A 72,089-nucleotide genomic window follows, 5' to 3' on the forward strand; every position below is an offset into this window, starting at 1 on the left:
GCCACATTTAGGCAGGCTATACATCGTCCGCAGGGGCGACAGCCCCATTTTGGTTTTGCTGCTCCAAAGATGGGTTTTATGCATTGGGGTTGGTGGTAGCTGTGGACAAGGGTATCACGAAGATTCCTTGCTCTTCTCGATGCTACCGCAGGTTTTGCAGGGAGAATTTTTGATAAAGTAGCATCGGTTTGTAGTATTGACCAATGTTTGGCCAGACATTTCCTCATCTGCCCCCATCTGTCATGATAGGTAGTGACATACCTGATTGTTGAATCCACGTTTCTCTGAGTGATAGGGTGAAGAAGTTGGGTCCGTGTTGAACGCCTTGCCCTCTCATACGCCCTGTTAATACATCTTCTGTTGTAACCCCTGTCAAGAAAACGTTGTTTTAGGTTTTTGGCCTGTAACTCAAAATCATCATTAGATGAGCATAGCCTTTTAATCCTTAAAAACTGGCCGATGGGAAAGGCACGGTTCAGATGATTTGGGTGCGAAGATGAGGCATGTAGATATGAATTAACTGACGTGTCCTTTCTATGTATATCTGTCCTGATGTAACCGTCATTATCACGTCTAATGAATACGTCCAGAAAATCAATAGCTACTTCACTGATTTTCCAGGTTAGGCGAATATTAAGATCATTGATGTTCAGATCTGTCATGAAACGAGCAAATTCATCTCTAGTCCCATGCCATATGATAAAGATATCATTAATAAACCGGGTCCAAAGGACTACCTTGTCCATTGATGATATCCGATCAGACAAAAACAGATCCCTCTCCCACAGCCCCAGGAACAAATTGGCATATGAGGGTGCACAGGCTGCCCCCATTGCCATACCCTGGAGCTGTAGGCAGAAGGATCCGTTAAAGGTAAAGAAGTTGTGCGTGAGCACAAATTCCAAAAGAGTGAGAATGAACTGGGACATGGATGGGTTTCTGTCGGTCATCCCCAGAAAGTATGACACAGCCTGGAGACCATCCTGATGTCGGATATTCGTGTATAGGGATTCTACGTCACACGTGGCTAGCAACATGTTGGGTTCTAATTGAACCCCTTCCAATCTTGTAAGGAGGTCTGAGGAGTCTCTGAGATATGATGGTAAGGTCTCAACCATGGGCTTTAGTATAGCATCAATATACTTACTTATGTTATCGCTTAGGTTGCCTCTTCCAGATATGATGGGACGCCCTGGTGGTAATTTGGGGTCTTTATGTATTTTGGGCAATAAGTATAGGCTTGCTACTGTGGGGTCCAGTACCATAAGACATTCAACAAGGGTCGCAGGGATAATGCCCTCATTTTGAGCGTCTTTTAATATATCGTCAAGTAAGCCACTGAAAGAAGAGAGAGGGTTAAAGGTCAACTTTTTGTAACAGGTCGTGTTCCTCAATTGCCGATATGCTTCCCGTTCATACATAACCCTCGGCCACATCACTATATTACCCCCCTTATCTGCAGGTTTAATTACAGTGTCCTCAAGAGTTTTTAATCTCTTTAGACTCCTCCGTTCGGCACAAGTTAAATTGTCATGCTTGATGCCTGTGGATATTCTCTCGAAATCCTGGGCTACCAGTTTAACAAATAGGTCGATTGGTGGGCATATAGTGAATGGAGGAAATTTAGATGATCGTTTTCTTATAGTTTGAGGGATCGTACCTGTCTCAGGGTTTTGTTGTTCCTTGAGTAGTTGTTGTAAGGCCTGCAACGCCTCTCTCTCTTCAGGTGTGTCAAAAATCTCATCTTCCTTCCTATGGAACCATCTTTTGAAGATCAATCCTCTGGCAAAGAGATGTAAATCCTTTAGCGCTGTGAAAGTATCAAAGTGGGTAGAGGGTGCAAAGGTCAGCCCCTTAGATAATACTCCAATATCTATAGGGGACAAATGGTGAGTGGATAAATTGATTACCTGCATTCTCGAATTGTCAGGCAATTGAGTGGATGTTTGGTTACGCCAGCCTTCTCCTCTTTGTCTGTTGGCTGGGTCATAATTATATGTCTGTATCCGTTGTTCGCCACCCCTGCCTCTCTGCCGACCCTTCTGTCTAAACATATTTTGTCTCCTATGATCTATTCCACTCCGTGTCCTGCCTCTCTGCGCATTATCTTCAGGCTCCGACATGGAGCTCACTGATGACACAGAGGGAGATCTTCTCCCATCCGCACTGAATTGTTTAGGATATTGCCACCTATATATCCGGTTTGTCAACTTGTCATTGAGGTCTCGTTGGAATTTACGACTTTTGATGTCTTGAATATTTTTATCCCATTTGTCCAACTCCAGGTCGAGTTGTTGGAATGTACTGATCCATTCCTCATCACTTAATTTGGTCTTGAGTTCAGTCTGTGTTTTTTCAATCTCAGCATTAAGCGCCTCAAGTGTCTGTTTGTCCAGACCAATCAGCAGTTCCATAAATGTTTGAGATGACGTCCTGCAAGTGTCCTCCCACCGGGAGACAAAGCATTCGTCCAAACTGTTGAGGGTCGGGAAGACCTGAATCCTGAGTCCTCTGGGTATAAGGCCTCTCTGTAAATACTTCTCCAGAAAGGCCTTATTCCACCATGTTTTGGTTCGTTTATGAAATAATGACTTGAGGTTATTTTTGATAGCAGCTATGTTGCCCCGGGTGTCGGGATCTCCCACTGTGGGATCATCTTTAAAGACCAAATCTAACTTGGTCAACCAGGACCTTTCCCTGGCCTTAAAGTCCATGCTGGTGGACCTCCCAGAATCTGCAAAGAAAACAGAACATGAAAGTACTATACCTATATGGAGAGCACCAAAGGGACAACGCCAGCCAAACCCTAATTCCCAAAAGTTAAACATTAATGAGATAAATGTCTATATGTTAATATAAGATATTCTAGAGGGAACAAGAAAAAAGGAGGGGGGCGGGACTTACAAGCCCTGAATAAACATGATAGTATCGGTGGGGATACACACTAAATGAATTATAAACCTAAAAACGGAGTCCGACACACCAAGGATTGATAAAAATAACAAGTTTTATTATGACATATAACAAAAAAACAAACAAACAAACAAACAATTAAAAGTTAAAGATGATTGCCACAGTGTAAACAAGATACCAGACAATGATACATATGATATTAAAGTTGTAGTACACTAGGTAGCAGAGTGACACTGGAAAGATGAAGATTAACAATTAATAAATAATTAATCAATTAATAAGTGTGAGTGTAGCCGCAGTGTGTTAAAGTCCTGCATCCTGTTCAATAGGTAAAGGCCACAATCAAGTGGTACGTATTAATCACAGCCAGATGCAGGAGTTCAGGCGCAACAGCAAATCACTCACACATATAAGAACACCAATGGGTGTATACATGAAAATAATAGCAAAAAAGGTCAAGAGTAGAGGCTCTGAAGTAGAGCAGAACACCTTACCTATGTCACAGTCAGCACTGTCTGGCATCAACCCCGACGCGCGTTTCGGCCCTCGAGCCTTCGTCTGGGGGTGGTGTCAGAAAGTATAGAGACGCTATTTGAACAACAGAGAGCCAATCGGGATACAAGGGGAACAGCTGAAGCTGCTGGAAATCACTGTTGACACGTAGTGTGCCGTAGCCCGACAGTCCGGTGTATCCACCGCCGGAACCGGAACAAGGACAAGGGTCACGTGTCCCGCAGCCTGGTCCGGCCAGGGACACAGACACCCAGAAAGGTTCCGGCGTATCAGCATCCCAGGCACGGCACCAGGCCCCGGAAGACGCAAACCATATGACCGCAATGCTCCGGCCGAGGCAGCGAAGACCCAGACTGACAGGCCACGCATGTGCACCAAGGAAGAATGGAGCGACATAAACCGTAAGTAGAAGGAAGGAAGCCAGGAAGCCCTGCAAAACTCACCTCTTTCTTTGCCAGCACAGCACAGAGCCAAGATGGCGCCGGACCGCATGGTGTCTCAGCCTCCTCGCGGCGGGCGCGCAGCCCACAGTCATCTCCTCGTTCTGACATGGTCGGAAAATCGAGGATCTCCAACCCGGCCCTACAGCAGACCAGCCAAGGTGAGACCCATAACCAGTCTCCCCTGCACAACAAGCCATGCTGCAGTGTCTCCATGGGGGAATATGCAGCAACATCTTCCCCATACAGGGACTCTCCCTCACATTCAATGCCCTCAGCAGAACACCCTATTACTATCTCTGACATGAAATGTCTGCTAAAAGAGCTGAAAGATACCATACATGCTGATATTCATGGTGCACACTGAGTTGATCGCTATAGGAGAAAGAACAGCACACTTAGAAGACAAAATGGAAGATTTCACCACAGCCCATAACAGCTTAGTGGACGCTCATAATGCTACAGAGGATGATGTAACACTTATTAAGCTGAAACTAGCTGACCTAGAAGACCGCTCTAGGAGAAATAATATTAGATTCAGAAACATCCCTGAAAATATTTCAGACGACAAGCTAAAAGAATATTTAACCGACTTATTCACAGCACTGCTTCCAGACGCAGCAGAAAGAGATCTACTCATTGATAGGGCTCATAGAGTCCCCAAACTAAAGCACCTGGCTCCGACTATCCCTAGAGATGTTCTGGCTAGATTGCATTTTTTCCACTTTAAAGATAATCTGCTCAGGGCTGCAGCAAATACAAATACAAAAAATCTGCCTGAACGGTTCCAGGACATTTCACTATACGCTGACTTATCCATAGCCACACTGGCTAGAAGAAGAGAGTTTGCTTCAACAACTCAGGTTCTGAGACGACACAACATTCCCTACAAGTGGGGCTTCCCAGTCAAACTGATAATAAGGAACAACTCACTCTATCTCCTCTCCCAAAGAAGCAGCTAACTTACTAAAGAAATGGTCCCTGGACCCGTCACTAGATGACGACAACATAGCAGTAAAAATGAGGAAACCCAATACTATTCCACAGGAATGGTCCAAGACAGAACGCCAGGAATCTCCTCCTCGTCCAGATGTTTGATAAGTATCTTTCTGATCCGAAGTTTTCAATTGATGCTATGCTTATCTTCTGAAAAGTTACGTGCTTTATTCACCTCACCACCTAAATGTATCCTGCTGATACATAGTTTATCTCCGGTCCTTTTTACCTTTCTAATTTTATTGGTTCTACAATTTCCAGTCCACCCGAAGTCGAGAGACTATCCTAGGATGTCCAGACGGGTTCACTTGGAACCAAGACTTTCTTACCCAAAATGTTTGAATATTTGGGAAGATTTTCAAATGTTCAGTTTTTTGTCTTTGTTCTTTTTTGTCTTAAACCCATGATATTTTCTAAGAAATGTATTATTATACTTGAACCTGAGCTTCTTTTATGCTAGATGTAATGTCATTAAGCAATGCGATGTCATATGTCATTCCCACAGATGTGTCTTTATAACGTGGTACACTCTCCCCAATGGTTATTACGATATGCACCTTGAATGTAAAGGGTCTTAACAACCCTTTTAAGAGGTCCTTGTTTTGGAGAGAATGTGTTAAGCAAAAATGTGATGTCATTTGTGCCCAAGAAACCCATCTAAATGAAAAAGATGCTCCCAGAATGTACAATAGGCATTTCCCACATACCTTTTATTCTCATGCAATAGACAAAAAGAAGGGAGTATTGATAGCTATCAGGGTCACTGTTGCATTTCAGTTGACATCTATTATCTCTGATCCAGAGGGTAGATATCTAGTAATTATATGTCTCATTAACAATATTCCATTTACCAGTCAATCTTTATGCGCCCAACACTCACCAACACAAATTCACAAAAAAACTGTTTGATTTAGTTCAATCAAAAAAAACTGACAACTTAATTATTTGTGGAGATTTTAATAGAACTATAGATCCTATTTTAGACAGGAACCCGCCTCAATCTAAAGATAAAAATTGTGACTTATGAAGCTTATTACATTCAGAGGAACTATACGGCGCATGGAGAGTTAATCACGCGTCTGAAAAAGATTATACATTTTTCTCTAATCCACACAATACATACTCTCGCATAGATCTAATACTAGTGGACAAATGGTTATTGCAAAGAGTATCTAACACAAAAATTGATATAATCACGTGGTCAGATCATGCACCGGTATCCATAAGGTTTCAGGAATCCTTTAATTCTCCCCCAACATCTCCTTGGAGGTTAAACAATTACCTTCTTAATAATGATGTATACATATCTGCCATTGAAAAAGCGCTCTCAGAATATTTTTCACTAAACAATGTTGACAACATCTCTACAACCACTCTGTGGTGTGCCCTCAAGGCTGTTATAAAAGGCCACTTCCTTAAAATAGCAGCGCTAGAAAAACGTAACAGATTGGTTAAAGTCAAGGAAATTTCAGATAAATTGGCAATCTTAGAAATCAAAAATAAATCCACCATTTCCTCTACTCAAACTGAAGAAATCAAATCCCTTCGGCATCAATTACACCTTATACTTCAGAACAATTACGAACTACATCTTAGAAAATCTAAACTGATAAATTACTGGCAAAACAATAAAGCTTCTAAACTCTTGGCAAATAAGTTAAAGAAAAAGGCCGCCAAGTCTAGAATCCCTTACCTATATGACAAAAACAAAAACAAACTCCTCAACCACCTCGATATCGCCAACTAATTTTCCAACTACTATTCTTCTTTGTACAATTTACAGGACAACCTTAACACTTCCCAACCCTCCATAGAGGGTATAAATGACTTCTTGGAAGGTATGAAATTGCCTTCACTTTCCAGCGACCAACTAAAAATGCTGAACAGAGACCTATCGGATAGGGAAATCTCAAAGGTGATAAAATCCTTAAAACTCAACAAATCTCCTGGACCAGACGGTCTCCCAAATGAATACTACATAAAATTCTCACACATACTATCTCCTTATCTACTACAATGTTTAAGGACTATAGTATCTACCGGCTCCACTCCTACTGAGATGCTACATGCAATAATTGTCACTCTCCCCAAGCCAGGGAAATCTCCAGATACACCGGCAAATTTCAGACCAATTTCTCTACTAAACTCTGATCTTAAAATAATGGCTAAACTGATGTCGAACAGACTGATATCCATTCTCCCCTCCATTGTGCACCCCGACCAAGTAGGTTTTATAAAAGGTCGCCAAACCGTTGATGGAACGAGGAGATTTGTTGACTTAATTGACGTTGTGCATTCTCGTGGGACACCTTCTCTGCTCCTATCTCTGGATGCGGAGAAGGCCTTCGACAGAGTCCACTGGGGATATTTAAAAATTTGGCTTCAAGGGCTCCTTCTTATCAGCAATACACTCCCTATACTCATCACCGACTGCAACTGTATACTCTTCTGGGTTTATGTCCGCTCCTTTCAAAATCACAAATGGCACCAGACAGGGATGTCCCATGTCCCCTCTTCTTTTTGCGCTATTAATGGAACCATTTGCTCAAGCCATTAGATCCTCACCTCATCTCTCTGGGATTTCAGTAGGCCAAGAAGACCACAGAATAGGGTTATTCGCAGACGATCTGATACTTGCTCTCTCAAATCCTGATTCCTCACTACAGACAGTTACCTCAATGATAAATCAATTTAGTAGTGTATCATACTACAAGATAAACACATCCAAAAGCCAAATTCTTAATCTAGGGATACCCCAAAGAACAAAAAAGCTTCTAGAAGAAAGATTCCAATTCAAATGGGTTAAATCAGAAATGACTTACTTAGGAATTAAACTCGCATTCCCTCCATCAAAATTGTTTAACTTTTCTCCTTTACTGAACACAATCAAGCTAGACATAGCCAACCTCCGAACACAAGGTATATCGTGGCTGGGCAAAATTGTGGCAGTAAAAATGATAATCCTTCCAAAAATCTTATATATATTTCGTAATATGCCAATCTTTATTCCCATATCATACCTAAAATAACTCCAAAATTTGATACTCAGATTTCTTTGGAACAATAAGAAAGCTAGAATCAAAGCAGACATATTGTATTTACACCCGAAAATGGGAGGTTCAGGATGTCCCTCCATACTGCAATACTACAGAGCAGCTATCTTGGACCAATTACGTTCACTGTGGTCTAATGACAAGTCCAAACGATGGGTTCAAATAGAAATGCATTCTTTGAAAACTCCCCACCTTAAAAACTTTCTACTCGCTGTCTCGCATTTAAAATATGTACCTAGATCTCCGTTGTCCACTATATCAGCCATATTATCCTTATGGCCTATTATAACTCACCAGAAGAACCTAATTCAAATGAATATTTATAAAAGCTCTTTGGAAGTGTTGGAAATCGCAATTCCTAATCTCGATCTTACTAGGTGGAAGGAAAAACAGTTGCATAAACTACACAAATTGTGGCATAATGGTGATTTCATTCTATTATCAGAATTGCAAAATACATACAATATTCCCATCGAGGACTTTTACAAATACCTTCAGGTCAGACATGCATTACAAAAAATCCCCCCTCCTCCGGGAGACGTTCATTCCCCATCCCCACTAGAGAGATGGATTACTTATTCAAATAGATCTGATAAAGGTCTCTCTAAGTGTTATAAAATTTTGAATACTCCTATTTCGGATCAATTATGTCATATTAAAACGCTGTGGGAAGCGGATTTAGCTCTATCTTTTACTAATGACCAGTGGGCCTCCGCCCTCATGGCTACTACGACACATTCTAGATGTGCCAACCACATAGAAAATGCAAGAAAAATATTTTATAGATGGCACTTTACTCCAAATAGATTGTCACAAATTTTCCCGACTATGTCCTCCAATTGTTGGATATGTGATAGTAATACAGGTACTTTTATTCATATGTGGTGGGAGTGCAAAAAAGCCAACACAGTGTGGCTCAAAGTATTCCAATTGCTCTCTGAGCTTTATGGCTCAAATATCACACCGAAGCCGGAATTAGCGCTTCTATCCATAGGTTTGAATCTATTTCCAGCCTCTTTTCAAACAATTCTTCAACACTTACTAATTTCCACCAGGCGTTCAATAGCCTCCACTTGGAAGGAAAAGTCCTGCATCAAGATAGGAGATATTGTTCGGAGTATGAATGATAGTTGCTGGTTAGAATGTATGTCTGCATCCGCAGTCCAAAAATCTGACGTATTTCAGAAAAGATGGGATGTGTGGCTTAAGAGCAAATATAACCAATCTACCATTTCTCACAAGATCTGATAGCATAAAACTCACACTAACACCTCCTATAGATGTTAAAAATTCTATAAGTCAGTGGAACTGACATCTCAGGTTTATTTCACATTACCAGGGTTTATAGATTTCGGTTTTCTTGTTCTCTTTTGTTTTTGTTCCAGTCCATCTAAATGTACGATACTGCTTGCACCACATGCAATGTTTCCTCTTTTTGATGTCAATGAAGCTGATATTGTATAGGCTTGCCTAACCTTTGCTTGTGAATCAATCGTTACTCAATTGTATCAATTGTATCTGTACATTTTCATGGAAATATTTTTTTTTTCAATAAAAATGTAATGTTTCAAAAATAAAATAAAAAATAATAATATTATAGTTTTATAGATGGGGTTGTTACGAACGCAGTGATACCAAATATGTGTAATCGACCGCCGCATCGAAGGGGTTAACTGACGAAATCAGTGGCGATGGGCCGCTGATCGGCAACAGGGAATGCAGGGCAGACACCCTGCACAGTTAACCGCCGCTGCGGCCGTTAACTGTCAAAGCACAGACGTAACTGCACGTCGATGTGTGCGAAGTTACTGCTCACCTCGACGTGCATTAACGTCAAGGTGCGGGAAGGGGTTAAGTACTAGGATGATGTATCTAGCTTTGAAGTCTACAACAGAATTTACAACCTGAGGGGGGAGAGGTTTGTGGAGAGCTATGGCCAGTGGCGTAACTACCGCGGTAGCAGCAGTAGCGGCTGCTACGGGGCCCGGGGCTTGAGGGGGCCCGTGCCGCCAGCCGACACGCCCTCCCAAATGCCCGGTGGCGCCGCTAGCAGCCGTTATGGCTGCTACAGGGGTAGCACCGCTACTGTGGGGCCCGCGCCGCCGAGCCTTACACAGGCACTCTCATGCCTGTAGGTGTCGCTAGCACCGGAGGGGGCCCCGGTGCTAGCGGCAGCCAAATACATGTATTAGCGCTGAATGGCCGGGCATGTTCCATGCCTGACCATCCAGTGCCTTACAATGACACTGATTGGCTAGCGGCGCGATGACATCATCGCGCCGCTTCCATGCTTGGAAGATGCTGATTGGCGGGGCAAGTCATTCTGCCCCGCCAATCAGCGTCATTGAAGGACGCTCATTCAGCTCCTGCAGACATGCTCAGAAGAGAGCATGTCTGCATCGCCAGTGAACAGCGTGGGAACCGGAGAATGTGAGTATGTCAACTTTATCTATTTTTTTCCTCATAAAAATGTGAATGGCATTATCTATAGTGGGGGGGGGTCTATCTACAGGGGGGGGGGGTCGTCTTTATGTGGGCTATTATATATAGGGGGGTCTATATGTGGGGCAGTAGCTTCAGGGGGGTCTATATGTGGGGCAGTAGCTACAGGGGGGTCTATATGTGGGGGTGTGGGCCACTATCTACAGGGGGGTCTATATGTGGGGCAGTATATGTGAGACACTATACAGGGGTGGGCTATATGTAGAGCACTATCTATAGGGGAGCTATTTTTTAGGGTACTTTCTATAGGGGTGGGCTATGTGTGGGACACTATATACAGGGGTGGGTTACCTGTGGGGCACTAGCAACAGGGTGGCTATATGTAGTGCACAGTCTACAGGGGTGGGCTATATGTGGGACAATATCTACAGAGGTGGGCTATACGTGGAGCACTAACTATAGGGGAAGCTATATGTAGGGCAGCACGGTGGCTCAGTGGTTAGCACTATTGGCTTGCAGCTCTGGAGTCCATATGTGGGCACTATCTACAGGGGCTTCTATGTAGGTCACTATCTACAGGGGGCACTATCTACAGGGGGCACTATCTACAGGGGGCACTATCTACAGGGGGCACTATCCACAGGGGGCACGGTGTGTGTGTGTGTGTGTGTGTGTGTGTGTGTGTGTGTGTGTGTGTGTGTGTGACAGTTATATTTAGATGTGTTGAGAATTTTAACTTTGTTTACAGGTGCAGAAATGTTTTAAAAGTGAGAAGCTGAAGACATCTAAACGGAAAACTGCAGAAGTGGGTCATGGCCGGGAGAAATCCATCATAGATGTCTGAACCGGAGGGAGAAGAAAAGAACTAGAATCTGAGACGTCACCGGTGAGTCACTTAATGTAAATGTTTATTCTGCCTCTAATCAGTATTGTAGTCACTGTATGATCTGCAGCGAGATGATGGTGGTATGATTTTTTTTTGTGAAACCGCATCTCCCAGCATATCCTTATCATTGTTTCGGCCATGCTGGGAGCAGTAGTTTTACGCCGTACAAACCTATGCGCAGTGGCGTAACTACCGCTATAGCAGCCGTAGCGACATCTACGGGGCCTGCAGCATGAGGGGGCCTGTGCCACCCGCCGGCACGGCTCCTCCCATGGCCGCAGGCTCCGCTAGTAGCCGCTATGGCTGCTACAGCGCGACGCCACTGAAGGGGTTGTTCCTACAAAAGACATGCATCCCCTATCCACAGGATAGGGGATACATGTGGGATCGCTGGGACGCCCAGCGATGATAAGAACAGGGGACCGAAAGTCCCCCCTAAGTTCTCCATGACAAACCTCGGACTTCCGGGGTCTGTGTCGGCAGCTCCATGGAAATGACTTGGGCACCGGTCGTGCTTGTGCGCATGCGTGACCAGCGCTCCTTTCATTTTTATTGAACTGCGCAGACGCCGGAAGTCCGAGGTTAGTCATGGAGAACTTCGGGGGACTTTCGGTCCCCCGTTCTCCTTATCGCTGCCAGCGATCACACATGTATCCCCTATCCTGTGGATAGGGGATGCATGTCTTTTGTAGGACAAACTATAGGCCGTTTTTTTTTTTGGGGGGGTCTGTATGGCGTAATCTACAGAGGGGGCTGTATGGCGTTATCTACAGAGGGGGCTGTATGGCGTTATCTACAGGGGGCTGTGTATGGTGCTATCTATAGGGGGGCGCTGTGTGGTGGAATCTATAGGGAGGCACTATCTACAAGGGGGGGGGGTTGTGTGATACCCAGCAGAGGGGGGGGGCCCAGTCAAAAGTTTGCTATGGGGCCCAGTCTTTCCTAGTTACGCCCCTGGCTATGGCAACTCCACATGATCTGGAAAGGTGATTTGTGTCAAATTTATGTTTAATGGTAGGGGAATGTCCTTCCTTGAAGTGTGTTTCCTGGAAGCATGCAATGTGTACCTTACGCTTGTGAAGATGGTGTAGGATTTGCGCCCTTCAGCACCTTCGCATTGAAGGAGGCTATAGTAAGGTCAGCCATGGATGCAGACTAAACGGCTTGCTGAGGTATTCCGGAAGAAACAATAAAGGCAGGAGTCCAGGGTCACCATGAGGAGAAAAGGGAAAGGAGACAAGCTAGAAATAGAAAGCACAGCATGAGAGAAAAACGAAAACAAAGACAAAAATTCAAACAAAAAAGGCAGTAAGAAAACAACTGCCGTGCAAGCTAAGCGCAAAAATGCGGAGGGCCAAAGGCTCGGTCCAATACTTACAGGAGGAAGGTGACAGCTAGGCATGGCTGGCCTTAGATACGTTCGACCAGTGCGGTCGCATAGGGCGCCAGCCGCCACACTGCAAGAGGGGCGCCAGCGGGTGTGTGTATCACCGCGCTGTTGCAACAACCAGCGGGTCAGGTGCCACTCGCTAACTGCACCCAGGGCCGACCTTAGGCAGTCGCCTTTCCGCCCGGGCGCTTCTTCACTTAGTGGCCGTCGCTACCGCTGTAGCAGCCATAGTGGCTGCTAGCGGCGACAACGGGCATGAGGGCGTTGGTGCCGCTAGCAGCCGCTGCGGCTGCTATAGAGGTAGCGACGGCACTATAGCAGAGCAGGGAGGTATCTCCCTGCTCTGCTATCTACTAGCGCCACTGTAGCTCCCTGAAGGTGCGGAATCCCCATGTGGCCGGGGATTCCGCTCCTGGAGCGGTTCTTGATGTCTCTGTCCATATATGGACAGTGACATTAGAGGAAACTCCTGAAGTGGAATCCCCGTCCACAGCGTTGCAGACGCTGTGATCGGGGATTCCACTTCAGGAGAAGCTCCTGTCTGTGTCCATTTATGGACAGTGACGTCATTGGCTTATCCAGGAGTGGAATCCCCGGTCACAGCATCTGCAATGTTGGGGACAGGGATTCCACTTCAGGAGTTTCCCCTGATGTCACTGTCCATATATGGGGGTTCTGCTCCTTCAGGGAGCTACAGTGGCGCTAGATATACTAGAAGGGGTGGGGATTTGCTATCTACAAGGGGGCTGTGTGCTGTGTGGCACTACCTACAAAAAAGGACAACTGTGCAGGAGCACACAAAATACCTAGCTTTCCCGGATATCAAATAAATGTGTGGAAATAAACTAAGATATAACTTTTATTTAATCGAGCTAAAAGGATTAATCCTTTTAGCTATACTAAATAAAAGTTATATCTTAGTTTATTTCCACACATTTATTTGATAGCTGGGAAAGCTGGGAATTTTATGTGCTCCTACAGCAGTTATCCTTTTTTGAATGTTTATTGCCTGCCAGCTATCGGGGTCATTTCGTAGTCCTTGCACTACCTACCAGGGAACTGTGGGCTGTGTGGCACTACCAACCAGGGGGCTGTGTGGCACTACCAACCAGAGGGCTGTGAACTGTGTGGCACTACCAACCAGGGGGCTGTGGGCTGTGTGGCACTACCAACCAGGTTGCTGTGTGGCACTCCCTACAAGGCGGCTGTGTGGTGCATTCTACAGTGGGCTGTGTGGCGCACTCTACAGGGGGCTGTGTGGTGCAATCTACAAGGGGGCTGTGTGGCACTACCTACAAGGGGGCTTTGTGGCGCTACCTACAAGGGGGCTGTGTGGCGCTACCTACAAGGGGGCTGTCTGGCGCTACCAACAAGTGGGCTGTCTGGCGCTACCTACAAGGGGGCTGTCTGGCGCTGCCTACAAGGGGGCTGTGTGGCGCTACCCACAAGGGGGCTGTGTGGCACTACCCACAAGGGGCTGTGTGGTGCTACCTACAAGGGGCTGTGTGGCACTACCTGCAGGGGGAATCTGTGAGTGGTCGGCTGATGGTCATTTTACTGTGAGTGGGGGGCTGATGGTCTTCAAGTGGTTTACGCCTCTAACCTCCAATTGAAATTAACAGGAGGTAGAAAATACCTGTGTCTCCCGTTTGGTGCTTTTTTTCCTGCGTCTTTTGCATTTGCTTCAACGGCTTAAGAAAAAACACAAAAAAAAGGTCAAACAATGCTGTCAGTTCCTGAAGGAATTTTGAGGCACATTTTTTCTTGCCTTGCAAAAAACGTGTGTGAACATACCCTATGAGTGTAGTGCTTGTTCTTAGCCATTTTCTGTCTTTCTCAAAACAATTTTGGTAGGGGTGCCCTGAGGAAATTTTATTTTTCCAGTGCTGCCTCGAGTCCGAAAAGGTTGGGAAACTCTGTACTAGGCTACAGGATCACGCCGTGGAGAAGCTCAGTTCGTCATGGGAACGGGGTCTAGGTGAGTACAATTTTTGTTTATGTTTGGGGCACTGTCTACAAGGGGGAAGTGGGGCGGGATGTATGGCACTGTCTACAAGGGGGAGGTGGGGGGCTGTATGGCACGATCTACAAAAAGGAGGTGGGGGATTATGGCACGGTCTTCAGGGAGGTTGTATGGCAAAATCTACAGGGGGGCACTATACTGTGTGGGGGCCACTAAGCGGACATTATACTGTTTAGGGGTAATACAGGTGGCATAATACTGTGGGCACAATTAGAGGACAAAATACTGTGTCTTTGAAGGGGTTGTAATATATTATTAAATATTATTATTATACTGTATGGGGACACTAAAGGGACATTATAATTTTTTAATGGGGCATCTTTTTTTAATGATTGGGTGGGGCGCCGAAAGATCATTTCGCACAGAGCGCCATCTATCCTAGGGCCGGCCCTGCAGCTACGCATAAGAGCTATCTGCACTCCCCAGCTTACAGAAGTAGGAGTATGAACAGCTAACATTATGTACGCACTGTAAATAAAAGAGGGAGGAAGGCATTGTAAGGTATACTCAATACTCAAAACAAAAGGCAAGCTAGATATCTAACAGCAAATAAGAAAAAAGGATAAATTCCAGGAGCTGATAAAACAATTACAGCTAACAAAATAAAATAAGACCCAGATTATACATGTCGGCGACAAGGCAACTCCGATCATCACACCGAACGGGCATTCTCCACAGGCGGTGTAGGATCACGTTCCTGCCTGCGTCTGGACCATCTGCTGGGCCCGTGTGTGGGGCGACCCCCAGTGGTAGGCTAATGCACAGAGAGCGGGCGTCCTGCCCGAGATCCTCTGCCTGCAGAGGATAACAGTGAGGGCCACTACAGTAGTGAAAGATGAGGACGGTCTAAGTCCCTCAAAAAAACAGGCAAGTCAGTCGGAGATCGTATAGTATAGGTGCGACCATCTTGTCTGACCATCACGGCAAAAGGAAAGCCCCATCTGTAGATGATGCCTCGGCTCCGGAGTACCTCCAGAAGGAGTTTGAGATAGGGTATGTATAGACAGATCTGGCAAGATACGTATCTGCGTACCTTGATGAAGAATTTTGGGCTGTTGTCGGATTTTTTGTAGAATAGAGTCCATGATGACGTAAAAGTGGATTCGGCAAATGAAATCCCTTGGCCGCTGATCATCAATACTCAGTGGACGGAGGGCCCGATGTGCCCTATCAATTTCTGTATGAGTATTCGGCGGACGGTCCAATAAGTTATTGAAGATGGTAGACAGAGTAGAGAACAGATCAGACGCAGGAATGGATTCGGGTAATCCCCGAATACGTAAGTTGTTCCTCCGGTCACGATTCTCAATATCATCAAGATGTTGTTGCAAAATGAAAAATTGAGCCGAGTGCTGTTGTATAGTAGATTGAATATTTGCAATAGTAGCAGTGTCAGCGACCCTGTCTTGAGTAAGGGTGTCCACCCTCGTAGAAAGTGAGGAAAGTTCAGCACGGAACTTGGTGAACTCCAGCTTACATTGCTCCACAATCTGTTTGGCAAAAAAAGTCATATCAGCCCTAGTGGATAACAATTGAGCAAGCTGACGGATATCTGAAAGAGTATCTTGTCTGTTTTTACAGACAGACAGACAGACACACACAGATGAGGAGTCTTAAAGACTTAATCCGAGAACAGCCGGAATATCATCCGGAGCAGGAGCATAATCCGGGTTAGGATGAGTAGAGGAATTGAACAGAAATCCTTGGCTATGGGTGTACAATACAGGTAAGACTGTGCGCACACAACTATCGTGTATAGGCTAGGGTGGAATTATCTTGCTCCTACAAATAAATCAACCAACACCGACTGAACCTTTAACGTGGGTTGATCAGGGGGTCAGCCACAGCTTTATTCACTATATTGTTATCCAATATTTTCACAATAAACAGATTACCGCTTATACCCTTATGCCAGCCCGCCTAAGGCAGGGCATGTAGGTCCCTTCTTATATAACAAAATACTGCCTGCTGTGACATGAGCTTTAAAAACGAACAAATTGCATCAAAACCACAAAGTTAACAAAATCCTTATTACAAACTTGGATACGATCAACAAAATGACCATTGAATGAGGTATGTTCCGTACAAAATATATATACCGAATTTCAAAGACAACTTGTAAAATGTGTATCAAAATGTATATTCCTTTGTTTTTTTTTATTATCTTAATTTTTTATAGTGTTTTGTTTTGTTTTTTGTATAACCAAAGTTTCTCATATCTGTTCAAACCATTTTTTATTTTTTTTTATAGGTGGTTCAACAAACAACTAGGGAGGGCGGGTGGGACAAGTAACGGCCGGAAGAGGAAGATGTCTGCCGGCCCTTGGCTTATAAAGCCCAGCAGGGGAGGGTGGGCAAGACCGCCCACCATACTGCCCGCAAAACGCCCACTGAGGCGGGTGCTTACTATCCATGTAAGGCCCACGCCCCACCCTGCCTAACTCGGATGGGATCTGGCCCTAGCCCAAAAATAGCCCTCTTTAACCCCTTTCCGTGCCACACAGTCATGGGCCCAGCGGCTAATAAGCCTGAGGGCCTCCAAGACTGTGCGCACACAACTATCGTGTATAGGCTAGGGTGGATTTACCTTTCTCCTACAAATAAATCAACCAACACCAACTGAACCTTTAACGTTGGTTGACCAGGGGGTCGGCCACAGCTTTATTTACTATTTTGTTATCCAATATTTTCACAATAAACAGATTACCGCTTATACCCGTATGCCAGCCCACCTAAGGCAGGGCATGCAGGTCCCTTCTTATATAACCAAATACCACCACGAGGAGGATGCGCATCCTCAACTGTGCATACCTCCTCCCCCACGACCCCCGGTCAGCCTGAATAAAGCCTCCTCCATCCCATCCTGGAGCCCTGACAAAAGATGTCCAACCCAATATCAGTCAGGTGCACCCCGTCCTGCAGCAGTAAACACCTATTATCCCCTTCTAACATCCTATGCCTAATAACTACACCACCCATGGCTCTGACATACCTGGAGACCCTGGTGTTTAACAGGCGCCTCCGCCTCTCATTGGCATTAAGATCACTTGCGCCTTGCCACTCCGCACGGGGAATCACCTCTGACCAAACCAATACCAACTGAGCGAAGAATGACGTGAACCTTTCTAAATCCTATCAAATCAATGCTATCAATTCCCCTAGACAGACAGAACAAAGGTCGTTCCCCCCAACATGGATCACTAGCACCGTTGGCGTTGCTCGCTGTCTGCTGATAGCCACCACCTCCGGCAGTACCTCCAGCCACCTCAGGCCACGAATTCCTCTCCAGTGAATATCAGCTCCCAACACGCCCAGTGAGAGACCGCCTGGTCTTATAGAAGCCCGTCTTTCCACCCAAAAAACATATGAGTGGCCAAGGATCCATATTGCGGGCGAGAACCTGTAATCAAGAAACAACATTAATGCAAAAACAAATCCGGACGAATATAACCAGCAAAACATTCAGATCGCCAACGCCCAATGCGGCGGACCACTCCGTCGGGTAGGCCCAAACTCCTTCGGGGGAAAAGCCGCCCTGGATAGAGTGGACCTAAAAACCGCCGAAAACTGGAACCTGGTGAGGGGTTTGCCATCTAAATGGGATAGGAATTGGAAACCGGACAAGCGAGCCTGGGAGTACTGAGCAATAGTTTGAACTGGGCAGGCCGGCCCGGGTACGGGTCGCAGGGATATCCAACAGCCTTTGCCAAAGACATTCGTCTTGGATTTCCGTATAAGGAAACGGATGCTGGAGCTGGATAAGACAACATCGTCAACTAGTAGACCCCCGGGGCGGGTGGCTAACATGGCCACCAATTCGGAAATGCGTAGGGCACCGAAAAAGGCCAAAACAAAAGCCACTTTAAATAAAGAAACTTCAAATGGGGAAGAACAAACACCGGCTAACTCCTGCAATCATTTTAGTAGACTGGGGTAAGAGACAGGCCGTCTGCATTCCCGTCTAACTGCTGATTTCTTCCATCCCTTCAACACCTGGGCTATGAAAAAAAGATTTAGTAACATCCGGCCAAGAACGCAACTTAAAGGAAAAAGCAAGGCCGGTCAGCCGTCGCTGCGCAACTGCTCCCGAAACCCATCTCTCTAACAATTTGGATAAATAAGCCAATACATAAGTTCTGAGGGTAGCCTCATCAGGTCCCAGGGCCCGCTCGCAACAACATCCAGCCACTCGTTCCACGCCTTACCGTATGCCGCCCAAGTAGACGGGGCGAGAGACGACCTTACGAGAGGGACCAGTTGGGATCCAGCATCCTCCACAACGTATCCGGGCAGCTGGCCTCTGCCGTGTCTGCCTGCGTGCAAAGTGAACGGAAAACCTGGCAATTAAAACGTGACAAAGCATCAGCGACTTTATTTTGAACACCAGGAATATGGCGAGCCCTAAATTGGATGTTGTGTTGCAGGCATCTTAACACCAGACGCCGGATCAACACAACAACGGGGGGGGGGGGGGGAAGAAGAAGTCAGGTGGTTAACAGCATGGACGACACTGGAATTATCAGACCAAAACACTACCGACGAATTAGCCAACACTCCCCCCCACAGTTTGATGGCAACTGTAATGGTAAACTTTTCAAGCAGCGTCAAATTTTTACAGCAGCCGCGGTCACGCCAGGACTGAGGCCAGGGGGCAGCGCACCATGCACGGCCCAGTATGGCCCCGAAACCCGCGCAGCCTGCCGCAGCCATAAACAATTGAATCTCGCGGTTGGACACCGGCGAAGCCATCCAGCACGTGCGCCCGTTATGATCAGATACGAAATTCAACCACACCTGGAAATCACTCCTAAGAGCTGCCGTAATGCGCACGTAGTGCGTGGGGGACCGAACACCGGCCATGGCTAAGGATAAACGGCGTGAAAATATACGACCCATCGGCATCACTCTGCTCGCAAACACCAACAGACCCAATAACGATTGGACCTGCCGGAGCTGTAGCTTCTTTGCAACCATTGCCGCGGACAAGTGAGACCTTAGTTTAACAACCTTATCCACTGGAAAACAGAACACCATTTCCACAGAATCGATCTCGATTCCTAGAAAAGATAACACCGTTGTCGGGCCTTCGGTTTTTTCCTCCGAGAGGGGAACGCCAAAACGGACAGCCAAACAACGGAAAGAGTCAAGTAAAAATTGACAACGCGTGGACGTGGAGGCCCCTACGAAAAGAAAATCGTCCAAGTAGTTTGTAGTGGTAGGACAACCCGTTAACTCCCTCAAAACCCACTCTAAGAAAGAACTAAAAATGTCAAAATAATAACAAGAAATGGAGCAACCCATGGGTAAACACATATCATAGTAAAATTGACCATCCACCTGGCAGCCAAGCAAATGAAAACAATCAGGGTGAACAGGTAACAAACGAAACGCGGATTCCACATCGGATTTAGCCATAAAGGCCCCCTGTCCGGCCTGGCGGACTAAATCGACCGCTTATCAAACGAGACATACGGAACAGGTCCTTATCTATCCCGTCGTTAACTGAACTTCCTTTTGGGTATGACAGGTGGAGTATTAAACTGAATTTACCAGGCTCGTTATTGGGAAATACGCCTAAGGGGGATACCCGCAGGTTGGGGAATGGCAATTCTGAAAAGGGGCCGGCCATCCGGCCCAGCTTCAACTCTTTTCCCAACTTATCTCTGATTACCGCTGGGAATTCCCTCGTTGATTTCAAATTGCCCGACACCAAAGGTGTCGGGTTGGGAACAGAAGCGATAAAGAAGCCAAATGTGAAACCTGTTCTAAGCAGCACGGCTTCCCCCATCTTGGGGTACCGGTCTAGCCATGGTGACATCTCTAATACGCGTATTGGGGTCCTCAGCCCTGCTCGTATTATTTGGACGTGGGACCTGCGCGCTTCGACGGTTGCAACGTAAGGCTGGGTGGGCGGCACCACAGAAAGAGCACTCGTGTTTAAACTTACATGATGCATAGAATTTGCAATGGCCTTCGTTGAATAGCCAGCATGAGCCCGTACGCTTAACGGTGTGGGCCCCAACCCCAGGGAAAGAATCGCCAAACGCTGGCGGGGAAGGGGCCGCTGGCTGAAAGGGGCACTGGGACATCATGAGCCGTAACCAAACGTCCGTGGCCTTGGTGCCCCAGCCTACGAAACTCTTCGTCTTAACGCCACCAAGCCGAACCCCCATGTGACTTATAAGCGCTAAAAACCGAGTCTAGGTATACAAAAAACTGGAAGGATTTCTCGGAGGAATTCTGGGAGGCTACACAACCTAATATTGCAAAAACTTGCAACCAATTATTAAAAGTTCTGGCCACCTTCGGCTTCGCCGGAACCCCCCTTTCAAAACGTCGTTCCTTGTCGACAGTCGCCGAATCCACTGATACCAAGGACCAAATATCAACGTAGTCATTTCGCGCTATTTTTTCCCTGGTAACATCAGACAAGTGAGCACCAAGTGGGGGGATGCCACAAAAATAAGTATCCCTGAAGGCGGGCAAGGAAGGGCCTGCCATAGACGTAGACGCCTCCACCAATGTTTTCCCAGCCTCAGCTTGTGAGGCCTGGGGGGTAGGGGCAACTGGCCTGCCCGCCAACAGGAACCGCAACACATTAACTATATCAACATCAGATGTAACCCCTGAGACAATCATACTCACCGTGACCAGATGCTGATGACGGGACCAAGGCCATCGAAGGTGGCTGGGAAGGAACAGGTGCGGAAGATGCTACTGGTACCTCCACCGTCCTTGAACTCATTGCCCGCCGACGGTTGGATGAGCGTGTGCTAAGGCGACGTCCGTCATGGCTGCCCCTTGGACTGCCGTTGCGAGACGACCCAGTGCGAGAGCTCGACGATTCGCAAATTGACGACAACCTCCTGTGCCGCTGACGACGTCTGTGCGAATGTTGAGATGAGCGGCGTCTGGATGACCGCCGAAAACGGGAACGGCGAGTCCGGTTGGTGTCCCTGGAGCTAACAGACGAAGCCCGCTCAACGTTTTCCGTTAGCACATTACTTGGACCCAAAACCGGAGGAACGACCAGGGCAGTAACGGATGGATGCTGAGGCGGTGAAGATGGTCGTGCCTGTTGCCTCACCCTCGGCGGATCCTGTTCACATTGGAAAAAATCCTCCTCACTATCGCCCAGGAAACAATCATCCCCATCATTCAGCGGGGAGGTGAAGTTTCATGCCACCCTCCGGCGACAGTACCTGGGGGGATGCGCTGCGGGGCCGCACCCCTTGTGCTGCTACGTGCGCCCATTGTGAGTGTTGATGGAAGGGGAGTCCCCCTTTGCAACCCCACCGAGCCCGACGCTGCCGTAGTACCTGGAGCTGCAGTGGAGGCAGATGTGCTCCTCGCGGTCGCTGGGCGAGGCCTAGCCCTTTCCAGACCGGTGGGAGACGTTAAAGAGGCTCTGTCACCAGATTTTGCAACCCCTATCTGCTATTGCAGCAGATAGGCGCTGCAATGTAGATTACAGTAACGTTTTTATTTTTAAAAAACGAGCATTGTTGGCCAAGTTATGACCATTTTCGTATTTATGCAAATGAGGCTTGCAAAAGTACAACTGGGCGTGTTGAAAAGTAAAAGTACAACTGGGCGTGTATTATGTGCGTACATCGGGGCTTGTTTACTACTTTTACTAGCTGGGCATTCTGATGAGAAGTGTCATCCACTTCTCTTCAGAACGCCCAGCTTCTGGCAGTGCAGATCTGTGACGTCACTCACAGGTCCTGCATCGTGTCGGCACCAGAGGCTACAGTTGATTCTGCAGCAGCATCAGCGTTTGCAGGTAAGTAGCTACATCGACTTACCTGCAAACGCCGATGCTGCTGCAGAATCATCTGTAGCCTCTGGTGCCGGCTCGTATGACACGATGCAGGACCTGTGAGTGACGTCACACTGTGATCTCTGGAGAACACGGCTGTGTCTGCACTGCCAGAAGCTGGGCGTTGTGAAGAGAAGTGGATGATACTTCTATACACAACGCCCAGCTAGTAAAAGTAGTAAACACGCCCCGATGTACGCACATAATACACGCCCAGTTGTACTTTTACTTTTCAACACGCCCAGTTGCACTTTTGCAAGCCTCATTTGCATAAATACGAAAATGGTCATAACTTGGCCAAAAACGTTACTGTAATCTACATTGCAGCGCCTATCTGCTACAATAGCAGATAGGGGTTGCAAAATCTGGTGACAGGGCCTCTTTAAGCCTGGAGACGGGGGGGATCACGTCCTCATCCAGCCCGCCTCGCGAGGGTTGCGTCACTGCACAGGACTGCGCATGCGTGACCTGTCTGGCAGAATCGGGGAAGACTCGTTGGTTGCCGGAGGGGGAGAGCTGCACTGGCGGCCTGGAGCGGCGGGCAGATTGCCAAGCAGGAAGTGGACACGGTAAGGAGGACTCCGGCGCCACAGTCTCGTTTAAGAGAGACTGCAGCCATACAGAACCCTCGTCCTGAAGACGGAGGCGAATTGACTCCTCAAGCTCTTGCCGTTTCATGATTGTAAACAGGTAAGTGTACTCACTGTGACACTGTATGTGACTGCGTACAAGTAACGGCTGGAAGAGGAAGATGTCTGCCGGCCCTTGGCTTATAAAGCCCAGCAGGGAAGGAAGGGCAAGACCGCCCACCATACTGCCAGCAAAACGCCCACTGAGGCGGGTGCTTACTATCCATGTGAGGCCCACACCCCACCCTGCCTAACTCGGACGGGATCTGGCCCTAGCCCAAAAATAGCCCTCTTTAACCCCTTTCCGTGCCACACAGTCATGGGCCCAGCGGCTAATAAGCCTGAGGGCCTCCAAAGTCTAGTGGTGTGGGGGAGACCCCCGAGGCAGTGACGGTGTTATGGTCGACTGCATATTAGGGGGATTGCCACACGACGAGCCAGAGGACCATGAGGGGGAAACTCCTACCAGTGCAGGGCCTTGGGGAGGATGGAGGAGTTCTGGGGGCCTCTAGCCCTGAATGCCCAACAGCAGACAAGGTGGCATGAGGCCCAGGACCTCGGTACTCACTGTGCCTCCTGGATGTAGCCTCCAGCTGTGCACCGGCAGATGAAGGAGGGAAGTCCGATGTACCACTTTTTTTTTAATCAACTTTATTAAACTCGTTTTTTACTTTTCTACTAGTCCCACTAGGGGACTTTACTATGCAATCTTCCAATCGCTTTTATAATACACTGCAATACTTTTGTATTGCAGTGTATTACTGCCTGTCCGTTTAAAACAGACAGGCATCTGCTAGGCCATGCCTCTGGCATGACCTAGCAAGTAGCAGGCATACACTACAGGCAGACCTGGGGGCCTTTATTAGGCCCCCAGCTGCCATAGAAGACACGACACCCGGCGTTCTTATTGCCGGGTGCCAGTGCGATGAGAGAGGGAGCTCCCTCCCTCTCTCCCAAACCACTCAGAAGCGGCGCTCGCTATTGAGCACCGCATCTGAGGGGTTAAATGGGTGAGATCGATACTGATATCTGTCATGAAGCGGGTTAGTGGACCCACTAGGCCGTACCGCCGTAGCGGGAAGGCAGCTGGCCAAACAACAGGACACCCCAGAAATACAATGTCCCGCACAAGGGTACCTGGATAGTCCAGACGGTGACCGAAGCTCTAGCACAGATGAGATGGGTGCAGCAGATGGCGCCAAACGTGGCGGATGACACAGGAGTCGCAAGTAGAGATGAGCGAACCGGGACAACCGAACCCGGTTTCGGTCCGAACTTCAGGAAAAGTTCGGTTCGCAGCGAATCCGAACTTTACCGGGTTCGGCCGAACCCGTTTTGACCGAACCCGGCTACATTTTGGCGCCTGCCACATGTTACATCTAAAATGGAGGATTACAGAAGATCACCTGACATCAGGCTACCCCATAATGCCTTGCAAACGGCTCTCCCAGCCAATGGGGAGGCAGCATAGGGGCGGGCTCAAGCCTGCAATAAAAGTCTATGCACGAAGCTCAGCGGCCAATTTACAGACAGGAGCTGTAGGGATAGCATCTCTGTGCAGTAAGGGAAAGCTTTAGGAATCTAAAAGGCAGGAATTCAGAAATCGAAGGGGCTCATCCACTACTCACTACTCAGCCAGTGTGTGAATACGCTTTTATAAGGGGCTCATCCCCATTGCATCCAACTTGCAATACAGGCAGCCTTTGTAGTAGTGGTAGTAGTAGTACTACAAGGCCCAGCATTCCCTGAGTGCACTGCAGCGAGGCTGATTGAAATTCTCATTCATTGCCATTTGCCAAGCCAGTGTCCGTGTGTGAATACGCTTTTATAAGGGGCTCATCCCCATTGCATCCAACTTGCAATACAGGCAGCCTTTGTAGTAGTGGTAGTAGTAGTACTACAAGGCCCAGCATTCCCTGAGTACACTGCAGCGAGGCTGATTGAAATTCTCATTCATTACCATTTGCCAAGCCAGTGTCCGTGTGTGAATACGCTTTTAAAAGGGGCTCATCCCTGGAATAACAATCCAACTTGCCATACAGGCAGCCTAGAAGTACTACAACGCCCAGCATTCCCTGAGTGCACTGCAGCGAGGCTGATTGAAATTCTCATTCATTGCCATTTGCCAAGCCAGTGTCCGTGTGTGAATACGCTTTTAGAAGGGGCTCATCCCCATTGCATCCAACTTGCAATACAGGCAGCCTTTGTAGTAGTGGTAGTAGTAGTACTACAAGGCCCAGCATTCCCTGAGTGCACTGCAGCGAGGCTGATTGAAATTCTCATTCATTGCCATTTGCCAAGCCAGTGTCCGTGTGTGAATACGCTTTTAAAAGGGGCTCATCCCATTCCCTGGAATAACAATCCAACTTGCCATACAGGCAGCCTAGAAGTACTACAACGCCCAGCATTCCCTGAGTGCACTGCAGCGAGGCTGATTGAAATTCTCATTCATTGCCATTTGCCAAGCCAGTGTCCGTGTGTGAATACGCTTTTAGAAGGGGCTCATCCCCATTGCATCCAACTTGCAATACAGGCAGCCTTTGTAGTAGTGGTAGTAGTAGTACTACAAGGCCCAGCATTCCCTGAGTGCACTGCAGCGAGGCTGATTGAAATTCTCATTCATTGCCATTTGCCAAGCCAGTGTCCGTGTGTGAATACGCTTTTAAAAGGGGCTCATCCCTGGCCGTTATTAACAGGAATAACAATCCAACTTGCCATACAGGCAGCCTAGAAGTACTACAAGGCCCAGCATTCCCTGAGTGCACTGCCGCGAGGCTGATTGAAATTCTCATTCATTGCCATTTGCCAAGCCAGTGTCCGTGTGTGAATACGCTTTTAAAAGGGGCTCATCCCTGGCCGTTATTAACAGGATAACAATCCAACTTGCCATACAGGTAGCCTAGTAGTACTACAAGGCCCAGCATTCCCTGAGTGCACTGCAGCGAGGCTGATTGAAATTCTCATTCATTGCCATTTGCCAAGCCAGTGTCCGTGTGTGAATACGCTTTTAGAAGGGGCTCATCCCCATTGCATCCAACTTGCAATACAGGCAGCCTTTGTAGTAGTGGTAGTAGTAGTACTACAAGGCCCAGCATTCCCTGAGTGCACTGCAGCGAGGCTGATTGAAATTCTCATTCATTGCCATTTGCCAAGCCAGTGTCCGTGTGTGAATACGCTTTTAAAAGGGGCTCATCCCTGGCCGTTATTAACAGGAATAACAATCCAACTTGCCATACAGGCAGCCTAGAAGTACTACAAGGCCCAGCATTCCCTGAGTGCACTGCCGCGAGGCTGATTGAAATTCTCATTCATTGCCATTTGCCAAGCCAGTGTCCGTGTGTGAATACGCTTTTAAAAGGGGCTCATCCCTGGCCGTTATTAACAGGATAACAATCCAACTTGCCATACAGGTAGCCTAGTAGTACTACAAGGCCCAGCATTCCCTGAGTGCACTGCAGCGAGGCTGATTGAAATTCTCATTCATTGCCATTTGCCAAGCCAGTGTCCGTGTCACGTGTGTGAATACGCTTTTAAAAGGGGCTCATCCCTGGCCGTTATTAACAGGATAACAATCCAACTTGCCATACAGGTAGCCTAGTAGTACTACAAGGCCCAGCATTCCCTGAGTGCACTGCAGCGAGGCTGATTGAAATTCTCATTCATTGCCATTTGCCAAGCCAGTGTCCGTGTGTGAATACGCTTTTAGAAGGGGCTCATCCCCATTGCATCCAACTTGCAATACAGGCAGCCTTTGTAGTAGTGGTAGTAGTAGTACTACAAGGCCCAGCATTCCCTGAGTGCACTGCAGCGAGGCTGATTGAAATTCTCATTCATTGCCATTTGCCAAGCCAGTGTCCGTGTGTGAATACGCTTTTAAAAGGGGCTCATCCCTGGCCGTTATTAACAGGAATAACAATCCAACTTGCCATACAGGCAGCCTAGAAGTACTACAAGGCCCAGCATTCCGAGTGCACTGCCGCGAGGCTGATTGAAATTCTCATTCATTGCCATTTGCCAAGCCAGTGTCCGTGTGTGAATACGCTTTTAAAAGGGGCTCATCCCTGGCCGTTATTAACAGGATAACAATCCAACTTGCCATACAGGTAGCCTAGTAGTACTACAAGGCCCAGCATTCCCTGAGTGCACTGCAGCGAGGCTGATTGAAATTCTCATTCATTGCCATTTGCCAAGCCAGTGTCCGTGTGTGAATACGCTTTTAAAAGGGGCTCATCCCTGGCCGTTATTAACAGGAATAACAATCCAACTTGCCATACAGGCAGCCTAGTAGTACTACAAGGCCCAGCATTCCCTGAGTGCACTGCAGCGAGGCTGATTGAAATTCTCATTCATTGCCATTTGCCAAGCCAGTGTCCGTGTGTGAATACGCTTTTAAAAGGGGCTCATCCCTGGCCGTTATTAACAGGAATAACAATCCAACTTGCCATACAGGCAGCCTAGTAGTACTACAAGGCCCAGCATTCCCTGAGTGCACTGCAGCGAGGCTGATTGAAATTCTCATTCATTGCCATTTGCCAAGCCAGTGTCCGTGTCACGTGTGTGAATACGCTTTTAAAAGGGGCTCATCCCTGGCCGTTATTAACAGGAATAACAATCCAACTTGCCATACAGGCAGCCTAGTAGTACTACAAGGCCCAGCATTCCCTGAGCGCACTGCAGCGAGGCTGATTGAAATTCTCATTCATTGCCATTTGCCAAGCCAGTGTCCGTGTGTGAATACGCTTTTAGAAGGGGCTCATCCCCATTGCATCCAACTTGCAATACAGGCAGCCTTTGTAGTAGTGGTAGTAGTAGTACTACAAGGCCCAGCATTCCCTGAGTGCACTGCAGCGAGGCTGATTGAAATTCTCATTCATTGCCATTTGCCAAGCCAGTGTCCGTGTGTGAATACGCTTTTAAAAGGGGCTCATCCCTGGCCGTTATTAACAGGATAACAATCCAACTTGCCATACAGGCAGCCTAGTAGTACTACAAGGCCCAGCATTCCCTGAGTGCACTGCAGCGAGGCTGATTGAAATTCTCATTCATTGCCATTTGCCAAGCCAGTGTCCGTGTGTGAATACGCTTTTAAAAGGGGCTCATCCCTGGCCGTTATTAACAGGAATAACAATCCAACTTGCCATACAGGCAGCCTAGTAGTACTACAAGGCCCAGCATTCCCTGAGTGCACTGCAGCGAGGCTGATTGAAATTCTCATTCATTGCCATTTGCCAAGCCAGTGTCCGTGTGTGAATACGCTTTTAAAAGGGGCTCATCCCTGGCCGTTATTAACAGGAATAACAATCCAACTTGCCATACAGGCAGCCTAGTAGTACTACAAGGCCCAGCATTCCCTGAGTGCACTGCAGCGAGGCTGATTGAAATTCTCATTCATTGCCATTTGCCAAGCCAGTGTCCGTGTCACGTGTGTGAATACGCTTTTAAAAGGGGCTCATCCCTGGCCGTTATTAACAGGAATAACAATCCAACTTGCCATACAGGCAGCCTAGTAGTACTACAAGGCCCAGCATTCCCTGAGCGCACTGCAGCGAGGCTGATTGAAATTCTCATTCATTGCCATTTGCCAAGCCAGTGTCCGTGTGTGAATACGCTTTTAGAAGGGGCTCATCCCCATTGCATCCAACTTGCAATACAGGCAGCCTTTGTAGTAGTGGTAGTAGTAGTACTACAAGGCCCAGCATTCCCTGAGTGCACTGCAGCGAGGCTGATTGAAATTCTCATTCATTGCCATTTGCCAAGCCAGTGTCCGTGTGTGAATACGCTTTTAAAAGGGGCTCATCCCTGGCCGTTATTAACAGGATAACAATCCAACTTGCCATACAGGCAGCCTAGTAGTACTACAAGGCCCAGCATTCCCTGAGTGCACTGCAGCGAGGCTGATTGAAATTCTCATTCATTGCCATTTGCCAAGCCAGTGTCCGTGTGTGAATACGCTTTTAACCCCTTGCGTACCTTTGACGTAATAGTACGTCGCTGGCCACTTATGCCAGCGTACCTTCGACGTACTATTACGGCGCAGGAATAAACTGTCACTATGTGAAATCACATAGTGACAGAACAGCGGCGGCAGCTGTCATTGACAGCTAACCGTCTCTGCTACCGGCCTGGGGACCAATTAGCAGTCCCCAATGCCGGCGATTGCTGTGATTGGTCAGTCTCTGAAGACTGACCAATCACAGCCGTCTGTGACGTCGTCTGCAGGAGAAAGCTCCTGTCACTTTCTCTGATCTCCTCATTTCTGTGAGATACGTGAGGAGATCAGAGAAAGCAGTGTAAAAAAAAAAAAAACACTTTTTATTAACCCCTTCCCGAAAATGGGCGTATAGTAACGCCCTGAGGATGAAGCGGGCACAGGAGCTGTGCTCGCTCCATCTTCATCGGATGTCGGCTGTAATATACAGCCGACATCCCACTGCAACTACAGCGATCACTGTCCTCTCCGATCGCTGTAGTTTAACCCCTTAAATGCCGCTGTCAATAGCGACAGCGGCATTTAAGTGATTGATACAGAGGGAGGGGGCTCCCTCTGCACCCCATTGCCCCCCCCCCGCGAAAAATCGCGGGGTTCTGATGGTTGCAATGGCAACCAGGAAGCCTAGCAACGGCTTCCTGGTTGCCAGGTACGGGAGCCTATTAGGTCCTGCCCAAGGCAGGACGTAATAGGCTCAACTGTCAGTTGTAAAGTGACAGTTACAATACACTGCACTACATCAGTACATACAGAAGTAGTGCAGTGTATTGTGCAGGGGATCAGAAGATCAGATCTTCCAGTCCCCTAGTATGTGTAAAATAAAAAGTAAAAAAAAAGTTAAAAAAAAAGTTTTAGATAAATAAATAAATACAAGTTTTACGTAATAAAAACACTAATCGCCTTGTTTCCCTGATCAAGCCCTTTATAATTAGAAAAAAAATGAAAAAAAAAGACAAAAACTAGACATAATAGGTATCGCCGCGTTCGTATCGGCCTGACCTAAAAAAATATCATATTATTTATCCCGCACGGTGAACACCGTAAAAAAAATACCATAAAAAACAATGGCAGAATTTCCTTTTTTGGTCACGTTGTTTCCAAAAAAATGGAATAAAAAGTGATCAAAAAGTCGCGCGTAGCCAAACATGGTACCAATAAAAACGACAGTGTGTCACGCAAAAAATGTATGTACTCCGCACAGATTACATATGCCCCCACATTATAAACTGAAACACCAGTAAAACACTAAACAAAACTACTACCAAGCAAAATCTGCGCTCCAAAAGCCAAATGGCGCTCCTTCTGGGCCTGGCAGTGTGCCCAAACAGCGGTTTATGACCACATATGGGGTATTACCGTACTCTGGAGAACAGTTTAACAATTTATGGGGCGTATGTCTCCAGTGGTACAAGCTGGGCCCAACGCATTGGGCACTGAAATAGCATATATGTGGAAAATGTCAATTTTCAATCTGCAACATCCACTGTGCACTAATTTCTGCAAAACCTTTGGGGGTCAAAATGCTCACTACACTTCTAGATGAATTCCTTGAGGGGTGTAGTTTCCTAAATGGGGTCACTTCTCGGGAGTTTTCACTGTACTGGTACCTCAGCGCAATGCAACATGGCGTCAAAAACAAATTTTGTAAAATCTCCACTCCAAAAACGAAATTTCACTTTTTCCGTTTAGACCCTTGCCGTATGTCCAAATAGCCGTTTACAACCACATATGGGGTATTTCCGTAATCAGGAGAAATTGTGTAACACATTTTGGGGTGTCTTTTCTTCTGTATTCCTTGTGGAAATGAAAAATTCTGAGCTAAAGCTACAGGTTATATTTCACGGACCAATTCTAATAAAATCTATAAAACACCTGAGGGCTCAAAATGCTCACTACACCTCTAATTTAATTCTTTCAGGGGTATAGTCTCCAAATTGGGATCACATCTGGGGAATTTCTACAGTACTGGTACTTCAGGGACTCGCGACATGGCCCCCAGAAACCAATTCAGCAAAATCTGAGCTGCAAAATCCAAATGGTGCTCCGTCCCTTCTGAGCCCTGCCATGGGTCCAAACAGCAGTTTATTACCACATATGGGGTATTTCCGTAATCAGGAGAAATTGCTTTACAAATGTTGAGGTGCTTTTTCTCCTTTATTCCTTATAAAAATTAGAAAATTCTGTGTTTTTTCCAAAAAAAAGTCTCTTTTCATCTTCACAGACTAATTCCAATAAATTCAGCAAAAAACCTGTGGGGTCAAAATGATAACTATACCACTAGAAAAATTCCTTGAGGGGTATAGTTTCCAAAATGGGGTCACTTTTGGGGGGATTCCACTGTTTAGGTCCCTCCAGGGCGTTGCAAACGTGACACGGCACTGAAAACCATTCCAGTAAAATCAGAGCTTCAAAATCCAAATGGCGCTCCCTCCCTACTGAGCCCTGCTGTGGGTCCAAACAGCAGTTTATTACCACATATGGGGTATTTCCGTAATCGCGAGAAATTGCTTTACAAATGTTGGGGTGCTTTCTCTCCATTATTTCTTGCAAAAATTAGAAATTTTTACGTTTTTCCAGAAAAAAAGTAGATTTTCATTTTCACAGACTAACTCCAGAAAATATAGCAAAATACCTGTGGGGTCAAAATGCTAACTATACCCCTAGATAAATTCCCTGAGGTGTGTAGTTTAAAAAATGGGGGTCACTTTCGGGGGTTTCCACTGTTTTGGCACCACAAGACCTCTTCAAACCTGACATGGTGCCTAAAATATATTCTGAAAAAAGGAGGCCCCAAAATCCAAGAGGTGCTCCTTTGCTTCTGAGGCCTGTGTTTCAGTCCATTAGCGCACTAGGGCCACATGTGGGATATTTCTAAAAACTGCAGAATCTGGGCAATAAATATTGAGTTGCGTTTCTCAGGTAAAACCTTCTGTGGTACAGAAGAAAATGTATTACATATGAATTTTGTAAAAAAAAATGAAATTTGAAAATTTCAGCTCTACTTTCCTTCAATTCCTGTAAAACGCCTAAAGAGTTGAAACACTTTCTGAATGCTGTTTTAGATACTTTGAGGGGTGCAGTTTTCAAAATGGGGTGTTTTATGGGGGTTTCTAATATATAGGGCACTCAAAACCACTTCAGAACTGAACTCGTCCCTGAAAAAATCGCTTTTTGAAATTTTCTTAAAAATATGAGAAATTGCTGCTAAAGTTCTAAGCCTTGTGAGGTCATAGAAAAATAAAAGAATGTTCAAAAAACGATGCAAACATAAAGTAGACATATGGGATATGTTAATTGGTAACTATTTTGTGTGGTATTACCATCTGTTTTACAAGCAGATACATTTAAAATGGGAAAAATCATAATTTCTTCATATTTTCGCTAAATGTTGGTGTTTTTCACAAATAAGGAATTAATTTATCGACCAAATTTTTGCACTAAACTAAAGTCCAATGTGTCACGAGAAAACAATCTCAGAATCAATTGGATAGGTAAAAGCATTCCGGAGTTATTACCACATAAAGTGATACATGTCAGATTTGAAAAAATGGGTCTGGTCCTCAAGGCCAAAATGAGCTGGGTACTCAAGGGGTTAAAAGGGGCTCATCCCTGGCCGTTATTAACAGGAATAACAATCCAACTTGCCATACAGGCAGCCTAGTAGTACTACAAGGCCCAGCATTCCCTGAGTGCACTGCAGCGAGGCTGATTGAAATTCTCATTCATTGCCATTTGCCAAGCCAGTGTCCGTGTGTGAATACGCTTTTAAAAGGGGCTCATCCCTGGCCGTTATTAACAGGAATAACAATCCAACTTGCCATACAGGCAGCCTAGTAGTACTACAAGGCCCAGCATTCCCTGAGTGCACTGCAGCGAGGCTGATTGAAATTCTCATTCATTGCCATTTGCCAAGCCAGTGTCCGTGTCACGTGTGTGAATACGCTTTTAAAAGGGGCTCATCCCTGGCCGTTATTAACAGGAATAACAATCCAACTTGCCATACAGGCAGCCTAGTAGTACTACAAGGCCCAGCATTCCCTGAGCGCACTGCAGCGAGGCTGATTGAAATTCTCATTCATTGCCATTTGCCAAGCCAGTGTCCGTGTGTGAATACGCTTTTAAAAGGGGCTCATCCCTGGCCGTTATTAACAGGATAACAATCCAACTTGCCATACAGGCAGCCTAGTAGTACTACAAGGCCCAGCAATCCCTGAGTGCACTGCAGCGAGGCTGATTGAAATTCTCATTCATTGCCATTTGCCAAGCCAGTGTCCGTGTGTGAATACGCTTTTAAAAGGGGCTCATCCCTGGCCGTTATTAACAGGATAACAATCCAACTTGCCATACAGGCAGCCTAGTAGTACTACAAGGCCCAGCATTCCCTGAGTGCACTGCAGCGAGGCTGATTGAAATTCTCATTCATTGCCATTTGCCAAGCCAGTGTCCGTGTGTGAATACGCTTTTAAAAGGGGCTCATCCCATTCCCTGGAATAACAATCCAACTTGCCATACAGGCAGCCTAGAAGTACTACAACGCCCAGCATTCCCTGAGTGCACTGCAGCGAGGCTGATTGAAATTCTCATTCATTGCCATTTGCCAAGCCAGTGTCCGTGTGTGAATACGCTTTTAGAAGGGGCTCATCCCCATTGCATCCAACTTGCAATACAGGCAGCCTTTGTAGTAGTGGTAGTAGTAGTACTACAAGGCCCAGCATTCCCTGAGTGCACTGCAGCGAGGCTGATTGAAATTCTCATTCATTGCCATTTGCCAAGCCAGTGTCCGTGTGTGAATACGCTTTTAAAAGGGGCTCTGAAATGTCTGGGAAAAAAAAGGTTGTGAAAGGACGGGGTAGAGGAAGAAACACCCATGCCGTCTCCTCTTCCAGTCCAAATGTTGGATCTGTTGGTGCCAGACCCAGTAGCAGCATTTGTGGCACAAGACATGTGCCCAGTTCCACTAGTAGCAGCTGCCATGTGCCTGCTAGTAGTAGTATCAGCAAGCCAGACTTGTCCATCTCCTCCGGTGGGCGGGTTACTTTAGACAATACGGCCATTGTGGACTGGTTGGCTGGCTCGCGGTCATCTCAGCAGGAAGACTCTGACGATCTGGCTTCAAGCCAGGTTTCGTTGGATTCCAGATCCTCTACAGTTCCTTGGCACGGTGACAGTAGTAATATAAGTATTTCTAGCGTTTCCATTCCATCATCTATGTCTTCGCTCCCCCTTCCTAGCGGGAAGCCATCTTTCCTGAGAGTCCTAAGAGACATCTCCTCGGGTGCGAAGGAAGATACTGAACAACATAGTGATGATGATGATTTGTTTTCCGCGAGTCAGCCAACGGAGTGTGTTGCGGCGGTGGTGGAGGTGGAAGCGGTGACCGAGACGCATAGCTGCGGTAGTGGGGGTGTTGGTGGTGGTAGCCGTGGTGGCAGACGCAGTAATGAGGGGGGGCATGGAGCCCGCCATGATGTCACATCACATTCACAACACAGTGACAGAAGTGGCGGGGATGATGAGGAAGGCTATGATGATGATGTTGTTTTAGACAGGACGTGGGAACCAGGTGACGAGGTGATGACGGCGTCAGAAGAGGAGGGTAGTAGTGGCGGCACTGGATGTGATAAACAGCCAAGCCGAGGTAGGGGCAGAAGTCAATCTGCAAAACGTTGCAGCGGTAGGGTCAGCTCAGGAGCCGGTGACGGCGACACAGATGCTGGTGTAGGTTCACGAAAAAAGCCTGCCAGACAAGGGGCAAGCTCGGGTGGTTGTGGTGGTGGTGGTGGACGTGGTACTACCTCTTTACGGTACTCTGCCGTGTGGCAATTTTTCTGTACCTTCCCGGAGGAGGAAAACATGGCACAGTGCCGTATCTGCAAGCAGAAAGTAAGGCGTGGGCAGGGCAGCAATGTAGGAACTACTGCTCTACGTAAACACATGGAACGGCATCACAAGGCCATGTGGGACAATCAACATGCCCCACCATCATGTACATCTAATGAAGACCCCTCTTCCGCTGCTGCTGCTGCTGCTCCGAGTCCCTGTCATCTAAGTAGAAGCCAGGCCTTATCCACCATGTCATTGTCATCATCATCATCACTGTCATCTAGTGCTCCTCCTATGTCCCGTCAGTTATCCATTACGGAATCGTTGTCCAATAAGCAACAATATATACCCAGTCATCCACTTGTCGTGCGGCTTAATTCACACCTGGCTAAGTTGTTGGTGGTGCAGTCGCGGCCGTACCACCTGGTCGACTCCGCCGGCTTCAAGCAATTGATGGCGTGCGCTCAGCCTAGGTGGCGAATACCTAGCCGACATTACTTCTCCAAAACAGCTGTCCCTGCCTTGCACAAGCATGTGGAGGAAAAGGTGTCCAAGTCCTTGCAATTATCCGTGTGCAGCAGGGTACATGCCACCGTCGACACGTGGAGCAGCAACTATGGGCAGGGACAGTACATGTCTTTCTCGGCCCACTGGGTCAATATTTTGCAGTCCGATGCACCACCGCAGCAATGCCAGGCATTACCACCTCCACGCTTGTATGTTTCTAGTTCAACTCCGGACACCAAGCGCCTACCATCCTTCTCCTCCTACTCCTCCTCCTCCTCCTTGGAGGTCTTCCCGTCCCCGACAGGACACAGCGTATCTTCCACTCCTCCTCCCTCCTCTTTTCATAGGTGCAAGGTGAAGCGCCACAACGCTGTCTTACACCTGCTGAGCCTGGGCGAGAAAAGCCACACAGGGCAGGAGCTGCTGCTGTGCATCAAGGAGGAAATCGCACGCTGGCTGTCTCCTCTGAAACTCACACTGGGCAATGTTGTCTCTGATAACGGCAAGAAAGTTGTGGCTGCACTGCGTCTAGGTCACCTGACACACGCTCCTTGCATGGCACATGTGATCAATCTGGTCATAACACGCTTCTTAAAGTCATATGTTGGTTTGAAGGGTGTGCTGGCCATGTCCAGGAGGGTTTGCGTTCGCTTTAGACGTTCGTATGCATTTAAGCACGCCCTCCTGGACTTGCAGCGTCAAAACAATCTCCCAGAACACAGCCTGATTTGCGACGTTCCAACACGATGGAATTCCACCCTGCACATGTTGGACCGTCTGTACGAAGCGGAAAGCCGTGAATGATTTCCTGATGCAGCAGACGGGCAGCGTTTGGAGCCAGTGTAATTTCGAGCTCAGGCACTGGCAGCTGGTTAGAGACGCATGTCGCGTTTTGAGGCCCTTTGAAGAGGCCACACGATTTGTGAGCCGTGACGCTAGCGGAATGAACGATGTTATGCCGCTGATATTCATTATGGAGCAAACGCTCACAGCGATGATTCAGCAAAGGATGGAGGAAGGATCACATCTGGCTATGGATGTTGAGGAGGAGGAGGAGGAGGAGGAGGAGGATGAGGAAACAGGACCTGAAGAGGAGCTGGATTTGGAGATGGAATCACAGGAAGGGATAGGGGACGAGGCAGCCGCACAACATGACAGTGATGGTGGTGATGACGAGTCTGACGACGACCTTGATGATGGACAACCATGGCAGTATGGGGCGGAGATGGAACCAACCGGGCCCTCTGAAACGCTGGCCAGGATGGCGAGCTGTATGCTTCGTTACTTGCGCGCTGACTGTCGTATTGTTAGCAGGAAGCAAAGAGATGACTACTGGATAGCCACACTTTTAGACCCTCGGTATAAAGCCAGAATGGGGGAGTTTTTTGCGCCTTCCGAGAGGGAGGCAAAATTGGCTTATTATAGAGAGAAGCTATGCAGCCAGCTTGTCATGGCTTTCAAACGGCAGACACCCGCTGCAAGCATGTCTGACCGGGGGGCCACTCTCCGCTCCCCACTGTCTCATCGTTCCACCGCCTCTGGCAGAGCTACCTCTGCAATAGGCGGCAGCCGTGGCAGCAGCGGCAGCAGCAGCAGCCAACTCAGTTTGGAAAATATGATGACAACATTTTTACATCCAATACCCCGACCTGACACACATCGTAGCACTAGTCACCAAAGGGATGTTCACCATCTCCAGGTGCAGCACCTAAACAACCAGGTTCACTCGTACTTGGACTGTGCCCTTTCTCCGTCAGAAATGCTGATCCCAGACCCCATGGACTTCTGGGTCAGCAGATTGGATCATTGGCAAGAACTGGCCCAGTTTGCCATGGGTGTACTGTCTTGTCCACCCTCCAGTGTAGCGTCAGAGAGGGTATTCAGCGCAGCAGGGGGCTTCGTCACCCCTAAGCGAACAAGATTGTCCGCCAACAGCTTGGAAAATCTCACGTTTCTGAAAATGAATCAAGCGTGGATCGGTGAGGATTTTAAAACCCCTGTGCCTGATGCCACTGATTAGATCTGACAATGCTGCTGCTGCTGCCGCTGCCGCCTGCTACTGCCGCCTGCTACTATGGGATTCTGTCCTGTCCACTCTTTTTTTAATGTGCTGCTACTACTGCTACTACTGCTTGCACCCTTGCTGTCTGTGTTGGCTACCTCGACTACTACCACCAATACACCTCCACTGCCGCCCGTCTGCTACAAGCAGGCCTGAGGCCTGCCCCACCACAGGGCTTTGTCCTCCTGTGACTGTCCAGTCTCTTTTTTTAATGTGCTGCTACTACTGCTTGCACCCTTGCTGTCTGTGTTGGCTACCTCGACTACTACCACCAATACACCTCCACTGCCGCCCGTCTGCTACAAGCAGGCCTGAGGCCTGCCCCACCACAGGGCTTTGTCCTCCTGTGACTGTCCAGTCTCTTTTTTTAATGTGCTGCTACTACTGCTACTACTGCTTGCACCCTTGCTGTCTGTGTTGGCCCCCCGTCTGCTACAAGCAGGCCTGCCCCACCACAGGGCTTTGTCCTGTGACTGTCGTCCAGTGTCTTTTAATGTGCTGCTACTACTCACCCTTGCCAATAAAAAGGGTCAATTTTTGGAGGGCTTGTGAAAAGCCATTGCTTGTTGCTTTAATGCTTTTACATCCATGTATGGAAGAACCCCGGCAGGCATCTGCCAATAAAAAGGGTAAATTTTTGGAGGGCTTGTGAAAAGCCATTGCTTGTTGCTTTAATGCTTTTACATCCATGTATGGAAGAACCCCGGCAGGCATCTGCCAATAAAAAGGGTCAATTTTTGGAGGGCTTGTGAAAAGCCATTGCTTGTTGCTTTTACATCCATGTATGGAAGAACCCCGGCAGGCATCTGCCAATAAAAAGGGTCAATTTTTGGAGGGCTTGTGAAAAGCCATTGCTTGTTGCTTTTACATCCATGTATGATAGAACCCCGGCAGGCATCTGCCAATAAAAAGGGTCAATTTTTGGAGGGCTTGTGAAAAGCCATTGCTTGTTGCTTTAATGCTTTTACATCCATGTATGGAAGAACCCCGGCAGGCATCTGCCAATAAAAAGGGTCAATTTTTGGAGGGCTTGTGAAAAGCCATTGCTTGTTGCTTTAATGCTTTTACATCCATGTATGGAAGAACCCCGGCAGGCATCTGCCAATAAAAAGGGTCAATTTTTGGAGGGCTTGTGAAAAGCCATTGCTTGTTGCTTTTACATCCATGTATGGAAGAACCCCGGCAGGCATCTGCCAATAAAAAGGGTCAATTTTTGGAGGGCTTGTGAAAAGCCATTGCTTGTTGCTTTTACATCCATGTATGATAGAACCCCGGCAGGCATCTGCCAATAAAAAGGGTCAATTTTTGGAGGGCTTGTGAAAAGCCATTGCTTGTTGCTTTAATGCTTTTACATCCATGTATGGAAGAACCCCGGCAGGCATCTGCCAATAAAAAGGGTCAATTTTTGGAGGGCTTGTGAAAAGCCATTGCTTGTTGCTTTTACATCCATGTATGGAAGAACCCCGGCAGGCATCTGCCAATAAAAAGGGTCAATTTTTGGAGGGCTTGTGAAAAGCCATTGCTTGTTGCTTTTACATCCATGTATGGAAGAACCCCGGCAGGCATCTGCCAATAAAAAGGGTCAATTTTTGGAGGGCTTGTCAAAAGCCATTGCTTCTTCTTTTACCACCTTATATGTATGAACCCTGGCAGGCATCAGCCGCCTAAAATGGTTAATTTTTGTACCTTTTTTAACAATGCATTAAGCATACAACATGCACAAGTGCAGTGGTTTCTGTTAGTTATCACCGTGTCCCATCCGTTTTCCTAGAGCCATACATGTTGGCGTAACTTTGACACCAACTTTGCATTAAAGACAGCTCAAAAGTACTTGGATACACTCATGGGTGACCTAAGAGTGTTATACAGGGCTTCTAGGGCTTTAAAACAGTGTTATACACGATTTTTAGGGGCTTTATTGTATTACAGGTTCGGTCAGAACTAGTTCGGTCCGAATCGAACTTTTGCACGAAATTCGGCGAACTTGCCGAACCGAACTTTTCATAAGTTCGCTCATCTCAAGCCGCAAGTTGCGCCAGACGTGGCGGATTCCTCCGGACGTGGCAGATGACACAGGACGTGGCGGATTCCTCCGGACGTGGCGGATTCCTCCGGACGTGGCAGATGACACAGGACATGGCAGATGACACAGGACGTGGCAGATTCCTCTGGACGTGGCAGATGACACAGTACATGGCAGATTCCTCTGGACAAGGCAGATGACACAGGGCGTGGCAGATGACACAGGACGTGGCACGACTTGATACTAAGACAAAGCACGGGAAACAGGAACGGGGAACAAGGCACGGGTAACAACAGGAACGGGAAACACTAAGGCACCATTTGCAAGACAGACTGGGATTAGAAGGCCAGGGGCCAGGGGCCTTCTTATAGAGCAGGAAATCGTGGCAGTTGATGATGATTTCCTATTTGCGCGCACTGGCCCTTTAAGGCCGTGCGCGAGCGTGCGCGCGCACCCTACGGGACACAGCCGAACCGAGCGGAAGTTAGGGAGACGGAAACCGGCGCTCACAGATCCATGGCTGCGGGTGTCGGGAGGTGAGTAAACCCGACTGCCCGCGGCCATGGACGCTACAATATCGATTTCACCCGTTAGAGCAGGGATGCCCCCAGCCCTCAGCCCTCAGCTACCTCTGGTAGCTGAGAGCAGGGAGATTTAAGTGCTCCCTGCTCTGTTCATTTATTCTGATGCAGCGCCGTGAAAGGGCGTATGCATCAGAATAAAGCTCATTAGTGGCTGCTGTGAAAAGGCGTATTGACAGTCACTAATGGGTTAAAGAGTGCTAAAGGTGGGAAAATCAAATAAAAAATCACCACCATTGCCATGCTGATAATTGGGAGCATTTGTTTTTTTTAAATTAACTTTTATTTTATTCAATAAAATATTGGGGTGACACAACAGAAGAAAATAATACAATATAAGAATCCCCACAATATTCTGCATATTCCCATCCCCACCCACCACCCTCCACATCCAATAGGAAAAAAAACAACAGGACCCCCATCCCCTTCTCTACTTTTCATCAGATCCAGACTACCCAAAGCTCCTCCCATTTATGTGGTTAGTTCAGCTTGTTAGCTCTTATTTTCTCAAGCATTCTGACTCTAAGAACAATATTTCTCCATTCAGAAATAGAGGGGGGGGGGGGATTCTGTCATTTCCTTGCAATAACTAATTTAGCGAGCAATAAGACTCTCAAGATAAGCCGAATTTGCATTTGCGAGAACTCCGCCATTACCAAATCCTCAGTAAAATTCAGAAGTGCCAATTGAGCAGATTTCAAGCTCTCCCGATCTAGCTTAGACTTTCAATATCTTTAAAAATCAAAGACTAATAGCAGGGAATTCCCATACCATATGCCAAAACTCCGCCACTCAGGGCTGCCGCGTCATGAATTTCTGGGCCCCATACAGCCAAGGAGTCTGGGCGCCCCGCCATTACGGAGGGTTGGGCAACGAAAAGTGGTGCGCTCACGTTTGTACGTTATGCAAGTTACCTGATTTTGGAACGGATGTCAATTACACTGAAGTAAACCATGGGTCAGGCACATGACCAGTTAATGTCCTAGATTTTGTTCAATTCAGACAAAATGTATCCCACCGTATGGCATATACTGGGATACTTGGCCCGGGGAATGGCCCAGGGGAAACTCCTGAAGTCACTGTCCATAAATGTCTTGTTATTTGTTTTTTTTTTGGGGTCTTGTTTCTCTGTTTATCTATCTATCTATCTATCTATCTATCTATGTTAAAAAAAGAGGCAGTACTACAAAAAAATTAAAAAAATCTAGTGGCTTCAGAAAGGCTCCAGTGGGCGGAGCTGAAACATCTAATTATCTATCTATCTATCTATCTATCTATCTATCTATCTATCTATCTATCTATATCTATCTATCTATCTATCTACAGATTTTCAATGGGATTTTGGTCTGGGCTCTGGCTGGGCCATTCCAAAACATTGATCCTCTTCTGGTGAAGCCATTCGTTTGTTGGTTTGGAGGTATGCTTTGGGTCGTTGTCATGCTGAAAGGTGAAATTCCTCTTCAGCTTTTTAGCAGAGGCCTGCATATTTTAAGCTAATATTGCCTGATATTTGGAACTGTTCATAATTCCCTCCACCTTGACTAAAGCCCCAGTTCCAGGTGCAGAAAAAAAGCCCCAAAGTATAATGCTGCCTCCACCATGCTTCACTGTGGGTATGGTGTTCTTTTGGTGATGTGCAGTGTTTGCTTTGCGCCAAACATACCTTTTGGAATTATAGGCAAAAAGTTCAACCTTAGTCTCATCAGACCATAACACGTTTTCCCACATGCTTTTCGCAGACTTGATGTAGGTCTTTGCAAAACATAGCGGGGCTTGGATGTTTTTCTTTGTTAGAAAAAGCTTCCGTCTTGCCACCCTACTCCACAGACCAGACATATGAAGAATACGGAAGACTGTTGTCACATGTACTACACAACCATTCCATGGCAGAAAGTCCTGCAGCTACTTTAATGTTGCTGTAGGCTTCTTGGTAGCCTCCCGGACCAATATTCGTCATGATGACCGCCTTCACTGTGTTCCATGGTATATCTAATACATAGGAAATTCTTTGGTACCCTTCTCCTGACTGATGCCTTTCAACAATCAGATCCCTTTGATGTGTTCTAAGCTCTTTACGGACCATGGCTTTTGCTGTCATATGCAACAAAGAAAATGTCAGGAAAATACTAATAGAATAGCTGAACTTTATATTGTGTTACTCAGATTGCACTTTAAATAATGGCAGCTGTGTACTAACTACTATTTAACATGAGTTTAAATCTGATTGGCTAATTCTGAACACAACCACATCCCCAATTATAAGAGGGTCTTCACACTTATGCAACCGCATTACTGTAGTTTTGTTATTTTTATTTTTCCCCTCTAAATGATTTCAGTTTATTTTTTAATGAAATTGTACAGATTATGGGTCACATTAAAGGTGGAAAAAGTTCTGAAATGATTCACCTTGTACTGATTTTTTGACATGACATAAACCTTGCATTTTAACAGTGGTGTGTAGACTTTATCTATCTATCTATCTATCTATCTATCTATCTATCTATCTATCTATCTATCTATCTATCGTTTCAAATCAATTCACATTCAAGCTTTATTGGCAGGGCTAAATACACATTAGTTTTGCCAAAGCTATTAACCTCTTCACACTCTGCGCCGCAGAGGGCTTGCTTCCCGCACCAGGACGTACAGTTGCGGAGTGGTTCCCGGCGCACACTGTCCGAACGGACAGTGTCCAGAAACCCGGGAGGTCAGCTGTCCCCGACAGCTGGCACTCCAGTGTTGCCGCTCAGCAGACCATCGCCGCTGATTTTGGCAATTAACCCCTTAAATGCGGCGACCGATTGCGATCGCCGCATTTAAGGGGTTTGAAGCACATTGGCAGCCCCCACGAAGTGATTGGTGGGGCTGCCGATGCTTGTTGTTGCAATTGGAGGCCAGACAATGACCTCTGGGTTGCCATGTACGGAAGCCTCAGAGTCACGTCACGTCACAATGACAGTTAGAATACATTACACTACGTAGGTAGTGTAATGTACTCTAGCAGCGATCAAAGCTGCAAGTTTATATGTCCCCTAGTGGGACTAGTAAAAAAAGTAATAAAAATAAAAAGTAAGAAAGATGTTTTTTTTTAAAAAGTGTAAAAATAAAAGTTATAAATGCTTTTTTTCCTATAATAAGTCTTTTATTATAGTAAAAAAAATGAACACGTTAAAAAAAGTACACATATTTCGTATCGCCGCGTTTGTAACGACCCCAGCTATAAAACTGTAATATTATTTTTCCCGCACAATGAAAACCCTCAAAAAAAAAATCTATAAAAAACTAAACCAGAATCGCTATTTTTTGGTCACCACCCCTCCCAAAATATACAATAAAAAGTGATCAAAATGTCGCATCTACCCGAAAATAGTAGCATTAAAATCTACAACCCGTCCCGCAAAAAACAAGCCCTTACACAGCTTTTTTGACTAAAAAATAAAAAAGTTATGGTTCTCAGAATATGAAGACACAAAAAATAATTTCTTTTACAAAAAAGTAATTTTATTGCGCCAACGCTGCAAAACATAAAAAAATCTATATACATATGGTATCGCCGTAATCGTACCGACCCGCAAAATAAAGAAAAACTGTCATTTATAGCACATGGTGAACGCCACAAAAAATAAACTAAAAAACATTGCCAGAATTGCTTGTTTTTGGTCATCCGGCTTGCAAATAAATTGAATAAAAAGTGATTAAAAATATTGCATGTACCCCAAAATGGTACCAATGAAAACTACAAATTGTCCCGCAACAAATAAGCCTTCACATAGCTCCGGTGGTGAAAAAAAGTTCTGGCTCTCAGAATATGGCGATGCAAAATGTGCAGTGTGTTCCAAAATCTGATAAGTTCGGGCGCCATTTATCAGTGCGGTACCGTCCACATATCTATGAATTATTATTTATTTACCGCATTATTATACCCTCTTATAATGCCCTGATGTTCTCCGCACAGATTACATACGCCCCCACATTATAAACTGAAATACCAGCAAAACCCCAAACAGAACTACTACCAAGCAAAATCTGCGCTCCAAAAGCAAAATGGCGCTCCCTCCCTTCTGACCCCTGCAGCGTGCCGAAACAGCAGTTTGCGCCCACATATATATGGCATCGCCATAACCGAGAGAACCCGCTTAACGTTTTATGAGGTATTTGTCTTCAGTGGCACAAACTGTGCACAACATATTATGCACTAAAATGGCATACCAGTGGAAAATTGCAATATTCACACCATCCGCTGTGCATTAACCCCTTTGCGCACTATGACTTTTAATATCACGTCATGGTGTGTGGGTTGATGTATGGAGTGGGCTCATGTGCTGAGCCTGCTCCATACGCTGTGGGTGTCAACTGTGTATTACAGCTGACACCCAGGACTAACGGACAGGAACAGCGATCGTGCGGTTCCAGAAGCCTGTAAAAACAACAATATGCTGCAATACATTAGTATTGCAGTATATTGTACCAGCGATCCAATGATCGCTGGTTCAAGTCCCCTAAGGGAACTAATAAAATGTGTAGAAGAATTAAAGTTATTAGTAGTGAGAAAGAAAAAAGTTTAAAGTTAAAAGTTAAAAAAAAACACCTTTTCCCATTTTTCTTCTAAAGTAATATAAAAAAAATTGGTATCCCTACGTCCGTGAAAGGCCGAACTATTACAATATACCATTATTTAACTCGCACGGTGAACACCGTAAAAAACGTAAATAATTTAAACCGCCAAAATCGCTGGTTTTTTTTGTCACCTTATCTCTCAAAAAAAAAGGTAATACAACTTTTTGATCACTTTTTATGTACCAAAAAATGGTACCAATAAAAACGACAGCTCGTCCCGCAAAAAATAAGACCTCCCACTGCTCAATCAACCGAAAAAAAAAAAAGCTGTGGAATGTGATGAAACAAAACAATTTTTACTTTAACAAATAGATTTTTCTTTGTAAAAGTAGTATAATATAAAAAAAAAAACGATATAAATTTGGTATCACCGTAATTGTATTGAGCCGCAGAGTAAAGTAAAATTTTCTTTTTTACCGCACGGCGAAAGCTGTAAAAACGAAAACCCCAAAACATGGAATCAGATTTTGTTCCTATATCAGCCCGCAAATAATTTTTTTTCAGTTTCCCAGTACATTTTATAAAAATTTGATATTTTTTGAAAAAAATATATATGTCAAAAACTGGATGTTTGGAAAGCGCTACTCAATTTGAAGAATAAGCAGAGTGATGCAGATAAGCAGGTTTATTGTACAAAAAAGAATGGGCAACACATTTCAATGCAGAACATGCGTCTTCGTCAGGCCGAAATTAAGTTAAAAACAAGCAAGACATACATCTTAAATACACATGTGGATGAGGGGGAGGGGATAAGAGGCAAAAAACCGCCAAACAAGAAACAATCAGGTACATAGATAAAAGCAGATGTGACTGACGTCATCAGGTAAACAGTCACAGTTGTAATAAACATGAGGTACATAAAAAAGGTATTAGGGACTGAATGTACAGGTACGGACGGAGTGGGCGCACAATCGTACAATGCAGATCGGAGTGATAAAAACAAAGAATGTAAAAATATAAAACCATAGCGGAAACTAAATGACTTTCCATTTTAAAAACATGATAAGAAACATGATAAAGAAGAGCTTACCAGTATTCAGATGGGTAAGGGTGGACATGGAGGAGACAGTAACCACGGCACAGTCAGCGATAAGGCTGAAGCAAAGTGAAAGTAAAGAAACCGCCCGACGGCGTCAGCGTAGCCCAGGCAACCAGAAAAAATACGGTGGCCGTAAGGGGGAAAAAAGATAGCGAAAGCAAAATGATGCCGGAGAGAAGGGAGATGCATGTACAAGGAGACATGGAAAATGTAAGTGAGGAGAACAGTTTCTTTTGGCAATGTTACTTGAAAAAGATATTAATTAACAGGAGGTAAGGAAATGTGAAAAATAATATATTGTTTGTCGGAGAGGGAGGGAAATGAATGTTGAGGAAACAAGGAGATGTAAATGCAGAAATATTTGAAGAGGTAGGTGTGGTTAACCCCTTCCCGCTCCTGGACGTACTATTAGGTCATAGTAACCATAGTGTTCGCGCTCCATGACCTAATAGTACGTCTCGGGAGTAACGGCCATTTCGGCCGTCCTCCCGACACATACAGGAGTTGTGACAGCTGCTGTCTCTTACAACAGCTGTCACAGCTCCTACAGCGGGGACCGATCGTTGTGTCCCCGCTGATTAACCCCTGAAAAGCCGTGTTCAATAGCAATCACGGCTTTTTAGGGGTTAAGCTGCCATCGTCGGCCTGCTACACGATAGCGGCCGGCGATGGTGACTATGGCAACCGGACACCAAACAATGGCGTCCGGCTATGCCATCGACGGAAGCCTAGTGGGTCCTGACGAAGTCAGGAACCACTATGCTTGCTGTCAGTGAGTAGCTGACAGCTCTGATACACTGCACTACACATGTAGTGCAGTGTATTAGAATAGCGATCAGGGCCTCCTGCCCTCAAGTCCCCTAGTGGGACAAAGTAATAAAGTTAAAAAGATGTGTAAAAATAAGAAAATAAAAGATTTAAAAGTAATAAAAGTAAAAATCCCCCCTTTTCCCTCATCAGTCCTTTATTATTAATAAAAATATCGAAACAAACAAATAAACTATACATAATTGGTATCGTCGCATCCGTAATGGCCTGACCTACAAAATTATTTCATTATTTATCCCGCGCGGTGAACGCCGTAAAAGAAAATAATAATAAACCGTACCAGAATCACAATTGTTTGGTCACTTCACCTCCCAAAAAATGGAATAAAAAAAGATCAAAAAGTCGCATTGCACCTAAAAATGGTGCTGATCGAAACTACAGTTCGTTACGTAAAAAATAAGTCCTCGCACGACTTTATTGATGGTAAAATAAAAAAGTTCCCTGCCTACATGCAACGACCCGCCCTAGGCGACGGGGTACAACTGGGCGACGGTCCCTACGCTCAATAAGTGCCCGACAGACAAACAGACAAGGGTACACAGAAGCAAGGGAAAAGGGGCAGTTGCCCACGGCAACACCGCGAGCAACAAGAGTGGTGAACGAGCCGAGTCAAACCAGGAGTGTACGAGGTACCAAACGCAGAGCAGGAGAGTAGTGAACAAGCCGAATGAAACCAGGAGTATACGAGGTACCAAACGCAGAGCAGGAGAGTAGTCAGTAAGCCAGGGTCGATATGAAGCAGGGTCAAATGGTTAAAGAAGCTGCAGCAGGGCCAGGAAACAAAACAAGAATCACAAGCAAGGAGGAACAGGAAAGGCAGGTATAAATAGACAGAGGGCGGGAGCTAGCTCCGTCTGGCCAGGCTGTGATAGGCTCTCCCACTCCTAAGCCTGCCATCCTGAGTGGTGGAAGATGGAGTCAGTCTCACAGACATAGAAGCAGGTGCAGGCTGATTACCTATGGGCGTGGATACAGACGCTGTGCCTGGCAGATCCTTAACAGATTTTTTACAAAACGTATTTTATTGTGCAAACGCCATAAGACATAAAAAAAAAACTAGAAACATATGATATCGCCATAATCGTATCGCCCCGCAGAATAAAGTGAATATGTTATTTATAGCGCACGGTGAATGCTGTAAAAAAAATCAAATAAAAAAACAATAGTAGAATTGCTGTTTTTTAGTCACCATGCCACCTAAAAATAGAGTAAAAACGTATCAAAAAGCCGCATGCACCCCAAGAAACTACAATGACTTCCTCAAGTGGTCTAGTTTCCAAAATGGGGTCACTTTTGGGGGGTTTCCACTGTTTTGGCACCACAAAACCTCTTCAAACCGGACATGGTGCCTAATAAAAAAGAGGCCGCAAAATCCACTAGGTGCTCCTTTGCTTTGGAGGCCGGTGCTTCAGTCCATTACCGCACTAGGGCCACATGTGGGATATTTCTCAAAACTGCAGAATCTGGGCAATAAGTATTAAAGGGGTTGTCCCAAGTTGACTCAAATTTTTTTTTTTAAACATTCTAAGCAGGAAATGAATTTTAAAACATTTGCTGTTAAAAAAAATTAAAAATTCATTTCCTAAGTGCCTTTTTTTTACACTTGATAACTCAGCAAGTGCTGGTTATCTTTTCTAAAAAGGGGCGTGAGCGGCTCGATGTCAATCAAGCCGCTCTGCTCTGCAGTGTGTGCGCTCCCGATGTTGCTAGATACTGTAGTTCTAGCAACATCGGGAGAATGTTCGTCTCAAGCGGGCATGGTAAGCCCGATTGAGACGAACTTACCGTGAATGTCAACAACCCTACAATACACTACACTACACTACACTACATTACATTACACTACACTACATTCACCCCGTTTCGGCAAACAACTTCTCTCTCCCCCCCTGTCACTACATGTAATTTGTGTACCCGCCGCATCGGTACTGCATCAGCTAAAAATATATTAAAAAAATAAACTCACCTAAGACGTTCTAACGGCGCTCTGAACGGCCATCTTCCTTCTTCTTGGCGCCGCTCGCATTCATAGTAACAATGCGTTGTGGCGCTGATGACGTAATCATATCAGGCACACGTGATTACGTCATCTGCGCCCACCGCTATGTTATTGTGAATGGGAGCAGTAAGAAGAAAAGTGACGGGACCTCTCAGCTCTCCGTGGGAACGTCTTAGGTGAGTTTATTTTTGTATGTATGTTGTCATGTATGTGTATATTTGCATGTATGTATGTATATGTATGTTTTCTTGTATGTATGTTGTCATGTTTGTATGTGTATGTATGTTTGCTTGTATGTTTGCTTGTATGTATGTATGTTTGCTTGTATGTATGTTGTCATGTTTGTATGTGTATATGTGCATGTATGTGTATATGTGCATGTATGTTTGCATGCATGTATGTTTGCATTTATGTATGTTTGCATGTATGTTTGCATGTATGTATGTTTGCTTGTATGTATGTTTTCTTGTATGTATGTTGTCATGTTTGTATGTGTATATGTGCATGTATGTTTGCATGTATGTATGTTTTCATGTATGTATGTTTGCATGTATGTATGTTTGCATGTATGTATGTTTGCATGTATGTATGTTTGCTTGCATGTATGTATGTTTGCTTGTATGTATGTTTGCTTGCATGTATGTATGTTTGCTTGCATGTATGTATGTTTGCTTGTATGTATGTTTGCTTGTATGTATGTCTATGTGCATGTATGTTTGCATGTATGTTTGCATGTATGTATGTATGTTTGTTTGTATAAATGTCTGTATGGCCATGTATGATACTGTCTGCTGGCGCCCTGTATCTAAGCCAACTTTGCCGCAGGCTTCTATACATGGTATAACAGTCAGTATCACACATGAAAGTGAAACTAAGCCTACGACATGTTTTATTTCATTTTTTTTTTTATATTTTTGATTTTTTACAGGTTTGGTGTTTGGACTACGTCGGTTTCGAGGACTACTTAGATGACGCTTTTTTTTTCATCAATAAAATGGTTAATGAGGGTTGTGTTGGGGGTCATTTATTTCAATAAAATATTTTATCTATATCTTTGTGTTTTATTTTCAAGTTTTATTACTATCACTTTAGTAATGGCCGCTGTCTGAGTGACAAGGTCCATTACTAAGGGGAGGCTTAGTGTTAGCCGGTACAGAGGCTAACACTAAACACCATTATTACCCCGGTACCCACCACCACCAGGGGTGCCGGGAGGAGCTTGGTACGATCCAGTACCCGACCATCTGTTGTGATGGTCGGGCTCTGGGGCGGCCGCAGGCTGGTATTATGAGGCTGGGAAGGGCCAAAAACAGTGGACCTTCCCACCCTTGTAATGCTAGGCTGCTGCTGCTGTGTTGTATCTGGCTGGTTATAAAAATGGGGGGGACCCCACGTCATTTTTTTTAATTATTTATTTATTATTTTTATTAAAAAGACATGGGGTTCCACCCAATTTATCATAACCAGCCACAAACACAGTGTTATTAGCCTGGGAATGTACTAAACCAGTGGCCCCTCCCACCCGTGTAATGCCAGGCTGCTGCGGCCTTGTATATGGCTGGTTATTAAAAATGTGGGTGACCCAACGTCTATTGTTAAATTTAAAAAAAAAACGACGTGGGGGTCCCCCACATTTTTATAACCAACCCGATACAACACAGCAGCAGCAGCAGCCTAGCATTACAAGGGTGGGAAGGTCCACTGTTTTTGGCCCTTCCCAGCCTCATAATACCAGCCTACGGCCGCCCCAGTACCCGACCATCACAACAGATGGTCGGGTACTGGATCATACCAAGCTCTTCCCGGCACCCCTGGTGGTGGTGGGTACCGGGGTAATAATGGGTAGTTAGTGCTAGCCTCTGCACCGGCTAACACTAAGTACCGCCTTTATAATGGACGCTGTCAATCAGCCAACTACCATTATCTAGGCACTAATAAAGTTTGAAAAAAAAACACAAAGACAATTTTTTTTTATTGAAATAAGAAATCCCCAACAAAACCCTCGTTAACCATTTTATTAAAATTTTCAAAAAACGTCAATCTACGCAGTAGTCCAACGAATCGAAGACGTAGTCCAATTGGTACATCAAAATCTGCAACAAAATAAAAAAAAGTTATCAATGTGAACAATTCCGATACTTATACTCACCTACACACACACAAACAACCACACGCAAACATATACATAAACACATATAAACACACACCCATATATTACATAAACACATACACACAAACATATGCACAAACACACACATATACACACAAACACATGTACACAAACACCCATATATACACAAACACACAAACATATACACACAAACATATACACAAACACACACATATACACAAACACACACACATATACACAAACACATATACACAAACACACACATATACACAAACACCCATATATACAGAAACACACACATATACACAAACACACACATATACAAAAACACACAAACATATACACATGCACAAACACACCCATATATACACAAACACACACATATACACACAAACCTATACACAAACACATGTACACAAACACACAAATATACATATACAAAAATACACAAACATATACACACAAACATATACACATATGCACAAACACACCCATGTATACACACACATATACACACACACACACATATACACACACACACATATACACACAAACATACGTACACAAACACACCCAAATATACACAAACACACATACACAAACACACACACACACAAACATATACACAAACACACCCATATATACACAAACACGCCCATATATACACAAACACGCCCATATATACACAAACACGCCCATATATACACAAACACACACATATTTACACAAACACACACATATACACAAACACACACGTATACAAAAACACACACACACACACAAACATATACACACAAACATATACACAAACACACACAAACACACATATACACAAAAATATACACAAACATATACACATACACACAAATACACCCATATATACACTCACACATAAACACACACACACACACACACACACAAACATATACACACTTACCTTTAGCGGAGCGCAGACTTCTCCTTGCGACGGGTGCCTTCCACTGCATCTTCTGCGCATGCGCCGAGAAGCGCCGAGATGCGCGTTCACGAGCAAATGACATCCTCTGCTCAGGGCGCAGAGGATGTCATTACGTATGCGCGGCCACCGCTAAAGGTAAATAGCGGTGGCCGGGAACCTAGGCAACGAGCAGGATACAAAGAGGGACCGACCGCAACTTCAATCAACGATATCAAGAAAACGACATCGCTGGACGACGGACAGGTAATTAGAATTCTTCTTATTTTTACATGGGGGAGCTAACTAGCTACATTTATCAACTTGGGACAACCCCTTTAAGTTGCGTTTCTCTGCTAAAACTTTTTGTGTTATAAAAAAAATGGTATAAAGAGGATTTCCTGACAAAAAAAAAATGTAAATTTCACCTCTACTTTGCTCAAAATTTCTGTGAAACACCTAAAGGGTTCATAAACTTTCTAAATGCTGTTGTGAATAGTTTGTGGGGTCTAGTTTCTAAAATGGGGTGTTTGATAGGGGTTTCTAATATATGGGCCCCTCAAAGCAACTTCAGAACTGAACTGTAACCTAAAAAAATAAATAAATTAGGCAATACTTCGCTTCTTACATTATACTGATAATGAGCCGTGCCCACCCCGAGATGACCCCAGTTTTGACCGTTTGTATAAACGGAGACCCCTATTAGACCATTTCAGTGCCCGGTTTTCCCAAGCATACACCCCCGAGAAGTGTATTTCTATTGATGACTCCTTGGTACATTTTAAAGGGAGGGTTCAATTCCGCGAGTACCTGCCGGGTAAGAGGGCAAGGTATGGCGTGAAGATGTATAAGCTGTGCGAGAGTGCATCAGGGTATACCTACAAATTTAGGATATATGAAGGGAAGGACAGCAGTATTCAGCCCCCAGAATGTCCCCCCTTTCTGGGAGTTAATGCAAAAATTGTGTGGGATTTGGTGCACCCACTGCTGGACCAGGGTCAACACCTCTACCTGGATAATTTTTATACCAGCGTCCCACTCTTCAACTGCCTCGCTTCTAGTCCTGCGGCATGCGGCACTGCTAGAAGAAATCTGAGAGGCCTCCCGAAGACTCTGCTTGGGCAAACAAGAAGGGGTGAGAGCAGGGCACAATCTAGCAGCAACATATTGTGTGTCAAGTACAAGGACAAGAGAGATGTCCTTGTATTGACAACAATACATGGCCACACCAGTACCCATGTACCAGTACGAGGTACCAGTACAGAGACCCCCAAACCAGACTGCATCCTGGACTACAATAGGTACATGGGAGGGGTGGACTTGTCAGATCAAGTCCTGAAGCCCTACAGCGCCATGCGGTTTGGTATAAGAAGCTGGCCGTGCACATCATACCGATGGCATTGTACAATGCGTATGTGCTACGTCGATGTGCAAGCCAGACGGGAACTTTCCTGGAATTTCAAGAGGTGATTATCAAGAACCTAATCTTTAGGGACCAAGAAGGGGGGGGGCACCCAGTACTTCTGGAAGTGAGGCCACATGCATCGTACCAGGGCAACACTTTCCAGGAGAAGTTCCCCAAACTGGCAAGAAGGGAAAAAGTCAAAAGAGGTGCAAAGTCTGCTATAAGAGGGGGATAAGGGAGGACACAATATATCAATGTGACACGTGTCCCGAAAAACCAGAGCTCTGTATGAAAGAGTGTTTTAAAATTTATCATACATCCCTTGGTTTATAATTTACCCCCAATTTTACTTACCCTGATGTACTCCGCACAGCTTATCCCCTCTAGTCTTTCCCCTCTGGGCCCTGCTGTGTGCCCAGGCAGCTGATAACAGCCACATGTAGGGTATTGCCGTACCCAGGAGAACCCACATTACAGTTTATGTGGTGTATGTCTCCGGTCAAAATGCTCACTACAACTCTAGATGAATGCCTTAACCCCTTCCCGCTCCTTGACGTACTATTACGTCATGGCAGCTGTATCGTTCGCACTCCATGCCGTAATAAGACGTCTCGGGAGTAACGGCCGTTTCGGCCGTCCTCCCGACACATACAGGAGCTGTGACGCTGCTGTCTTGTTCAGCAGCTGTCACAGCTCCTACAGCGGGGACCGATCGCTGTGTCCCCGCTGATTAACCCCTTAAAAGCCGCGTTCTATAGAGATCGCGGCTTTTTAGGGGTTAAGCTGCCATCGCCGGCCTGCTACGCGATAGCGGCCGGCGATGGTGACTATGGCAACCGGACACCAAACAATGGCGTCCGGCTATGCCATAGACGGAAGCCTAGTGGGTCCTGACAACGTCAGGACCCACTATGCTTGCTGTCAGTGAGTAGCTGACAGTTCTAATACACTGCACTACGCATGTAGCGCAGTGTATTAGAATAGCGATCAGGGCCTCCTGCCCTCATGTCCCCTAGTGGGACAAAGTAATAAAGTAAAAAAAAAGTTAAAAAAAGATGTGTAAAAATAAGAAAATAAAAGATTTAAAAGTAATAAAAGTAAAAATCCCCCTTTTTCCCTTATCAGTCGTTTATTATTAATAAAAATATATAAACAGACAAATAAACTATACATAATTGGTATCGCCGCGTCCGTAACGGCCTGAACTACAAAATTATTTCATTATTTATCCCGCACGGTGAACGCCGTAAAATAAAATAATAATAAACCGTACCACAATCACAATTCTTTGGTCACTTCACCTCCCAAAAAATGGAATAAAAAGAGATCAAAAAGTTGCATGTACCTAAAAATGGTACTGATCGAAACTACAGTTCGTTACGCAAAAAATAAGTCCTCGCACGGCTTTATTGATTGAAAAATAAAAAAGTTCTGGCTCTTAGAATATGGTAACACAAAAAGTGAATGATTGTTTACAAAACGTATTTTATTGTGCAAACGCCATAAGACATAAAAAAAACTATAAACATCTGGTATCGCCGTAATCGTATCGCCCCGCAGAATAAAGTGAATATGTCATTTATAGCGCACGGTGAACGCTGTAAAAAAAACAAAAAAAAAAAACACAATAGTACAATTGCTGTTTTTTAGTCACCACGCCACCTAAAAATAGAATAAAAACTGATCAAAAAGCCGCATGCACCCCAAGAAAACTACAATGCATTCCTCAAGGGGTCTAGTTTCCAAATTGGGGTAACTTTTGGGGGGTTCCCAATGTTTTGGCACCACCAGACCTCTTCAAACCGGACATGGTGCCTAATAAAAAAGAGGCTTCAAAATCCACTAAGTGCTCCTTTGCTTCGGAGGCCGGCGCTTCAGTCCATTACTGCACTAGGGCCACATGTGGGATATTTCTCAAAACTGCAGAATCTGGGCAATAAGTATTGAGTTGCGTTTCACTGATAAATCCTTTTGTGTTATAAAAAAAAAGGTATAAAGAGGATTTTCTGACAAAAAAAAAATGTAAATTTCACCTCTACTTTGCTCTAAATTTTTGTGAAACACCTAAAGGGTTCATAAACTTTCTAAATGCTGTTGTGAATACTTTTAGGAGTCTAGTTTCTAAAATGGGGTATTTGACAGGGGTTTCTAATATATGGGCCCCTCAAAGCAACTTCAGAACTGAACTGGAACCTAAAAAAATAAATACTTCGCTTCTTACATTATACTGATAATGAGCTGTGCCCACCCTGAGATGACGCCAGTTTTGACCGTTTGTATAAACGGAGACCCCTATTAGACCGTTCCAGTGCCCGGTTTTCCCAAGCATACACCCCCGAGAAGTGCATTTCTACTGATGAGTCCCTGGTACATTTTAAAGGGAGGGTTCAATTCCGCGAGTACCTGCCGGGTAAGAGGGCAAGGTATGGCGTGAAGATGTATAAGCTGTGAGAGTGCATCAGGGTATACCTACAGGTTTAGGATATATGAAGGAAAGGCCACCCCCAAACCAGACTGCATACTGGACTACAATAGGTACATGGGAGGGATGGACTTGTAAGATCAAGCCCTGAAGCCCTACAGCGCTATGCGGTGTGGTATAAGAAGCTGGCCGGGCACATCATACCGATGGCATTGTACAATGCGTATGTGCTACGTCGATGTGCAAGCCAGACGGGAACTTTCCTGGAATTTCAAGAGGTGATTATCAAGAACCTAATCTTTAGGGGCCAAGAAGGGGGGGGGGCACCCAGTACTTCTGGAAGTGAGGCCACATGCATCGTACCAGGGCAACACTTTCCAGGAGAAGTTCCCCAAACTGGCAAGAAGGGAAAAAGTCAAAAGAGGTGCAAAGTCTGCTATAAGAGGGGGATAAGGGAGGACACAATATATCAATGTGACACGTGTCCCGAAAAACCAGAGCTCTGTATGAAAGAGTGTTTTAAAATTTATCATACATCCCTTGGTTTATAATTTACCCCCAATTTTACTTACCCTGATGTACTCCGCACAGCTTATCCCCTCTCGTCTTTCCCCTCTGGGCCCTGCTGTGTGCCCAGGCAGCTGATAACAGCCACATGTAGGGTATTGCCGTACCCAGGAGAACCCACATTACAGTTTATGTGGTGTATGTCTCCGGTCAAAATGCTCACTACAACTCTAGATGAATGCCTTAACCCCTTCCCGCTCCTTGACGTACTATTACGTCATGGCAGCTGTATCGTTCGCACTCCATGCCGTAATAAGACGTCTCGGGAGTAACGGCCGTTTCGGCCGTCCTCCCGACACATACAGGAGCTGTGACGCTGCTGTCTTGTTCAGCAGCTGTCACAGCTCCTACAGCGGGGACCGATCGCTGTGTCCCCGCTGATTAACCCCTTAAAAGCCACGTTCTATAGAGATCGCGGCTTTTTAGGGGTTAAGCTGCCATCGCCGGCCTGCTACGCGATAGCGGCCGGCGATGGTGACTATGGCAACCGGACACCAAACAATGGCGTCCGGCTATGCCATAGACGGAAGCCTAGTGGGTCCTGACAACGTCAGGACCCACTATGCTTGCTGTCAGTGAGTAGCTGACAGTTCTAATACACTGCACTACGCATGTAGCGCAGTGTATTAGAATAGCGATCAGGGCCTCCTGCCCTCATGTCCCCTAGTGGGACAAAGTAATAAAGTAAAAAAAAAGTTAAAAAAAGATGTGTAAAAATAAGAAAATAAAAGATTTAAAAGTAATAAAAGTAAAAATCCCCCTTTTTCCCTTATCAGTCGTTTATTATTAATAAAAATATATAAACAGACAAATAAACTATACATAATTGGTATCGCCGCGTCCGTAACGGCCTGAACTACAAAATTATTTCATTATTTATCCCGCACGGTGAACGCCGTAAAATAAAATAATAATAAACCGTACCACAATCACAATTCTTTGGTCACTTCACCTCCCAAAAAATGGAATAAAAAGAGATCAAAAAGTTGCATGTACCTAAAAATGGTACTGATCGAAACTACAGTTCGTTACGCAAAAAATAAGTCCTCGCACGGCTTTATTGATTGAAAAATAAAAAAGTTCTGGCTCTTAGAATATGGTAACACAAAAAGTGAATGATTGTTTACAAAACGTATTTTATTGTGCAAACGCCATAAGACATAAAAAAAACTATAAACATCTGGTATCGCCGTAATCGTATCGCCCCGCAGAATAAAGTGAATATGTCATTTATAGCGCACGGTGAACGCTGTAAAAAAAACAAAAAAAAAAACACAATAGTACAATTGCTGTTTTTTAGTCACCACGCCACCTAAAAATAGAATAAAAACTGATCAAAAAGCCGCATGCACCCCAAGAAAACTACAATGCATTCCTCAAGGGGTCTAGTTTCCAAATTGGGGTCACTTTTGGGGGGTTCCCAATGTTTTGGCACCCCCAGACCTCTTCAAACCGGACATGGTGCCTAATAAAAAAGAGGCTTCAAAATCCACTAAGTGCTCCTTTGCTTCGGAGGCCGGCGCTTCAGTCCATTACTGCACTAGGGCCACATGTGGGATATTTCTCAAAACTGCAGAATCTGGGCAATAAGTATTGAGTTGCGTTTCACTGATAAATCCTTTTGTGTTATAAAAAAAAAGGTATAAAGAGGATTTTCTGACAAAAAAAAAATGTAAATTTCACCTCTACTTTGCTCTAAATTTTTGTGAAACACCTAAAGGGTTCATAAACTTTCTAAATGCTGTTGTGAATACTTTTAGGAGTCTAGTTTCTAAAATGGGGTATTTGACAGGGGTTTCTAATATATGGGCCCCTCAAAGCAACTTCAGAACTGAACTGGAACCTAAAAAAATAAATACTTCGCTTCTTACATTATACTGATAATGAGCTGTGCCCACCCTGAGATGACGCCAGTTTTGACCGTTTGTATAAACGGAGACCCCTATTAGACCGTTCCAGTGCCCGGTTTTCCCAAGCATACACCCCCGAGAAGTGCATTTCTACTGATGAGTCCCTGGTACATTTTAAAGGGAGGGTTCAATTCCGCGAGTACCTGCCGGGTAAGAGGGCAAGGTATGGCGTGAAGATGTATAAGCTGTGAGAGTGCATCAGGGTATACCTACAGGTTTAGGATATATGAAGGAAAGGCCACCCCCAAACCAGACTGCATACTGGACTACAATAGGTACATGGGAGGGATGGACTTGTAAGATCAAGCCCTGAAGCCCTACAGCGCTATGCGGTGTGGTATAAGAAGCTGGCCGGGCACATCATACAGATGGCATTGTACAATGCGTACATGCTACGTCGATGTGCAGGCCAGACGGGAACTTTCCTGGAATTTCAAGAGGTGATTATCAAGAACCTAATCTTTAGGGACCAAGAAGGGGGGGCACCCAGTACTTCTGGAAGCGAGCCCACACGCATCGTACCAGGGCAACACTTTCCAGGAGAAGTTCCCCAAACTGGCAAGAAAGGGAAAAAGTCAAAAGAGGTGCAAAGTCTGCTATAAGAGGGCGATAATGGATGACACAATATATCAATGTGACACGTGTCCCGAATAACCAGAGCTCTGTATGAAAGAGTGTTTTAAAATTTATCATACATCCCTTGGTTTATAATTTACCCCAATTTTACTTACCCTGATGCACTCCACACAGCTTATCCCCCCTCGTCTTTCCCCTCTGGGCCCTGCTGTGTGTCCAGGCAGCTGATAACAGCCACATGTAGGGTATTGCCATACCCGGGAGAACCCACATTACAGTTTATGGGGTGTAGGTCTCCGGTCAAAATGCTCACTACACCTCTAGATGAATGCCTTAAGGGTGTAGTTTTTAAAACGGGGTCACTTCTTGTGGGTTTCAACTGTACTGGTACCTCAGGGGCTACTGCATACAAGACTTCGCACTAGAAAATCCCCAGTAGGCCAAATGGTGGTCCTTTCCTTCTGAGCCCTCCCATGGGCCCAAACGGCAGTTTATCACAACAAATGGGGTACTGCGGCACTCAGAACAAATTGCGCAACAGAATGGGGTATTTTGTTTCTTGTGAAAATAAGACATTTTCAGCCAAAACTACATATTATTTGAAAAAAATAATTTTGTTTTCATTCCCAGCCCAATTCAAATAAGTTCTGTGAAAAAACTATGGAGTCTAAATGGTCACATTACCCATAAATGAATTCTTTGAGGGGTGTAGTTTCCAAAATGGGGTCACTTCTGGTGGGTTTCCATTGCTTTGATACCTCTGGGGCTCTGCAAATGCGACATGGCACCCGAAAACCAAACCAGCAAAATCTGTACTCCAAAGAACACACAGCGCTCCTTCCCTTCTGAGGCCTCACATGGGCCCAAACGGCAGTTTATTGCAACAAATGGGGTATTGATGCACTCAGGAGAAATTGGGCAACAAAATTGAGTATTTTGTTCCCTGTGAAAATAAGAAATTTTGGTAAAAAATTACATCTTATTGGAAAAAATGTCATTTTTTTAATGTCACAGCCCAATTGAAATAGGTGCTGTGAAAAAACTGTGCAGTCAAAATGGTAACAACAACACTAAATGAATTCCTTGAGGGGTGTAGTTTCCAAAATGGGGTCACTATTGGGGGATTCCTACTGTTTTGACACCTCAACACCTCTTCAAACCTGGCATGCTGCCTAAAATATATTTTAATAAAAAAAGAGGACTCAAAATGCACTAGGTGCTTCTTTGATTCTAGGGCTTGTGTTTTAGTCCACGAGCGCAGTAGGGCCACATGTGGGACATTGCTAAAAACTGCAGAATCTGGACAATACATATTTAGTAGTGTTTCTCTGGTAAAACCTTCTGTGTTACAGAAAAAAAAAATGAATAAAATTGAAATTCAGCAAGAAAAATGAAATTTGCAAATTTCACCTCCACATTGCCTTAATTCCTGTGAAATGCCTGAAGGGTTAAAAAACTTTCTAACTGCTGTTTTGAATACTTTGAGGGGTCTAGTTTTTAAAATGGGGTGTTTTATCAGGGTTTCTTATACATAGGCGCCACAAAGCCACTTCAGAACTCAAGAGGTACCTTTAAAAAAAGGCTTTTGAAATTTTCTTAAAAATATGAGAAATTGCTGTTTATGTTCTAAGCCTTGTAACGTCCAAGAAAAATAAAATAATGTTCAAAAAACGATGCCAATCTAAAGTAGACATATGGGAAATGTGAACTAGTAACTATTTTGGGTGGTATAACCATCTGTTTTACAAGCAGATGTATTTAAATTCTGAAAAATGCAATTGTTTCACAATTTTCTCTACATTTTGCAATTTTTCACCAATAAACACTGAATATATCGACCAAATTTTACCACGAACATGAAGCCCAATGTGTCACGAGAAAACAATCTCAGAATCGCTTGGGTAGGTTTAAGCATTCCGACGTTATTACCACATAAAGTGAAATATGTCAGATTTGAAAAATGGGCTCTGAGCCTTAAGGCCAAAACTAGGCTGCGTCCTTAAGGGGTTAAGGGTGTAGTTTTTAAAACGGGGTCACTTCTTGGGGGTTTCAACTGTACTGGTACCTCAGGGGCTTCTGCATACATGACTTCGCACCAGAAAATCCACAGTAGGCCAAATGGTGGTCCTTTCCTTCTGAGCCCTCCCATGGGCCCAAACCGCAGTTTATCACCACAAATGGGGTATTGCGGCACTCAGAACAAATTGCGCAACAGAATGGGGTATTTTGTTTCTTGTGAAAGTAAGAAATTTTCAGCCAAAACTACATATTATTGGAAAAAATTTATTTTGTTTTAATTCCCAGCACAATTCAAATAAGTTCTGTGAAAAAATTATGGGGTCAAAATGGTCACAACACCCATAAATGAATTCCTTTAGGGGTGTAGTTTCCAAAACGGGGTCACTTCTAGTGGTTTTCCATTGCTTTGATACCTCTGGGGCTCTGCAAATGCGACATGGCACCCGCAAACCAATCCAGCAAAATCTGCACTCCAAATAACACACAGCGCTTCTTCCCTTCTGAGGCCTCCCATGGGCCCAACCGGCAGTTTATCGCCACAAATGGGGTATTGCTGCACTCAGGAGAAATTGTGAAACAAAATTGGGTGTTTTGTTCCCTGTGAAAATAAGAAATTTTGATAAAAAATGACATCTTATTGGAAAAAATGACATTTTTTTCATTTCACAGCCCAATTCAAATAGGTGCTGTGAAAAAACTGTGCGGTCAAAATTGTAACAACAACCATATTTGAATTCCTTGAGGGGTGTAGTTTCCAAAATGGGGTCACTATTGGGGGATTCCTACTGTTTTGGCACCTGAACACCTTTTCAAACCTGGCATGCTGCCTAAAATATATTCTAATAAAAAAAGAGGCCTCAAAATTCACTAGGTGCTTCCTTGCTTCTAGGGCTTGTGTTTTATTCCACGAGCGCAGTAGAACCACATGTAGGACATTTCTAAAAACTGCAGAATCTGGACAATACATTTAGTAGTGTTTCTCTGGTAAAACCTTCTGTGTTACAGAAAACATTTTTAATAAAATTGAAATTCAGCAAGAAAAATGAAATTTGAAAATTTCACCTCCACTTTGCTTTAATTCCTGTGAAATGCCTGAAGGGTTAAAAAACTTTCTAAATGCTGTTTTGAATACTTTGAGGGGTCTAGTTTTTAAAATGGGGTGTTTTATCAGGGTTTCTAATACATAGGCCCCTCAAAGCCACTTCAGAACTGAAGAGGTACCTTAAAAAAAAGGCTTTTGAAATTTTCTTAAAAATATGAGAAATTGCTGTTTATGTTCTAAGCCTTGTACGTCGAAGAAAAATAAAAGAATGTTCAAAAAACAATGCCAATCTAAAGTAGACATATGGGAAATTTGAACTAGTAACTATTTTGGGTGGTATAACCGTCTGTTTTACAAGCAGATGCATTTAAATTCTTAAAAATTCAATTTTTTAAAAATTTTCTCTCAATTTTGCATTTTTTCACCAATAAACACTGAATATATCGACCAAATTTTACCACGAACATGAAGCCCAATGTGTCACGAGAAAACAATCTCAGAATCGCTTGGATAGGTTTAAGCATTCCGACGTTATTACCACATAAAGTGAAATATGCCAGATTTGAAAAATGGGCTCTGAGCCTTAAGGCCCAAACTAGGCTGCGTCCTTAAAGGGAATGTGTTGCCAGAAAAACATGTTTTTTTTTTAAAAATTAAACATTTAGTGTGTGGGTGATTAAACATTGTTCAAATTTTTTTTATTTTTTTCACGAGTCAGGAAATATTATAAATTAATTCTAATTTATAATACTACCCATTTTTGGTCACTAGATGGAGCTGTTCCCAAAATTGCAGCTTTGCAAAATTGGGTAAAAAGCCCTCGCTCTAGTGAGCTCTCAGCATCCCCCCCTCCTTTATCCTGGCTAGTGCCGGGATAAACGAGGGGTTTGAACGGTGTAACCTCCTACACTGTGTGTCGCCATTTTTTGAGCTAACACACAGTGTAGTAGGTTTACATACAGTAGTTAACACACACAAACACGAACATACATTGAAATCTCTTACCTGCTCCTGCCGCCGCGGCTCCCTCCGGCCCGTCCGCTCCGTTTGCTGCCGCTGGTCCAAGTGCACAAATCCGGAAGCCGCGACCGGAAGTAGTAATATTACTGTCCGGCCGCGACTTCCGGTCCACAGGAAAATGGCGCCGGACGGCGCCAATTTCGAATTGGACTGTGTGGGAGCGGCGCATGCGCAGTTCCCACACAGACGCCGTACACTGAAGTCAATGGGACGGGAGCCGTTCGCAGTCCCTATGGGACTGTGGCTGCCGTATTCCATGTCTGTATGTGTCGTTAATCGACACACACAGAAATGGAACAAAAAATGGCAGCCCCCATAGGGAAGAAAAAGTGTAAAAATAAGAAAAAGTAAAAGCACAAACACACAAATGAATATAAACGTTTTTAATAAAGCACTAACATCTTTAACATATAAAAAAATAATTTGTGATGACACTGTTCCTTTAAGGGGTTAAAACTGTAGAAAAGTATTGGAAACATAAAATGTACTGGGATATATGAGTTTACAGACACAGTGAGACTTCATAGTAACACATGTATAACATGACAGGAGAGATGGTCATATAATTAACCCCTTAAGGATGCAGCCCTGTTTGGGCCTTAAGGCTGAGAGCCCATTTTTCAAAACGGACATATTTCACTTTATGTGGTAATAACGTCAGAATGCTTAAACCTATCCAAGCGATTCTGAGATTGTTTTCTCGTGAGACATTGGGCTTCATGTTAGTGGTAAAATTTGGTCGATATATTCAGTGTATATTTGTGAAAAATTGCAAAATTTAGAGAAAATTTAGAAAAAATATAATTTTTCTGAATTTAAATGCATCTGCTTGTAAAACAGATGGTTATACCCCCAAAATAGTTACTAGTTCACATTTCCCATATGTCTACTTTAGATTGGCATCATTTTTTTTAACATTTTTTATTTTTCTTGGACGTTACAAGACTTAGAACATAAACAGCAATTTCTCAAATATTTAAGAAAATTTCAAAAGCCTTTTTTTTGTGACTTTGAGTGGCTTTGAGGGGCCTATGTATTAGAAATCCCCATAAAACACCCCATTTTAAAAAAATAGACCCCTCAAAGTATTCAAAACAGCATTTAGAAAGTTTTTTTTAACCCTTTAGGAATTTCACAGGAATTAAAAGCAAAGTGGAGGTGAAATTTGCAAATTTCATTTTTCTTGCTGAATTTCAATTTTATTCAATTTTTTTTCTGTAACACAGAAGGTTTTACCAGAGAAACACTACTAAATATGTATTGTCCAGATTCTGCAGTTTTTAGAAATGTCCCACATGTGCCTCTACTGCGCTCGTGGACTAAAACACAAGCCCTAGAAGCAAAGAAGCACCTAGTACATTTTGGGGCCTCTTTTATATTAGAATATATTTTAGACAGCATGCCAGGTTTGAAGTGGTGTTGAGGTGCCAAAACAGTAGGAATCCCCCTAAAGTGACCCCATTTTGGAAACTACACCCCTCAAGGAATTCATGTATGGTTGTTGTTACCATTTTTACCACACAGTTTTTTCATAGCACGTATTTGAATTGGGCTGTGAAATTTAAAAAATGAAATGTTTTCCAATAAGATGTCATTTTTGATAAAATTTCTTATTTTCACAAGAAATAAAATATCCCATTTTGTTCCCCAATTTGTCCTGAGTGCGGCAATACCCCATTTGTGGTGAAAAAACTCCTTCTGAGCCCTCCCATGGGCCCAAACGGCAAAGTAGCGCTATGTGTTTGTTGGAGTCCAGATTTTGCTGGATTGGTTTTCGAGTGCCATGTCGCATTTGCAGACCCCCAGAGGTATCAAAGCAATGGAAACCCACCAGATTTGACCCCATTTTTGAAACTACACCCCTCAAGGAATTAATTTATCGTTATGGTTACCATTTTGACCGCACAGTTTTTTCACAGCACATATTTGGATTGGGCTGTGAAATAAAAATGTTTTTATTTTTTACAATAAGATGTCATTTTTTATCAAAATTTCTTATTTTCACAGGGAACAAAATACCCCATTTTGTTGCCCAATTTGTCCTGAGTGCGGCAATACCCAATTTATGGTGATAAAATGCCGTTTGGGCCCATGGGAGGGCTCAGAAGGAAAGGAGCGCTATGTGTTTGTTGGAGTCCAGATTTTGCTGGATTGCTTTTCGGGTTCCATGTTGCATTTGCATCGCCCCAGAGGTATCAAAGCAATGGAAACCCACCAGAAGTGACCCCATTTTGGAAACTACACCCCTCAAGGAATTGATTGATGGTTGCTGTGATTATTTTGACCGCACAATTTTTTCACAGCACGTATTTGAATTGGGCTGTGAAATTAAAAAATTAATTTTTTTCCAGTAAGATGTCATTTTTGATCAAAATTTCTTATTTTCACAGGGAACAAAATACTCCATTTTATTGCCCAATTTCTCCTGAGTGCAGCAATACCCCATTTGTGCTGATAAACTGCAGTTTGGGCCCATGGGAGGGCTCAGAAGGAAAACACCACCATTTGGCCTACTGGAGCTTTTCTGCTGCTAAGTCATGTATGCAGAAGCCCGTGAGGTACCAGTACAGTTGAAACCCCCGAAAAGTGATCCCATTTTAAAAACTACACCCCTTAAGACATTCATCTAGAGGTGTAGTGAGCATTTTGACCCCACAGGTATTGTGTAATAGATAATGCGCAGCAGATGGGGCAGTGTGAGATTTGCAACTTTCTATATATCTATGCCATTTCAGTGTCCGATATAGTGTGCCCAACATGTGCCACCGGAGATATACACCTCATAAACTGTAATGTGGGTTCTCCCAGGTACGGCAATACCCTACATGTGGCTGTTATCAGCTGCCTGGGCACACAGCAGGGCTCAGCAGGGAAAGATGAGGGGGATGAGCTGTGCGGAGTGCATCAGGGTGGATGAAAAATCTAAGGGATCTATGATAAATTTTAAAACACTCTTTCATACAGAGCCCTAGTTTTTCGGGACATGTGTCACATTGATATATTGTGTCCTCCCTTATCCCCGTCTTATAGCAGACTTTGGCCTCATGCACACGACCGTAAAAACTCCCATTATTACGGGTCGTAATTACGACCCGTAATAACGGGCTCATAGACTTCTATTGGCCACGGGTCCCTTCCCGTTTTCTTACGGGAAGGTGCCCGTGCCGTTGAAAAAGATAGAACATGTCCTATTTCAGGCCGTAATAACGGCACAGACAGCCCATAGAAGTCTATGGAGCTCCCATATTGACGGGTGGCTACGTGTGTGCACCCGTCATTACGGCAGCGTTGCTAGGCGACATCAGTAAATAGTCACTGTCCAGGGTGCTGAAAGAGTTAACTGATCGGCAGTAACTCTTTCAGCACCCTGGACAGTGAATTCCGATCAGAATATAGAGCAACCTGTAAAAAAGAATAACAAAAGACGTTCATACTTACCGAGAACTTCCTGCTTCCTCCAGTCCGGTCTCCCGGCCGTTGCCTTGGTGACGCGTCCCTCTCGACATCCGGCCCGACATCCCTGGATGACGTTTCAGCCCATGTGACCGCTGCAGCCAATCACAGGTCAATCACAGGCTGCAGCGGTCACATGGACTGCCGCGTCATCCAGGGAGGTCGGGCTGGATGTGAAGAGAGGGACGCGTCACCAAGACAACGGCCGGGTAAGTATGAATTTCTTTAACTTTTATTACTGAAAGGGCTGCCCCTTCTCTCTATCCTGCACTGATAGAGAGAAGGGCTGCCGATTAGTGCAGTGCTATTTTGCAGCCAAAAATGTGCCCGTAAATACGGGTGGAATACGGGTGACACTGGACCCATATTTACGGGCACGGGTCCGTAAATACTGGTGCAAAACCGGTTGAATACGTGTGACACCGGACCCGTATTTACACCAGTATTTATGGGTGGGAAAAAATACGGTCGTGTGCATGAGGCCTTTGCACCTCTTTTGACTTTTTCCCTTCTTGCCAGTTTGGGGAACTTAATCTGGAAAGTGTTGCCCTGGTACGATGCGTGTGGCCTCGCTTCCAGAAGTACTGGGTGCCCCCTTCTTGGTCCCTAAATATTAGGTTCTTGATAATGATGTGCACGGCCAGCTTCTTATAACACACCGCATGGAGCTGTAGGGCTTCAGGACTTGATCTGACAAGTCCACCTCTCCCATGTACCTATTGTAGTCCAGGATTCAGTCTGGTTTGGGGGTCTCTATACTGGTACCACGTACAGGTACATGGGTACTGGTGTGGGCATGTATTGTTGTCAATACAAGGACATCTCTCTTGTTTTGTACCTGACACACAATATGTTGCTGCTAGATTATGCCCTGCTCTCACCCCTTCTTGTTTGCCCAAGCAGTGTCTTAGGGAGGCCTCTCAGATTTCTTCTAGCCGTGCCGCATGCCGCAGGACTGGAAGCGATGCAGTTGAAGAGTGGGACGCTGGTATAAAAATTATCCAGGTAGAGGTGGTAACCCTGGTCCAGCAGTGGGTGCACCAAATTCCACACAATTTTTGCATTAACTCCCAATAAGGGGGGGGGGGGTGCATTCTGGGGGCTGAATACTGCTGTCCTTCCCTTCATATATCCTAAATTTGTAGGTATACCCTGATGCACTCTCGCACAGCTTATACATCTTCACGCCATACCTTGCCCTCTTACTCGGCAGGTACTGGCGGAATTGAAGTCTCCCTTTAAAATCTACCAAGGACTCATCAATAGAAATACACTTCTTGGGGTGTATGCTTGGGAAAACCGGGCGCTAAAACGGTCTGATAGGGGTCTCCGTTTATACAAATGGTCAAAACTGGGGCCATCTCGGTGTGGGCACGGCTCATTATCAGTATAATGTAAGAAGCGAAGTATTGCCTAATTTATTTATTTTTTTAGGTTCCAGTTCAGTTCTGAAGTTGCTTTGAAGGGCCTATATATTAGACACTGCTATGAAACACCCCATTTTAGAAACTAGACCCCTCAATGTTTTTGCTACAGCATTTAGAAAGTTTATGAACCCTTTAGGTGTTTCACAGGAACTTAGAGCAAAGTAGAGGTGAAATTTACATTTATTTTTTTTGTCAGAAAATCCTTTTTATACCATTTTTTTCTATAACACAAAAGGTTTTACCAGAGAAACGCAACTCAATACTTATTGCCCAGATTCTGTAGTTCTGAGAAATATCCCACACGTGGCCCTAGTGCGGTAATGGACTGAAGCACCGGCCTCCGAAGCAAAGGTGCACCTAGCGGATTATGAGACCTCCTTTTTATTAGGCACCATGTCCGGTTTGAAGAGGTCTTGTGGTGCCAAAACAGTGGAAACCCCCCAACAATGACCCCATTTTGGAAACTAGACCCCTTGAGGAATTCATTGTACTTTTCATGGGGTGCATGCGGCTTTTTGATCAGTTTTTATTCTATTTTTAGGTGGCGTGGTGACTAAAAAACAGCAATTCTACTATTGTTTTTTTATTCAATTTTTTTTACAGCGTTCACCGTGCGCTATAAATGACATTCACTTTATTCTGCGGGGCAATTACGATTACGGCGATACCGGATGTTTATATATTTTTTTGTCTTATGGCGTTTGCACAATAAAATACATTTTGTAAAAAATAATTTAGTTTTTGTGTTACCATGTTCTAAGAGCCAGAACTTTTTTATTTTTCCATCAAAAAAGCCGTGTGAGGACTTATTTTTTGCGTAACGAACTGTAGTTTCAATCATTACCATTTTTAGGTACATGCGACTTTTTGATCTCTTTTTATTCCATTTTTTGGGAGGCGAAGTGACCAAACAATTGTGATTCTGGTACGGTTTAATATTATTTTCTTTTACGGCGTTCACCGCGCGGGATAAATGACAAAATAATTTTGTCGTTCAGGCCATTACGGACGTGGCGATACCAATTATGTATAGTTTGTTTGTTTATATATTTTTAATAATAATAAAGGATTCACAAGGGAAAAAGGGGGATTTTTACTTTGATCACTTTTAAAACTTTTATTTTCTTATTTTTACACATCTTTTTTTAACTTTTTTTTACTTTATTACTTTGTCCCACTAGGGGACTTGAGGGCAGGAGGTCCTGATCGCAATTCTAATACACTGCACTACATGCGTAGTGCAGTGTATTAGAACTGTCAGCTACTCACTGACAGCAAGCATAGTGGGTCCTGACTTTGTCAGGACCCACTAGGCTTCCGTCGATGGCATAGCTGGACGCCATTGTTTGGTGTCCGGTTGCCATAGTCACCATCGCCGGCCGCTATCGTGTAGCAGGCCGGAGATGGCAGCTTAACCCCTAAAAAGCCGCAATCTTTTAAGGGGGTAATCAGCGGGGACACAGCGACCGGTCCCCGCTGTTGGAGCTGTGACAGCTGCTGTACGAGACAGCAGCTGTCACAGCTCCTGTATGTGTCGGGAGGATGGCCGAAATGGCCGTTACTTCCGTGACGTACTATTCCGTCATGGAGCGCGAACGGGGCGGTTTCCATGACGGAATAGTACGTCACTGAGCGTTAAGGGGTTAATGATAAAATATATATTTTGGACAAGGTTAATATTAACCCCTTACCGCACCAGGACGCACCAGTATGTCCAGTATTGCAGTGCTTTAAGGCACCGGGACGTACCGGTGCGTCCTTGCTAAAAACTGTCACCCTGTCAAAGGACAAGGTGACAGAACTGTGCCGTCAACTGTTTATGGCGGCTGATCGGCACAGTAAGACGGCACGGGACCAATCACAGCGGTCTCCTGTCGGCGATCGCTGTGATTGGTCAGTCAAAGCAGACTGACCAATCGCAGCTCCATGACGTGGTGTATGTGATGGCGCTGGCTCAGAAGCTGAGCCAGCGCTATCACCGCCGGTTATCAGCTGTCCGACACCCCTCTGCAACGGCCGGTTATCAGCTGTCCGACACCCCTCTGCAACGGCCAGGACTCTCTGCAACGGCTCCGATCCTGCCGATTAACTCCTTAGATGCATCGACCAACGCGATCGATGTATCGAAGTGTCTTGTAGCCTATCGGCAACCACGATGGTTGCCACGGGCGCGGGTGTCAGCTGTTTGTCACAGCTGACATCGTGCTCTAACGGCCAGGACCAGAGCTAGGCTCCTATCCGGCCGATTAACCCCTTAGATGCAGCTATCATTGCATCTAAGTGATTAGATCGCACCCTATGGTTGCTAATGACAACCATCGGCACCCACGGGTGTTCCGATGGTTGCTATGGCAACCGTAGCCTAACAATCGCTTCCTAGTACGGAAGCCTACTAGGCCCCGCCGGGAGGCGAAGCCTAATAGGCTTGCTGTCAGTGAATAGCTGACATAGTTACATAGTTTGTACGGTTGAAAAAAGACACATGTCCATCAAGTTCAACCAAGGGATGGGAAAGAGGAAGTGGGATGGGAAAGGGGAAGTAAAAAAATTTCTACACATAGGAGCTAATATTTTTTTGTTCTAGGAAATTATGTAAGCCTTTTTTAAAGCCATCTACTGTCCCTGCTGTGACCAGCTCCTGCGGTAGGCTATGCCATAAATTCACCGTTCTCACAGTAAAGAAGGCTTGTCGCCTCTGCAGGTTGAACCTTTCTTTTTCCAGACGGAGGGAGTGCCCCCTTGTTTTTTGAGGGGGTTTTACATGGAACAGGATATCACCATATTTTTTGTATGTGCCATTCATATATTTATATAAGTTAATCATGTCCCCCCTTAGTCGTCTTTTCTCAAGGCTAAATAGGTTTATTTCTTTTAATCTTTCCTCATAACTTAGATTCTCCATGCCCTTATTAGCTTTGTTGCTCTTCTTTGTATTTTTTCCAACTCCAGAGCATCCTTTCTATGAATTGGAGCCCAGAACTGGACTGCATATTCTAGATGAGGCCTCACTAATGCTTTGTAAAGTGGTAATATTACATCCCTGTCCCGCGAGTCCATGCCTCTTTTGATACACGACAATATTTTGCTGGCCTTTGAAGCAGCTGATTGACACTGCATGCTGTTATTTAGTTTATGATTTACAATTACACCCAGATCCTTCTCATCAAGTGACTCCCCCAGTGTAGCTCCCCCTAGGACATATGATGCATGCAGGTTGTTCGTACCCAGGTGCATTACTTTACATTTATCTACATTAAACTTCATTTGCCAAGTGGACGCCCAATCACTTAGTTTGTTTAAATCTGCCTGCAATTCACAAACATCTTCCATAGTCTGAACTATATTGCATAGCTTGGTGTCATCTGCAAAAATAGAAATAGTGCTATTAATCCCATCCTCTATATCATTAATAAATAAGTTGAATAATAGTAGTCCCAGCACTGAACCCAGCACAGCTCTAATACACTGCACTATGTAGGTAGTGTAGTGTATTAGAATAGCGATCAGGGCTTCATGCCTTCAAGTTCCCTAGTGGGACACAAAAAAAGTTAAAACAAGTTAATAAAAATGTTTTAAAAAAGTAAAAAAAAATAAGTTTTATGTTAAAAAACACTATAAGCCTTTTTTCCTATAATAAGTATTTTATTATAGGAAAAACCAAAAAACATTAAAAAAGTACACATATGTGGTATCCCCGCATCCGTAACGACCCAAACTATAAAAATATCACGCTATTTTACCTGTACGGTGAACACCGTAAAAAAATTTAATAAGAAACTATTCCAGAATCGCTATTTGTTAGTCACTACCCCTCATAAAACAGAATAAAAAAAAAAGGGATCTAAAAGTTGCATGTACCCCAAAATTATACCATTAAAAACTGCAGCCCGAACCGCAAAAAACAAGCCCTCCCACAGCTTTTCTGACCGAAAAATAAAAAAGTTATGGCTCTCAGAATATGGTGACACAAAAAATAAATTATTTGAAACAAAAGTGATTTTATCGTGCAGACGCTGCAAAGCATAAGAGAAACTATATACATATGGTATCGCCGTAATCGTACCGACCCGAAGAATAAAGTAAAATTGTCATTCATAGCGCATGGCGAACGCTGTAAAAAAAATAAATTACAAAAAAGAACAGAATTGCATGTTTTTGGTCACCTTGCTTGCCAAAATAATTAAATACAAAGTGATCCAAAAATCGCGTGTACCCCAAAATGGTACCAATGAAATCTACAGATTGTCCCGCAATAAATAAGCCCTCACCCAGCTCCGGTGGTGAAAAAATAAAGAAGTTCTACCTCTGAGAATATGGCGATGCAAAATGTGCAGTGTCCAAAAGCAGATAAGATCTGGCACCATTTATCAGTGGGACACTGGCGACACATCTGTGGATAATTATTTATTTACCAAATTATTACACCCTCTTATGCCCCTGATGTACTCGGCACAGCTTATATATGCCCCCACATAATAAACTGAAATACCAGCAAAACCCCAAACAAAACTACCACTAAGCAAAATCTGCACTCCAAAAGCCAAATGGCGTCCCTCCCTTCTGACCCGTGCAGCGTGCCCAAGCAGCAGTTTACGTACACATATATGG

The 72,089-nt window shown here is 44.8% G+C and overlaps 2 long non-coding RNA genes across 2 annotated transcripts in view; both read right to left on the bottom strand.

Moving 5' to 3' along the window:
- Positions 1-2,723, bottom strand: part of LOC142660239 (uncharacterized) — a 3,522-nt gene extending 799 nt beyond the window's left edge. Inside the window, exons 1-4 of the long non-coding RNA XR_012850435.1 lie at positions 1,911-2,723; positions 1,661-1,810; positions 1,148-1,338; positions 262-369 (exon numbers count right to left, since the gene is read on the bottom strand). This is a non-coding gene — a long non-coding RNA (uncharacterized LOC142660239). The remainder of the gene's footprint in view (positions 1-261; positions 370-1,147; positions 1,339-1,660; positions 1,811-1,910) is intronic.
- A 14,193-nt stretch (positions 2,724-16,916) lies between these two features.
- Positions 16,917-45,804, bottom strand: LOC142660240 (uncharacterized). Its single transcript, XR_012850436.1, has 3 exons — positions 45,740-45,804; positions 18,862-18,993; positions 16,917-18,056 (listed from the first exon to the last, which is right to left on the bottom strand). It is a non-coding gene; the product is annotated as an uncharacterized LOC142660240 (long non-coding RNA).
- Between the last annotated feature and the right edge of the window lie 26,285 nt (positions 45,805-72,089).

The sequence above is a fragment of the Rhinoderma darwinii genome, chromosome 9 (genome assembly GCF_050947455.1).
Source record: "Rhinoderma darwinii isolate aRhiDar2 chromosome 9, aRhiDar2.hap1, whole genome shotgun sequence".
NCBI lineage: Eukaryota > Metazoa > Chordata > Amphibia > Anura > Rhinodermatidae > Rhinoderma > Rhinoderma darwinii.